The 55,991-nt window shown below is 46.0% G+C and overlaps 5 protein-coding genes across 22 annotated transcripts; 3 read left to right on the top strand and 2 right to left on the bottom strand.

The window, feature by feature from the left end:
* Positions 1–2,258: 2,258 nt before the first annotated feature.
* On the bottom strand, positions 2,259–9,821 carry POLR2I (RNA polymerase II subunit I). The gene is made up of 6 exons (XM_078606236.1): positions 9,429–9,821; positions 7,481–7,535; positions 5,497–5,570; positions 4,958–5,032; positions 4,058–4,109; positions 2,259–2,483 (listed from the first exon to the last, which is right to left on the bottom strand). Exons 1-6 carry the CDS (start codon positions 9,491–9,493, stop codon positions 2,421–2,423), a joined length of 384 nt encoding a protein of 127 aa, XP_078462362.1. The 5' UTR covers positions 9,494–9,821; the 3' UTR covers positions 2,259–2,420.
* A 331-nt stretch (positions 9,822–10,152) lies between these two features.
* LOC144727413 (uncharacterized) lies at positions 10,153–21,703 on the top strand. Of its 3 annotated transcripts, none has more exons than XM_078606214.1 (13): positions 10,153–10,265; positions 11,478–11,580; positions 12,872–13,055; positions 13,663–13,954; positions 14,074–14,204; positions 14,385–14,495; positions 14,925–15,243; positions 16,237–16,382; positions 17,084–17,215; positions 17,586–17,697; positions 18,431–18,540; positions 19,197–19,261; positions 19,923–21,703. In XM_078606214.1, the coding sequence occupies exons 2-13, from the start codon at positions 11,492–11,494 to the stop codon at positions 20,731–20,733; spliced, it is 2,502 nt and encodes an 833-aa protein (XP_078462340.1). In that variant the 5' UTR covers positions 10,153–10,265; positions 11,478–11,491; the 3' UTR covers positions 20,734–21,703. The 3 variants fall into 3 exon arrangements, with proteins under 3 accessions (XP_078462340.1, XP_078462339.1, XP_078462342.1); XM_078606213.1 differs by having other exon boundaries at positions 14,889–15,243; XM_078606216.1 differs by lacking the exon at positions 14,385–14,495.
* LOC144727414 (regulator of microtubule dynamics protein 3-like) lies at positions 20,881–36,742 on the bottom strand. Of its 2 annotated transcripts, none has more exons than XM_078606218.1 (11): positions 35,914–36,742; positions 32,238–32,278; positions 31,688–31,830; positions 30,716–30,818; positions 30,023–30,083; positions 29,804–29,882; positions 28,736–28,813; positions 27,337–27,435; positions 25,889–25,942; positions 25,478–25,558; positions 20,881–24,999 (listed from the first exon to the last, which is right to left on the bottom strand). In XM_078606218.1, exons 1-11 carry the CDS (start codon positions 36,324–36,326, stop codon positions 24,919–24,921), a joined length of 1,233 nt encoding a protein of 410 aa, XP_078462344.1. In that variant the 5' UTR covers positions 36,327–36,742; the 3' UTR covers positions 20,881–24,918. The 2 variants fall into 2 exon arrangements, with proteins under 2 accessions (XP_078462344.1, XP_078462343.1); XM_078606217.1 differs by having other exon boundaries at positions 32,238–32,281; positions 35,914–36,740.
* Positions 35,778–41,467, top strand: LOC144727415 (barrier-to-autointegration factor A-like). 15 transcript variants are annotated; one of them, XM_078606228.1, is made up of 5 exons: positions 35,778–36,236; positions 38,937–38,989; positions 39,085–39,140; positions 40,325–40,490; positions 40,944–41,467. In XM_078606228.1, the coding sequence occupies exons 4-5, from the start codon at positions 40,365–40,367 to the stop codon at positions 41,088–41,090; spliced, it is 273 nt and encodes a 90-aa protein (XP_078462354.1). In that variant the 5' UTR covers positions 35,778–36,236; positions 38,937–38,989; positions 39,085–39,140; positions 40,325–40,364; the 3' UTR covers positions 41,091–41,467. The 15 variants fall into 15 exon arrangements, with proteins under 15 accessions (XP_078462354.1, XP_078462346.1, XP_078462352.1 ...); XM_078606220.1 differs by having other exon boundaries at positions 35,778–36,420; XM_078606226.1 differs by having other exon boundaries at positions 35,778–36,561.
* Positions 41,468–43,484: 2,017 nt separating this feature from the next.
* On the top strand, positions 43,485–45,670 carry LOC144727412 (barrier-to-autointegration factor-like). The gene is made up of 3 exons (XM_078606212.1): positions 43,485–43,604; positions 44,507–44,670; positions 45,393–45,670. Exons 2-3 carry the CDS (start codon positions 44,545–44,547, stop codon positions 45,537–45,539), a joined length of 273 nt encoding a protein of 90 aa, XP_078462338.1. The 5' UTR covers positions 43,485–43,604; positions 44,507–44,544; the 3' UTR covers positions 45,540–45,670.
* The last annotated feature ends 10,321 nt before the right edge of the window (positions 45,671–55,991 follow it).

The following is a 55,991-nucleotide window of genomic DNA, read 5'->3' as shown; positions in this document are numbered from 1 at the left end:
AATTTGAAAATATTTACGCGATCTAACCCCCCCCCCCCACCTATATTTTGGATAATATTGGTCGCGAAAGCCTACGTGTTAAACCATAATAATAGGTGTTTATCTTTTCTGGCAGTAGTAAAACTGGAGGTTGCTGCTATAAGATGTTCAAACACCAATTGTAACGCTTAATAGGGGTGGGGGGGTTAGATCGCGTAAATATATACGTGTGTCGTTAAAACCCGCCACCACCCGACACAGCCAACTAGTAAAGGTTGTCACGTAAACAGAACGTGACAATTCGTCACTAGTACAGCACTAGTGTATAGTAGTGTGTAGTGTATAGTGTAGTATACTAGTACAGCACTAGTGTATAGTAGTGTGTAGTGTATAGTGTAGTATACTAGTACAGCACTAGTGTATAGTAGTGTATAGTGTAGTGTACTAGTACAGCACTAGTGTATAGTGTAGTGTATAGTGTAGTGTACTAGTACAGCACTAGTGTGTAGTGTATAGTGTAGTGTACTAGTACAGCACTAGTGTATAGTAGTGTATAGTGTAGTGTACTAGTACAGCACTAGTGTATAGTAGTGTATAGTGTAGTGTACTAGTACAGCACTAGTGTATAGTAGTGTGTAGTGTAGTATACTAGTACAGCACTAGTGTGTAGTAGTGTAAAGTGTGGAGTAGTGTATAGTGTAGTGTACTAGTACAGCACACCGGTGTATTGGAGAGCCAAGCCACAACATTTACAAACTGAGTTCGACGTTTCGCCAGTAATATCAACTAACAGCTAATGTAATATATTGGCCATTGGAGTAAACTTATCGGAATATTTGGTGTTGACAATTGAGATAATTAGTGTCCACTCTTGTATCAACATCTCTCTCAGCTGTCTAAATAAAAGTGTTGCATCCGAATCATCTCTTGCTGCTCGAATACCCCATGGTGTTTTCTTACTGGACTTAATGCCACGGCAGAGTTTATTTTGTAACGTTTTGACCAAGAATTGGCTCATAGAATAAACTGCGCATATTTCCCGAGGCTATGCTAAACGGTAATTTTGGAACGTATATTTTAAAAGTAAAGCTGAAAGAGTGCGGTACATAGCTTGCACAATACAATATTATAATAATAATTATAAATGTATATGTCACGTGCCAGTCGAAATGTAAGCACCCCAATTTAGCTCCGAAGGACAGCCACAGGGTTAAAATTATCCACATCGTTTATCAATCTAGATTTGAAGTTTTCGTTACTACAGAGATCCATACTCTTTGGTTCTTTCGGTAAAGTCACGTGGGTATAAAATAAATTAAATGTATTTGATTTACACCGTCACATGATTCGGGTGAGAATCTGACGCAAGGTGGAGAAACGAGAGCTTGATGCAATGCTTGCACGAGTCACAGGAAAGCACTCCCCGCCTAGGAGCTATAGAGAATATAAATACTGCACAGAGTAAACTTGGCAATCCCACAGCAACACACAAATAAACAAATAAAGGATTGACGTCACTGCGCCCAGGGCATAGGAACGATACAGACACACACCTTATGACACTTTTAGAAATAACCCTCTAAACAAAAGGCACGCGGACTCTCTTTCAGCAGGTGATGGAACATAACAATGTAAATATCGTATCAGAGATAAGGCTTCACTTTGAAACGTGGGTTTACTGTTATTTCAGGATTAGTGGATTTTGTTAACAAATTCTAAAGGTGTAATGACTTTTCTTTCCCACTATGAAACAAGAATGATGCCAAGACCAGAAATGACGGAGAAATTACTGATTTACAAAGTACACTATTTCATTAAAATTCAAAAATGACAATGAGATAGCCAGGTGGGTCAGACGTCAGACACCAATTGTAGTAAGTTGTTGGTTTCAGCCTGGTCACCAGTAACTGCACACATTTCTTTTGAATGACACATTCGTTTTTCACTTGGTTAATATCCAAGATAATTAAATATACACACACACGAACATTTCACCATATTGCAGCATGTGGGAATGTGGGCTCCTGGTGTGGCTAAAATGGAGCACATGAAGAGATCTAGGTCGTAGTTCCTTCACATCTCCTTCCACGGGTCATGCTCCAACATGTCGAAATGGTGGGGGTCACACTGCTCTGTGAGAGTTCTGAATGGATGTCCCTTCGTCTCAGAACACGATGCTCACAGTGACGTTGGAACAAAATAGCGAGCACAAAAATTGAAGAAATATCCCGATACCAATAATACAAATATCATTAGTATGAACACACACAGACAGAAAGTTACTTAAAAACATTTATTTTAGTAACACAAGACTACAGATAATGTACATCACGGACAACATTCGTGTTTAAGATGCTAGGTTTTTCTGCATTCGTGGCAAAGGCCAGAGGCCCGGGCATCTCGGCCATCTGGCGAACAGCCCGACAGCAAGCTCGCTCTCGTTACTCGGTCCAGCGGTGTCCGCAGTGTGGTGCAGTGCACACGTAGTACAGCCTCATGGCGTCCTGAGCGACAAGAGATCATAGATGGCACATGTCGAAAGGCAACAAAGACAAACCAATTACAAGACGTTCTGTAAATGGTGAGGCATTAGGCAGAAACGTGCATGCAGGCTGGAAACAAGAGTACTAATAATGACTACTACTATTACACTGTGCTTACTTTGGGTTTTTTTCTGTGCAGAAACATCGCTCGGTGAATAGTTACGCGTTAAACTGAAATGCCGTGCGTAATTCAGTACGCATCCTTTTCTGGAGCGCTGGTTGTGCCCTATGGCAGAGATGGAAACATGTCTCACGTTTCAAATGCCTAAATGCTATTGTGGCACACTTTACACCATGGCAACTGCTGTTACATAGGACATTACGCCACAGGCTGTCGCCTCAAGGTCCAATTTGCTAGATGTTCCATCCACCCAAGTGTTGCTAAACAGGCACTCAAACGTTAACGGAACATTGCACTGCAAAATCGCTGGGTTACATGTTTTTTTTTTAAAGATGAAAAAACACTGCATTGTAAGCTAAAATATTAACGCGATTTAGACAAATGAAAACAAGTTTGGTGAGACTCCCTCTATTTATATAACCATAAACATGCCCTCTGCAGCTCGCTTTTAATAGCCTAAGTAAGCACGCGGTATGGGATTGCAGTATTTGGGTGTGCAGATAAGGTATGCGTTTGAGTGAGGCTGGAGGTAAAACAAACAACTTGGGACTTATTTTCCTCTGAAATGAATTAGTTAACTCATCCGTTGTACAGCTCTTCGCTGTGCTTTATGACTGTACAAAGAGGTTAAACCCAAAAACACATTTAAGAGTTTACATCTCAATTATCAGGAGTCAGATTATTCGGGATGCAGATTAAATCATGCTTGCAAAACAATATTTTTTTTAAATTTTGGATTGCATGCTCATTGGTACCTTTTACACGCCGATTATATTATCGGCTGCTCTTTAAAGAAATAAAAAAACTACACAATTGTATGTCTTGACTCCCATTCAACAAGGGTAAACAACACGTTTGTATAGTCGAATTTACATACGTTTTGTATTACCTGTGTTTTCATTCTATCTGGGCCATCCCTCCCCCACCAATCACCCCAGATAATCATGCTTCCTGTACACGTTTTAACAAGCTGGCTAACAAATCCATTCAGGGAGCCTCCTGTTTGTGAGGAAATTTGACCTCGGGAAGAAATGTGTGCGCACAGGAAATATTAACACGTGAGGTGCACATTGGTTATAGGCAAGCGTGTACATTCTGATGCATGCTAATCATGCTGGTATTCAGAACATAACTTTTCTTCATGCAATGCAATTTTACTCGTAATTTTTTGCCATTCAAATAAACAACTTAACAGATTTGTCCTTTAGTATTGGTAAGCTGTGCGGTTAACGTCGTTGTGATCGGTTTATGAGTTTTGTCCTCATATGGACAGACATACAAGTATGTTCTGAGTCACGAGAAATGGTGGCTTACTGAGGCCCTCATCCAGCAGTGGATTGACTTTGGCTGATGATAATATGTTTTTGGGCACAGCAATGAGTAACCTTGTGGATTAATACAAGTATTGGCTCACCTCCGCCCTTGCGCTGTGCGACTGGAAAAACACGGCTTCTTTGTGGCCACATCTGTGGGGGCAGAATTAAACAAACAGCGTCTCCAGGTACAACGTCAACGACAGTTAACAAAGTCAATGCCAATTCCAATTTTGTTTTTATTTCACGTCATTCTAGTCACCTATTTTTTGTGGATAAACATAAATACTGACTTCATATGTTGTCAAATAAACACAATTAGGATGCCACCCATCCAATCATGGTTATAATCAAGACTCTGCTCTAAAGATAATGCCCTCATCACAGTATGTGTCACCAGTAGTGACTTTGAAAGTGAAACAAATCCAGGAAGTTACTAAACTTATTTTCACGCGAATAAGCTGAGGGGTGGGGTGCACTGATAACGCAGTGGTACTCTGAACTGCTCGAGTTACATTCCTGGCCACGGCTAACACACCAGTGGCGAGTGATAGCAGAATCGTTCCCCACTTAGGCAGCCAGAGCCGGCCAGCGTCAAGTATGGTCAAATAACTCTCACAATCCACAAAGCGTTCAAGTTATTTATCCTACTTCTCAATAGAACTCAGTGGATGAGTAACACTATGGAACACGATTTTTGTTCCTGGGTAGTAAGTGTTATTTTCTAATTGTTTATGCCTCACAAGTATAAAAAATGGCTATTATTCCCCACAAACTTGGATTTTGTGACCAGGACTTTATGTGAAGGAATGACACAAGTGCACACGTTTTCTCACTGAAAATAGATACATTTCAAAATATCACTGTCCTGGTCACAAAAGCAAAGTTTGTGGGTAATAATAGCCATTTTATGTACTTTTGAGGCATAAGCAATTAGGAAATAACACTTACTACCCAGGAAAAAAAACATTTTGTTACACAGTGTATTGTGTGCTGCTCACTTTGGACATGGGTGGTCTTCTGTACGGGGCAGTGTAGGATCCTGGGCCACGTCGGCAATGATCTGAGTCAGCTCGCTGGCAAACGAGAGAGGGGCGGAGGGCATCGAAGACAAAAAACATCGACACAAGTCTCAAGCGCTCTTTGATGTAACCTATCATAGATGGTGTAAGACAGTTCGGGATGGTGTGAGATTGTGACATTCTTGGATTCAAGGTTGGGACACGCAAGGCTCAGGAAGAGAGCCTTTTAGACCAAGTTCAAGTGTCAAGGTCAGTCAAAACTGAAAGCTCGGCATTTAATTTTGGCCCAACATTTGACTTACAATAAAAATTAGCAATCATTCACAATTTAGAAACTTTATAAAAATTACCACGACGAAGAATTACGCATTACAAGTTCTCTGACTGAGGGCGCCTCTGGTCACACGCCAAGGAGAGATTGTCCTTGAGGCTGAGGACTGGCCTCTAGGCCACCTCTATGTTGGATCATCTTTCCAAGTTATCCTGACCCCATGTTGCAGACAGGAGGACAGACTCACTCGACTTCGTGGGTGATCTTGTTGACGTAGATGCAGCTGTTGTCAGCTTCCTGCTGGTAGTCACAGTTCCTGCACTGAGCACAAACATAAAGAGACCTCCACTCACAACCACACCGCTAACAAACACAAACATCGTGCCAGCTGAACAACTGTAATCAGTGGCGTCACTTCTTTGGTCAAACACCGCTGATGTGAATTGAGAGGGTGTCCTGGAAAAAGCTGATAACCAAAAATATATATTTCAGTTTTGATTAACTGCCAGGGGTAATATCAGTGGTTAGTGGCACGTCGTGCCGTCTTTGAGCCCCGCCCCCCTCCCTCCCGATACGTTCCATTCATTGGCTACCACATTCTGATTAGCTCCGCCCCCCTCTCCTCCCCCCTCAACTTACTTTTAAGGGATTACATCTTGAATCATTGCCTCACTTGATGCAGCAAATCTGGCTGTGACGGTCCCACCTGATGACGGAGACTTGTGTTGCCTCCGAAACGTCGTGATTTTTATTTTATTTTACTTTCATTAATTTTAATGTTTTACCTACGTGACTTTACCGAAAAAACCTAAGAATATGAATCCTTGCAGTCACGAAAGCTTCAAATCTAGAATTAGGTTAGTGATATGTGAACAAGTCTTGAGCCACCCATCGCCAATCCGTATATTTACTAATTCGTGTGAAGCAAGTTAAATAACCCCCATGACCAACAGAGCGGGAGGAGATCTTCATCCAGCAATAGAATGACAAAGGGCCACATAATTACTTTCTAAATTGACAGCAGTCCTGAATGTATTACCACTGCATGCAAAATGAGATATTACCCGAAAATGTCTGTAGCATTTAGTGGCAACAATATCAAAGCACAATTCTACGACATTATTCTATTAACCACATTCCCTAAACCTAACAATATAACCTGTGGTTGGAATTTTGAAAGCATCAAACAGTCCAGGTAAAAGTCTTTCTGACAGATTCAGTGTTTTGCTATAAAGCCACCAAATGTGTGGGCTGGGGGGCAGGTGGACACGTGGTGAGCTGGCAGCCCCCTCCTCCGATTCAGCCCTGCCCACTTTTACTGAGCCCACTCAACCACTCGCCCGTTCCAGCAGTGGCCTCGCTTTTCTTTTCTGAGCTTGGCCCTGCAGACTGCTGCTCATAGGCCACCACCAGAGGTCGCAAACGGGTTTTGATTCCTTACCCGTACCCGGCCGCACCAGGGTCGCAAATGGGTACCCGTTCCCTACCCGTACCCTACCCGAAATGAGTGATATGAGTGATAAACGGTTACTCACCAGTGACTCACGGCCTACCCGTACGCGTACCCGGCCGCACCAGGGTCGCAAACAGCTACCCGTAACCGGCCGGGTACGGGTAGCCGGGTATCGGGTAGGGTACGGGTATCGGGTACACAGTTGCGACCTCTGGCCCCCACCCACAAAGATAAGCCCATTTGTTTGCCTAAGTCGTGAGTCGAACATGATTGCAAGCATTTTTTTAAACCATGACCAAATGCTTTCGGGCTCCAGGAGAGCCTCTGTGAAACCACTTGGGACTGTCCCAGCCCAAAACCAGAACGCTTAGTGGCTTTACTTTGTTTGATACCAGGAGAAATGCGTTTGTTTCAGTCTTAAAATAAGCAGCACTTGCAGAGCAATATCTAATTCTTAGGTTTTTTCGGTAAAGTCACGTAGGTAAAAAATTAAAATTAATAAAAGTAAAATAAAATAAAAATAAAATAAAAATTACGACGTTTCGGAGGCAACACAAGCTTCCGTCTTCAGGTGGAATAGTTCCGTCTTCAGGTGGAACGGTTCCACCATTCCACCTGAAGATGGAAGCTTGTGTTGCCTCCGAAATGTCGTGATTTCTATTTGATTTTACTTTTATTAATTTAAATTTTTAACCTACGTGACTTTACCGAAAAAACCTAAGAATATGAATCCTTGCAGTCACGAAAGCTTCAAATCTAGAAGCAATATCTCACTTACAGAGTAGAGGAGAATCCTGTTCTCCTTATCCTCCTTCGGGTAAAGCATGTTGTTGCTGAAACGGAATAAGACACGTTGTTCCCATGTTATTACTGCGGCACCTGTAAACACCTCTCCTGCATGAGTTGGTATGGTTAATTGTAGAGTATTACAGGAAGAGAACATGCTTTGTTGTATCAACAACATGTGAGTAAATACTATGTAAGTAAACCTGCCCATTGGCTTTCTAAACCGGTTTCAACATTTTGGGTCTCATAAGCAGGCAGGCTTGCTAAATAAATGCTGGTGGGTTGAAATGTTATTGTAAAAAGCACGAAAACTGATAGGCTGATGGACCAAAATAAATACTGCTTTTACTTGTGTGGAGCCAGAATGGAGTTCTGTTAATGTGATTAAACACATCACGCTCCACGGTTGAGCTTAATGAGTTTGTTATTTGAACCAGCGTTTAACCAAACCCTAAAACCTATCCAATAATGCATCAGTGAGTCTTAAGACTTTATTTACGAGGGTTCCTACATTGGCACGTTTGGTCAATTCCTTGTGAAGAGTTGTTAACAGCCATGATCAACCCACTGTTGGATGAAGGCCTCACCAACAATGACAACCTATTTGCTTCAGTGGTTGTTGCAATACGCCACAATTCATAAGCGTTCATTCCATTTGCTCCATCGCACGTCAGTGGACATGTCCATACCTGTCAACCCCTGATCAGTGCCTACATTATTGCCATACCAATTCAGCTGTCACTCCGTGCCCTTATACATCTCAAAAGTTCATCCTATAAAGTCCCATCACAAGGGAGAAACACAAACAAATTTTTAAAAATGTGCCCGTATTGAAACGGCTGTACGCCGTATGGACCTGAAAACTCAATGTCCCTGTACAAGAATAGGGGGTAAACCGCATGGATTGACTGGTTTGGCCAAGTAAAATGTGGCAGATGACGACCGCGAGAGATGGTAAACGCCTTCATAGAGCAGTGGATATATCATGACGATGATTGTATTACAGGAATCTGATGTTGATACATCGCTGTCAAACCATACGGTTTCCCCCGTGTTATTGTACGGGGAAATTGAATTTTGAGGTCCATACTGGGCACAGCCGTTTCAGTACGGGCAAACCCCCCCCCATAATTTGTGTATTTTTCTCCCTTGTAGATGGATCTTTGTATGATGAACCTTGAGATTTATAATCGGCACGGGGTGGCCAATAAGGCCTGAATTGGTCTGTAATAAGCTGGGCAATGATAAGGGGTTGACAGGTATGGGATCGTGAGATGGTAAATGGCTTATAGGCTTTCATAGAGCTGTGGATAGATAATGACGATTGTTGTAGTATAAATGTGATGTTGACAGGGCACGGAAACACATTACCAACTTCCTTGTACCGAATTAAATAATAATACATTAGTTAGAATTGCTACTACCGATAGGAACGGTTACTCAGTCTACTAGAATGTATACTGCTGATTGTATCCGTAGAATGTTCTAGAAAGTGTTCCGTTATAGCTTCTCAAACATTTATTCAGCGATGCGTTTTTTACCTGTTGCTTATGAAACTAGTCTCCAATTAACCCTCGCCAGGCATGAATAAAGGAGACATCGCCTGGTCACGCTCAATTGGATATTGTCCTTCATGCAACAAAGAATTTGTGCAGTGCTAATCTCCTGTTAACAACCACTCAACGATGGAAATTCCACGTTAATATGACGGAGTGGAGTATATCCACAGCACCACCAACATTGTTGGCTTCCCACAAAGCGGTACAGTATTTGTTTTAAGCGCCCCGGAAAGTGAAATTAACCGACCACCGCGTCTTCGCCAAAGAAAATCAACTCAACACATTCGTCAATAGCTGTGTTGGTGGCCGATACAAAGGAAACCACACAGTAGGCGACGTTGAAAGCAATGGCTCTTCACAGCACCACATAAACATACTCACCACTCCTGACAAAACTTAATTCCGACGAAGCCGGGTCCTTCGCTGACTGCTTCGCCAAACTCCATGTTTCGATTGGCAACAGTTACAATAACAATGTAAATAATTATGAACGGTAACGATATTAACAACAAGGCCGCGTTAACGAGAGTACAATCGTTCAGATGCTGTCAAACACGTGCGTCACCGCGCACTGACTGACCCCGGAAGTGACGTTGCGTGCACAAATGTAACAACATTTTTTATTTTACGGAAGTAATTAATTTTAACGAAGATACGAGTACAGTGTTGCCGCAGTGAAATAGATGTAACAACAACAAATGTGGATGTAAAGAGCGTGTGTGTGTCCTCTTAGGATTTTTCGGTAAAGTGACGTAGGTAAAATAATAATAAAATAAAATAATAATAAATGAAAATAGCGACATTTGATTTAATTTAGTTATTTTAATTTATTATTATTTTATTTCATTGTTATTTTACCTACGTGACTTTACCGAAAAAACCTTAGAGTACACACACACGCTCTTTACATCCATATTTGTTGTTGTTACATATATTTAATTTAGTTATTTTCATTTATTATTATTTAACTTTATTATTATAATTATTTTTTACCTACGTGACTTTACCGAAAAAATTTAACAATATGAATCCTTGCAGTCACGAAAGCTTCAAATCTAGCGTGTGTGTGTTTATCTCCAAATTCATTTCCGCTTCCTGGGGTCAATCTCGCGCGCACGTGGTTCGCACGTGGGGTCACTAACCACGTGCTTGAGGGCGGCGTCGGCTGCTGGTGGTGGTGGTGGTGTGAGTCGTCACCGTGAATTACGTTCAGCGTTGGTAAATAAATGACAACACTCGCAAACATGCGGTCAAGACGTACGGTTTACCCCGTGTTATTGTACGGGGAAATTTAGTTTTCAGGTCCATACGGCGTACAGCCGTTTCAATGCCAGCACAAACATGTTTTTGTCTATTTGTTTGTGGTTTCTCCCTTGTGATGGGACTTTGTAAGATGAACGTTGATATTTCTAAGGGCACGTGGTGACCAATAAGGTGTGAATTGGTCTGTAATAAGCTAGGCAGTGCTGATAAGGGGTTAACAGGTATGTGTGCATCCACATATCGAGCAAGCAGCATCAGCATGCAAGATTACAAACAGCATAAGTAACATCATTGACACAAACGATCAAAATTAATACATAAAACCGCTTTTGTTGAGTAACATAAATGTGTGTCTATTCGTCTGTGTGTCTCCCTTGTGATGGGACGTTGTAGGATGAACGTCGATGTTTACAACAACACTTGCAAACAAACGTGCGACACTGACCAACAATCGTGATGTGCAATCTTGCAGGCGATCGATTTAGGCGGCTTGAAAGTGGGTTAGTTATAAAGGAGCCCAGGTAAAGTTGGCTGTGTCGTGGGGGCGATGGTGATGCACAACGTGGGCGTTGAATGGGCTGCTTGGCGGACACGTGGCGGGCGGCGTGGGTTAAAACGCTGCCCATCGTGGTGAAGTATGGTCAAATATACTCTTAGGTTTTGTCGGTAAAGTCACGCAGGTAAAAATTAAATAATAATATTTCTGATATTTTTATTTATTAATAAATAATTATTAATAAATAACAAAAAGAAATACTTTTTTTAATTTCTATTATTTTAATTACTTATTTTTATGTTTTACCTACGTGACTTTACCGAAAAAACCTAAGAGTATGAAATCCTTGCAGTCACGAAAGCTTCAAATCTAGAATTAGGGGACGACTCCCTCATCCCGCAGTGACATGACATAACAGACTTGTCCGTGCGTCATTATTAATACGATCACTTACAAAATTTCGCTCAGCTTTGCCTAATTTTCGGAGCTGCACTCAACGCATACGAACACCCGCAACAACCGCGCTAATCGCGCCTCCGATGTGCACGGTTGGCGACGTACGGTGCGAAAGAAGTCCAGCACACACACTCGTTCATTCTCCATCGTCTTGCATCTCTTCACTCTTGTGCTGTGTCCGTTTACCCCCCTCCCCACCTCCTCTCTCGACCCAGGTTCCCGCTGCCCCATGTCCCTGGAGAGCCTCTTCGCATCCCCGCCTGCACCCCTCAACAGCGGCAGCGACCCCCCCTCGCTCAGCCCGGCGTCTGTGGCCGGGTAAATGTTGGGGAGGGGGGGGGAGAGAATGGGGGGTCAACGTTGTGGTCAGCAGAGGGCAGTGAAGCAACATTGACCAGCAGTCACGAAAGCTCCAAATTAAGATTGAGCAGCGTGGTCGTCCGATTAACCCCCACGGCTCATCTTCTTGGTTATTTCGGTAAAGTCACGTAGAAGGGAAGTAATAAAATAAAAAAAGATAATAAAATATTATTATTTTATTTTATTAATAAAACATAATAAAATATTATTATATTATTTTATTATGTTTTATTTTTATTATTTTATTACTTCCCTTCTACGTGACTTTACCGAAAGAACCAAGAAGATGAATCCCTGCAGTCACGAAAGCTTTCAATCGAAACCCCCACGGCGTCGGCGGGCCCCTTGTCTAGCAGTGGGTGAACAACAGGGCAGTACAAGGAGAAAGAGGGTCGTGGAGAGGTGAAGGTCAGATGGGAAGCGACCAGATGAGTCGAGAAGAGATGAGGATCGGTGATGGGGGGGGAGCTAGGAGGAACGAGGTGATAGAATAATAGCTCGGGGTAGACGATGACGAATCTTAAGGGACGAAAAATGGGCATGAGAAGTACAAGCGGTGACGAGGGGAGGACCAGAGAAAAGTAAGGAAGAACGAGGAGGGACTAGATTAGAAACACCCCTGATAAGGAGTACGCACGCGTACAATGCCGATCTTGTTCTTTCGTGTGGCTGCTGATGTAGACGCAGAGCGACAACTACAATTTCACATTCAGGTGGTCAAGCCAGATAGCCGCATCAGTAGCGGCGTGTATCGCTGTGTTGTCTCCGTTGTGTTTGTAGATCGGGACATTGCGTCGTTATTTGAACCTTATGGCGGTACCTCGGGGTACCATAATACCCCGGCTCACGCACAATGTCCGTGATGCAGTCACTTTTAATCTGTTGATGGTCGGCGATGCGGCAATCGACTCATCTCGACGAGCTGCGCACGATGCACTATTCAAAGTTGCATATTTCGACAATGGATTTTGTTATGCTGATGTTTGGCGTTTCTGCATCGCAAAGTGGCACTGATTTCGGATTGATTGGTACCCCAGTCGCGGAGTTAAGTACACCCCTGGAAAAAATAGTCTCCCAGAAATAAAATATTTAATTGCCTCGGCCCATTTTGTATTATTTGGTACCCCGGGGTACCGCCATGAGGATCAATTGTTGTGTGGTCTGTTCTAGATGACCACAATAGAAGACACTGACTGACGCGATTGTTGTAACCGCCTCCGCTGCCTGCCATCCTGGTTATGTCTGTCAGTGGAGCGCTCACGGTGATTAGCAATGTCGGTCGTTCAACGGAGGAGGTGGATGAAGGGGAGTGCACACTCCGGAGACCCCACGCTGACCTCGCCACCGCAAGGAGCGGCACAGGGAAGCGAAAGAGAATGAAGGAGGCGGCGGCTGCGGCTGCTGTGGTGGCGCACGCCAAGCAACAGCGAACGGTACAGCAGCAGCGGCCGGTCAGCGAAGAGAGGGTGACGTCTCATCGCTTCAGCCACAACAACAATTTATATTTAGCATATGAACGTAATCGCATCTCTGGATGCTCTACAAACTGGGTTGGGTGGTTGGTATAGGTTAGATCACTCAGGTTTGTTGACTTCTGGGTGTACCACGTGTATGATCTTTGCCTGGCCACCAATGACTGCACAAAAACGAAAATATTTTTTCCCACCAAATTCCTCTTATTTCCCCTCTAATCATATCTATTTTTGCTGTCTTTAAAGAGTAAATAGATTTTTTTTTGTGCCAACGGGGTGGGAATTGTGGTCCGTACATTTTCGTGTCATGTGCGCCATCCACGGGGTTTGCAGTCATTTCAAAAGTGTTTAATTCCAAAAGCCTGTCTTCTTTTCTCGCTTTCAGCCAACAGAGTCCGTGCTTGACATCCATACAAAAACACTGATATCACCATTACCTGTTGGAAATTCGATCTTTGTTGATAGGTGGATTCTAGTCATTTTCATTACGATATCAAAATCTGCAGGGATTTGCTTTTGCTCTTTTTATCCTTGATGCTTACAAAAAGTCAATGTAATTCTGCTCCAGGTCGAGTCAAACGTTTCCACGAGCCCACGGACGGACGCGCGCTTGGCCCAGCCTTTCGACCTCGTCTCTGCGAGTGGCTTCGGGGTGTTCGAGGTCCCTCTCACTCACATGGTGGGCGACGTGGCCACGGAAGAGCTGCGCAAGCTGGCAGACAGGCACGAGGAGGAGAATAATGACGAGGGTGGTGTGCAGGATGAGTTCCTGGGAGGGCTGGATCGCAACCGGGAGGCGAAACTCACAGCAGCAGCAGCAGCAGCGATGCTGACTTGTGCCGTCACACAGGCAGACAAAGGTGATGCCCAAGGACCGCTTTCGGTCTCACTCGCCACTGATATCAGCCATGTTGTTTCTTGAGGTTGTAGTTTGCCGTCTGGTTGGGCAATGACCGACAGAGCTTCCCCTTTGATGCAGGGATGACGCGGCGCACCGAGCCGGTGTGCACTCTTCCCCGAGGAGCGAAGAGAGAGGGGAAAGGTCAAGGAGCTATTGGGCGGCTGCTCACTCTCGCCAGTAATGGCGTTGACCCGACAGACCGTCAGGAGGTGTGTACGGTTTTCCCCTCGAATCTTCCAAAAATTATTTCATCGTACTTGCAGTTGCTATTATACTGTATTTGTTACGGATATAAGCAGCATAATATAGTGAGCTGTCCATTTAAATTTTATGGAATTTCCTAAAATGCGACAAAAACTTAGGTTGTGATGTTTGCGACGCTGTTGCAGAAAGGCGAGCTGCCAGTGAATCGGATGTCGATTCCAGGCGCGGGGGAGAAGGAGGAGGGAGAGGTGGAGTTGATTGAGACAGATTCCTCACCTCTCAATCTCGGCTCACAGGTGATTTTGCTTAGGCGCGTGACCGCAGCGCACGCAGAAAATCCGCTGCGTTTATAGAGATTGAAGAAATCTCTTTCTGCAGCTGGCTCGGAGATCGAATCACTGCTCATAACCTGGGTTCGAATCTGGGCTTCACTCACCAGTGATAAAAACAAATACACATCATTACCTTTATTATTATCAGCATAATTGTTATGCATAGGATATGCACAATTAGTCAAAAGTCTAGTTTCCAGGAGAGTCCTGGGTGATTACACAAATACATCGGTTTGTGCTCTCCTTTGACTGCCATTCCATCATTATTTTCGACCACTGGCTATCATCCCTTCTTGCCAAGCCCGCTGACTTTTCTTAATCGTAAATATGATGTCTCTAACTTTCCTATGTTCTCAGATCATGTCTTCTCCTTCCTGTCTCCATGCTCTTAAGGGACAAGTGAACTGTGTTAAGGATCAGCGGAAGGAGGAGGAGGCTCAAGTCTGCGTGCCGCATGCCGCGAGCGGTTTCGGGGTGTTTGAGCTCCCTCTCACTGTCATGGTGGGCGACATCTATGAAGGAAAATCCCACAGACTCTTCGATGGTGGAGGAGAAGAAAGAGGCAAACACGCAGATGGAAACAACAGCGACATGGACAACGATAGCGATTATGATGGCGGCGGCGGCGGTGGTGGTGATGATGACGACTTCATTCAAGAGCTGTCTCGATACCAGGCAGCGAAATCTGCGGCAGCACAAGCAGTAGCAACAGGTGAGATGCACGTGCCCAAACCTGGACAGCTTCTGCCCCTTAAGGCCATGATACGAGAGGGCAGGGCCCTTCAGATGGCCGCCTGCGGGCCAGATATGGCCAGCGAAGGCTCTTTGAGTGGCCCGTTCAGAGATTTGGCTCACTGAGTCGTAATGAGATGCAGGTTGTTGAGATTAATGAGAGATAAAAAAGAGATAGAGATGGGGACAGCTTTTAGAGAAGAGAGAGACGAGTGAGCTGAGAGATAAATAAGAGTGAGATGAAACACTTGGAGAAATGAGGGAATAGGTTAGTGGTCACGTACTGGTGTTATGACAAGATGATGCCATGTATCATAACGTCCGTACAGATGACACTTATGTAAAGACATCACATGACATAAGGTCATGTGGTCCGCCAGCACATGCTAGTTTTATTACGTGACCCGCTAGAAAATATAAGGTACCCTGCAAGAGGGCAATGTCATGGTAATCGTTACAAGCAACTAATTTTTTAGTAAATGACATCCGTCCAGTTAGAGAAAGTGTCCATTGGGATCCACCATCAACGTCACAGGGACCAGCGTGTTGGGAGTCCTCTTCCGATTTGCACGCACTTTGACTGACAACGACGACGTCTTATTTTATAAAGGAGCCGCGTGAAACTAACTGGGAGAGCATCTTCTTGGTTCTTTCGGTAAAGTCACGTAGAATGGAAATAATTAAATAAGAAAAATAAAACATAATAAAATAATTCTCACGACGTTTCGGCCACAACGCAAGCAGCCGTCCTCAGGTGAGGAGCCGTCCTCAGGTGAGGACGGCTGCTTGCGTTGTGGCCGAAACGTCGTGAGAATTGTATTTTATGTTTTATTTTTATTGTTTTATTATTTCCCCTCTACGTGACTTTACCGAAAGAACCAAGAAGATGAATCCCTGCAGTCACGAAAGCTTTAAATCGAAATTTAACTGGGAGAGCGTTGTCGTGAATTTGTCCGCGGTTCCTTTGACGCAGAGGCGTTGGGAAGGTGTCGAGCGTTTGCCGTCGCGACGGCGCCACGCGGGGCGTTCGCGGCGAGAGGAAGGGTCGTGGCTCGCGGGCGCGGTGGGGTCCGTGGCGGCGGGACCTTCGTCCGTCGCGGGGCGGCAGATCCGCAACACGTAAGATCTTTGCGCGGCCGCCCTCCCTTGCACACATCGCTGAAGGACCAGGCACGAGCCGGAAGGTTTCCAGGCAGTGAGCCGACGCTAATTGCTCTGCAGTTCTCTACATATTGAGATGTTTTCAGCCAATTGGTGAGTGTGCACAAGATACGTGTGGGAGCAAACCGGAGCAGCGAGAGAAAACCCATGCATGCGAGGGAGCAGCAGTCTTATCCGATACATAAAGGACAGATGATATCACTCCACACTTTGCTGGACTGCATTCTGCTGGCAAGCCAGGGTATTGCATCTCGATGCCCACTGGGAAGGGACGTCGCCAGAGGTCGCAAACGGGTTTTGATTCCTTACCCGTACCCGGCCGCACCAGGGTCCCTACCCGTACCCTACCCGAAATGAGTGACAAACGGTTACACACCAGTGACTAACGGACTACCCGTACCCGTACCCGGCCGCACCAGGGTCGCAAATGGGTACCCGTACCCAGCCGGGTAGGGTACGGGTTATCGGGTACCCGGTTGCGACCTCTGGACGTCGCGCAACATTTTGTCATTTGTGCGGCGATCCACTGCTGCCTCCACAGTGCAGGATTACAGGCCACGTGCATAGCGACCACTGCTTGGGGGTCGGCGTTTAGCTCACCTCGCGTAAAGGATGTACATTTAATACCTCTTTTGTACACATTCCCCTTCCCCCACAAGGTCCATCGGCCCCTGCAAAATAATCCCGCCGAGAAGAAGCAGAAAAAAAAGAACAAAAACAAGAAAGCATTGCCTCCGAAACCGAAACCGAAATACGCCTGCAAGTTTTACTTGGAAGGACGATGTACCAAGGTATGTCAAACATCCGTCTTTGGCTATTATTCCCATCATTATTTAAGCCATCATCATCTTCATTAGATATGTACAATCCATTGTTGAATGAAGGCCCCCTCCCCAAGCCGTCGCCATCTCTCATGTCTTGCGATACAATGAATCCAGCTTTCTGTGCGTCAGCTGATCTGGTGGCTCCATCTCCACGGCGGACGTCCTGTTGGGTTGCCGCGAGATAATATACAGCCGAGAGAAGTGTAATTAAATGCAATTCATGGTTCTCTGATCTACAAGTATAGCGAGATATTCTTCCTCACATACGTGCCGGTTCTTCGTACCTCATCGGTGGCGACCCCATTGAAGGAGGTGGTGCTGTGTGTGGTGTGTGCAGGGCGACGAGTGTACGTTCAGCCACGAGGGCATACCGGCCAACAAGAGGGAGATCTGCAAGTTCTACCTCAACAGCTTCTGCTCCAAAGGCTCCAGCTGCCTCTACATGCACAATATCCTTATCGCTCAGTGGCGATCTCAGTGGCGATCTCAGTGGCTGAAGCGTCGCAGTCGCTGGCATTCCAGTAAGAGGCAGGAAATCGTACCACTCGCGATGCTTCGATGTGGTGTTACCCGCTTAAGTAATTCGGAAGTAGTTTTTTTTATTTGGACTGTGACGCTCACGCACTTGGCTTACTCTCTGAACGTGAGAGGCTCTCTGTATAAGCCTCCGCTGTGAAGCGGAGAGGACGTATTCAAGACGAATGCAAAAAGTTAACCGGGGTGGCTGTTGGGTTTGAACCACGAACCTCTGCAATAAGCGATGAATGCGCTACCTCTCGACCATGATAGGGAAGTGCTGACGTATCGAGGTGTATGCAAATGACACGTTAACGTTTCATTCGGGCTAACGGAGCGAAAACTTCACAAAGGAGGCGGGCGTGAGGGGGGGGGGGGAAATTAGATGATAAAAACGAGACTGAGAAGAATTGATTCTTAAAAACGAATTGCGACCCCGAATCGTGGCGAATCGCTACGGGGCGACCGATTAAGTGACCCGTGGGCGTTAGCCACTCCGAAGCGGATGTGCGCAGTATTAACCAGGGCGGCCGCTCGACTCGAACCACACTCTGTACACAAGCGGCGGACGCGCGACCGCTGGGATGCGCCGCCGCTGGGCCATGCCACCGGTCCCCCACGAACCGTGAACCCGCGGCTGCTCCTTGACTTGGCGGGAGGCCCAACGCGACTTCCCTTGCAAGTTCTACCACACGGGCACGACGTGCTACGCCGGGGACCGCTGCCGCTTCTCGCACGCGGCCCTCACCGATGAGACCAAGGAGCTCCTGCTGAAGGTGGGCACCAGCGGCATTTTTTATCGGGAGCGCAGGCGGTGCAGCTGCACCCCCCACGGGCCAGAGGGGCCCAGGGAACCAGGTGCCGGGTTATGAAGAGGGGGTAAGAAATTGGACAGGGGCCCCATTTCATTGCTTGCACCACGACCCTTGCCAACAACCCCTGTCCGCTATATTCGCGACGGTAAAACTGCATTGATTATTGAATCGACTGTGACCCCGAGTCATGACAATTTATCGATTTCGCTGTGGGCTAATCGTTCATTAATACTGGTAGGAACCTCCTGGTTACACCAGCCCACAGGGGATTATTGTGTCCGTCTGTCGTGCAGGGAGGGGCTGGGTGGGGAGGGAGGGGCTGGGTGGGGAGGGTGGGGCTGGGTGGGGGATGGGAGGGGTGGGGCTGGGTGGGGAGGGTGGGGCTGGGTGGGGGGTGGGAGGGGAGAGACTGGTCACCCCGTGGTGCCCTTATAAAACTCAACGTCTAACCTACTCACGCCGGCTTGTGCCCGCCCTCAGCCGGGCATATTTGCGGAATACACCACGCCGCCGTTGACCCTGGCCATTGACCGAGCAACCCAACGTTCCTACCAGCTCCCTCCGCAGGAATGTGTTCATCGCATGCCTATGTCTTTGTTTGAATGTGTGATGAACAGTGTCTGAATGGACCTAAGGAGACCAAAGAGAAGGAGAAAGAAGAGAAGGAAGAGGCTCCTGACAGGTCAGCCCCAGTTTACAATCATCGATAGCTCAGTTTTAGTCATAGGTACTCACCCAGGATCTCGGCAGTGCCAGCTCAGCACTCTTAACCTCTGAGCCACCTCACCACCTTTTGCCCAAACGTTTGGTTGTGCCGCGTGATGCTAGGCACAGTGTTGTTTGGCATTTCGCCCCGCGATTTGAAGCTCGCAAACATTTGGGGGGCGAAACATTTGGCGATGAACCCGAAAACACGTCGGAGAGCTATTGAGCACCACGGCGACAACGTGCTCGGTGTAAAGTATAAGCTCTCTCTGACGGTATACAAGTGCCGAGATGGTATGACACCCCGTTATTTGTCGGATTTATGCACGCCTGTCGCCCATGATCGGAAATGACAACACCTCGTGATCTCGTCGTTGTTGCTACACGAACCCCGCCAAGAGACGCGTGGCGACTCCGCGCTTTTCAGAAGGCGCGGGGACCTGTCGCGTGGAATTCTCTACCCAACAAACTCAAGAACAAAAACTTTGAGAGACCTTAAAATGAATTTATTGCATACAGCTGACGAGACAGCAGTGCGCATGTGAGATGCTTTGAGCATGATTTTCAGTCTTTTAAATCGCGATTTACATTTACAGTAAGCTGTGTCACACTCACACAAACTCTCCACGCCCCTCCAGCCCAAAATTCTATTTCAGCCTTGCGGCTTCGAAGGCCACCGGTGGCGACGGCGCAATTCCTGGCGCCACCGGGCCACAAGCTTCCTCAGGGTTCACCGCTTTACAGCAACAGCAGCCGTCGTCATTGCAGACGGGAATGCCGGGCGCCTGTGAAAATCTCCCGTCGCCGGCAGCACCGGCTGTGCTCCAAGAACAGCCTGTGGTCATCCCGCCCGAGCCGGTGCACAGCTCGGTCACGTGGGACCCCCGCTTGGTGAGATCCAGCCAGCAATTCTGCCCCGATCCGGATCTGTCCGTGCCAGATTTCGCTCGCGTGAACTGGGAACCTTCAGGCGGCAACGAGATGGCGAACGAGGCAGGATTTTCCGAGTCGATGGACGCGTTCTCCTCCGCCACTTCGGATCGGGAGAGGCCCTCCATCGTTGAGAGTTTGTTGGACCGCAGCATCTCATCTTGTGGTCCTTTGGCACATCACGGGGCCGTCCACAATCTGCCCGTTCAGCCGGTGCTCGGTGCGCTGACGAAGACCAAGTACAGCGGGGTGTTTGGCGAACGTCCGCGCCAGATTAAAGCGCCCGCATTAAAGCATCCGCAGCAGCAGCACGGATTGCTGCTGCAAATCAGTACAGCACAGACTGCTGCTGCTCCTACTACTTGCACCGTCACCAACGCCACAACCACGGGCACCATCACCAAGATCGCCACAACCACTGCAGGGTCACTGGAGGGAGGCTTTGGTGATGGTGGGCGCCAACAAAACCTGGTAGACATGTTTAAATCGTTTGACCCGACATCGTCACCGTTTTGTTAGCAGGAGCCAGATGTCGCAGCTGCTTTGCGCAAAGTGTAACGATGTTGGTTTTTCATTGCACTCTCCAAGCTCGTTTTAATCAAAGTTAAATATATCATTAACGGTTAATGTATTTGGTGATCTTGTAAGATGTACACGAGACGAATGTGAAATTAAAATGAAATACTTTAATTTAAAAAAATAGGTTGATTTGCGTTACATTCACATTCCGTACACATTCTGTTGAACACGAAGCTGCTGCATTGTGTGGTCTTGGTCAGTCCCGCCAGCGATAAAATTGACTACGCGTATAACTTTGGGTTCGGTCATTCGCTTTTTACAAGTATTGCACTGTAAGAACAGTTTTGATTCGGGTAATAGTTAATATCACAACATTTTGTCTCGCCCACAGCAAGATATATGACAATCGCGGTTGGCAGACGACGATTTGCCGACGGCGGTCAGAGGTGAATAGAATGAGACACGAGCAGTCGACGGATTTTATGCTGCAGCCAGTGGTACTTGTGACGAGTTTATTTTTGTTATAAAAAGGTATAATATTCAATCTGTAATATGCATACTTGGGCATCTACAGATTCATTAAAATCGATTGTTAAAATCGCAGTAATGCATCAAATCGTAATTGTACTTCTGTAAATAGTAGGCTAATGGGCAGAATAATAATATCTGTACAAGTGAAATGGGTGGGGACTAATTGAAAATCAAAACCAAATTTATGTTTTATAAACTTAGACAGCTGACTTGCTGGGGTGGAGGAGGGGGTAGGGGTGGATTGTCACATGCCTTAGAAATATTTAAGGGTCCCTGCTGTGGGTAAAATACGTAACCTATAAATGCTCCATTTGTCCAGAAAGTCGGGTTTCGTCATTGAGAGCATGGGGCATTAAGTGAATTGTTAAGTTGATTGTGTGCCCATCTGCAGGGAGGAGATACAATAAAAAACATTAAAAGTTGAAAGTGCAGCAATGAAGCCATGGCAGGATATCTCAATTGATTGAAATGAATTTGTTCATCAAGTTTTTCCAGGACACCCCCCTCTCATACATATCCGCACATGTTACCGATTTGTGCATGTGGTTTTATATTAATAGCACGAGTGTTAATTTACAAGAGAAGCGTTTAAGAAGATTAACTTGCACTTTCAGTCTTCAATATCATTTAAAAGTGAAATCTTGTTGATCAAGATATGCCTCCTGCTATTCGGTATGCGTTGCCATCATCGTCTTCAAGTCAACGTCGTTGAGTTATTGTTTTTTTTACGACAGCCATGGCAGGACATCTGCCCTCAGTATTGACAATTTGAACAGAGAATGTGGTTCATTACTAAACGTTTTGCACCTATTTGAACGCTTGTGCGTGAGATAGACTGCTTGTCACCAGACGTGTACATTTAAGTTGCTTTGACACTTTCCTTCATCATAAACTTCACGGGTGTGAGTGTTCGTGTGTGGGTGTGTGTGGCCGGCCAAAGGCATTTGAAAGTCTTATTTGGCTGTCATTTGGTAAAAAGGATCCCACCCCCGCCCCTGGTCTTTAAGAGCTAGCCACATTTGATTCTCAACTATCCAACACAACGACCTCTAAGTCCTCAGCGACCCACAACAGCCGTCTTTGGAGACCTGCCTCTGAAACGACGCAAGGCGTGGGCACGACCGTCCGAACGTTATCTGCATTCACACGACAGCGAAAACACTCCTCGGTAAGACTCGGCCGATATTGAAAAAGTACATGCGACGGACATTCCTGGAGGCTGCGAGTTCTCAACCAGTGCGGTAAGATACAAGCTTGGGAACAAGTGCGTAATTTAATAAATGAAATACGGTCAAGTAAGGCGTCGGCCACCATGCTCCATGCGGCATACCGATTCAGAAGGTGCTTTTAACAGTTGATGGTGTAAGTGCAAACTGCTGTTACTGCTTTGGGTTTAAAAAGAGAACGAAAATAAGCTTTTGTAGCCACCGTCTTCGAGCCTGTCCCACACAAGCTTGAAGCTTGAATAAAAAAAACACTTCAAAGTTACACTCGAGTGTGCCGCCAACACGTGACATCACTGCATAGACGTGACGGTGACACGGCAGAATGCTCGAGGCTTTTTAAGTGTTTCCTGATCGCGGTGCCCACGTTTAATGCACTGATGCAGCTCCGCTGAGATCCTGTATTCAAATCAGATTCTCCGCTGCGTCTGCTGAAACTGGGATTCTTACGTGTGGTGAGTCAATGGTCTCAACCTGGCCACAAAGAACTGAACAAAATATTGATTTTGGTATTACACGTGACTAAATTCCAGTTATGAGAATTGTAAATATTGGATTCGGCGATCCTGCAACAAATCTCCGTTTAGCAGGGTGGGTGGAAAAATGCTGCCCCCGAGTGTGAATAAGAGGTCCCCTAGAGTTTTCAAAAGCAGTTCTGTGGCATCTACTTCCGTGGACCATTTAACACGGCGTGGTGCGCTGCATCCCTCGAGTTCCAAGTGGATTCTTCATTTCACGGTGCATCAGCAATAATACAATAGAGATAACATTCAGTATCAAGATGAAGAGAACTGGTATTTTCTAATTTAAATAAAGGACCAACTTCATGTTGGATGGTTCAGGGCACAGCCTACGCAGGCATCTACAAAATATGTGCCATTAGTTTTTTTGGTTTGCATCTTAAGTGCTGATTTGCAGGGTTCAAATAACCAACAACTTTCATACCACGAAAACAAGTCTCAAGTGTTCAAGGACAAGCCAAGCTAGTCATAATTCGCATAATCGGTTCTATCACCTGAGAATCTACAAGAGCTTACTAACTTTCATTTAGTGACTTAAGTAAGCAATGCTGAACCCTATTAATACAAACACACGTGGAAATAACCTGAGATGAATGCCAAGACATTCAGATTAAATACTCTAAAAACAACAAAATGTAAGCACTCGGCAAAAAAGTGCACCTTCACTCCAAGTGCAGTGGATAAGTAATCTCAAAATAATGTTCAGGTGAGAAACTAAAGCTCAAACAAATAAACGATACCAGGCCAACTTAATAACCATTCAAACATTTCCGTGGGGAACAACTTTTAAACTAAACTTTGTTTTATTTAACCAGGTATGGCCCCACTTGATATAAATTCGGTTTCAAAAATATTTTAAGGGGTCTTGCAGATACATTTTTCACAGCCGACTGTTATCCAAAGTTTGGTGGCGAAAGCTTTGAGAGAACAATTTCTCAACACAAAGCCCAATGAGGAAAAAACACTTGGGTTAGTGGTTATTTATAGTCCATGGGAAGAGCTGAAATCGGTACCACTTAAGGTAGCAAAACTTTAACAGTACCGATTGAGTCATATGGCTAATAAGAGTTAATGTTTTGATAACCCAATCGTTTTGAGTGGTTATCGCAACATTTACAGTTGAGCCACCTCATGTGGTACCGACAAGTGAAATATTTGGTTTGGTCTCATGGACTACTAGCAGGAGAGTCCTCCTGCGATCTGGAGAGGGTGGTTTTGGTGAAAATCTTTGCAGTGGCAGCAGCAGCATGAGATTACGAACGAGTAAGTGCATTTGAAATAAATTACGGTAGTGAAATTAACGCTGCTCATTGCTGCTGGCCAAGAAGGAGACTGTGAACACCACTGGACTTTGGCTCTTCACGGGTCCAGTGAGGTTGAACAGCAAGCCTCAAATAACCCTAAGTTTCCCTGGAAATAAAGGTTATTTCTCTCTAGCCATCTTCACTTTCTTACCACACCCAGTGCACACCACCACTCTTCTGCCCCATTTCCCTGTTTCACAATGCCCCTGATAGCCTTCGCTGTCATTTAACCCACGGGTCCCCAACCGGACCGGTACCAGTCCGTGGCCTGTTAGGAACCGGGCCGCACAGCAGGAAGTGAGCGGTGAGTCCGCGCGTTGCCCGCCCATTATTTTATTATTTACCACTTCCATCCGCGCCTCTTTCCCGCACTGTGCGCTTGTCTCAGTCACAGTTTTGGTAAAGCCCACAAGCTAACCCCTAGCCAAAATGAGTAAAAAAACAAACGTCGCTGGAGAGGTTGGGGACCACTGATTTAACCAACACTGGGGATGCGTTGGACTCTGTCCTGCTCTCTCCAGCGGTCAACAAAGTAGAGCAGGAAGTACGTGATTGCCGGGTCCTCGAGGTGATGCGGGGAGGTGCGTGGTTGAGTTGGGAACCGCTTCAGCTCATCAGCAGTGTGGAACCATCGGACCGAGATGACGCTGATATCAGGTGCTCCAGGTCCTGCTGTACTCTGCGGTCCTGGTTTTTGAAAAAAGAATGTTATTAAGGCTACTGCAGCCTTGATTTAATTGTGTTTAGAAGAGCGAGCGATCATATTGTCCGAATTGGCTGCGCTTACTGCATTGCACAGCACATTATAACAATTTATAGCCCCCCTTCGTTGAATTACCGAGTTGATTCCCAACTAGGATATGAACTAAACAAACCTTCTGGGAATTGTACACTAACCGCACTACCGCCAAACCAACCATTAGCACAACAAATGTGAACATTCAGGGTTGGTTAATAAAGTAAAAATATTCATTTAAAGCCCATTGTTATTGTGCCGTTGGATGAAGGCCTCCTCGGAAAGGGGGTCCAGGACCGGTTGAGATATCACTCGCCACTGATGCTAGCCAGGTTCACAGTGCCACTGCTCTCCCCAAGGATTACTTACACAATATATATTAAGCACACTGCTGTATAAGAATTACATTCACACAAGCAGGGGGGTTACCTGGGCAGTCAGAGCGGGCAGCTTCTGAGCAGACGCAGTCCACCTCTGCAGCTCCTCCTGCAGACCTAGTGAAGCGCAACACTGCCGGCGACAGGAGGACAGACAGCAGCGGGGAGGAGGACAAGGAGGGGAGGAGGAGAGGGAGAAGGAGGAGAGAGAGCGAGCAGCAAAGAGGAGAGGACAAAGCAGGGAGAGGGAAAGAGCGACGAGACGGGAAGAGAGAAATTCCAGTCAGCGGTAATATTAACATTTTCTATTTCCACTTTTTTGCATTTGTCACCAGTTTAGTTTGACTTAGCATCATAATATTTTATCTTGTGATGTAACCCAGGTCCACATGGGGAACAAGACCTTCTTTAAATGTCTGGCAACACCAGGAAGTGCAGTACAGCTGACTGAACGTGCGCTCACCTTTACGATGAACACCTGGTTGGCCTTGGAGAAGTTCGGCTGGATATCTTCAGCCTGAGGTTCAAAGAGCAATCACAAAAGGCAGGTTAACAACATGTAAAAATTAAACGGTATGACAGTGCTGGTTCATCGAACTCCATCATCATCAGCAGCAGCAGCAGCAGCCATTACACTGGTCAGCACACTTTTTCTGGCATAAGGTATTCCAACGGTTTTAAGGTAATTTTAGGGTGCTGATTCCAAATCTGGCATCAGTTTTTGTATAACACGTCCGGTTTTTGAGATATCAAATATTGCATTTTCAATAAAAACTGCACAAGAAAAATATTAAATAAATGTGGATATCGATATAAAATGATATTATAAACACACTATCCTAAAAATACAGCACCATATTTTAACACTAAAGCAGTCACTGACTCGCAACAACTTGCAATCATTAGTGACGGAGTTAATTTCGGGTAAAATCAATGAAAATGGGGTATGCCGATAGCATAAAAATGAGATGTGATAGAGCAAATCTGAGATCAGATTTGGAATCAGCACCCTGAAATTCATCTGCTGCAAAAGTCCAGGCCAGAATTTTATTTTTGTGTTGACCAGTGTTATCTATGCACTGCTGGATGAAGGCGTCCCGACGTCATCCCTCTCCCTCATGGTTAAAAACTAAACGTGTGCGAAGGTGGAAGCCACATGATGAAGCCTCTGATATACACAAAGTCGAACCTTAACCCAGACCTCGACTCTATTCCTGAGATCAGAACATAGACCACCGACTGCAAACATTTGTTTTAGTGATACACTAGAGTTAGAAGACAAATAGGGTATCATAGTTTGGATATTCCACGACGCAAACATAGTGAAATGAAATATCACTCAATACATATGTACATCCAATTTGTTTTGTACAATTGTATGATCACATACACTGCAGAAACATAAAAAAACGATAGCGAGCTTAACAACTTAAACCAATAAATCGCTCCACTGTTACATGCATACTATTGCCATTGTTCTTAGGTTTTTTCGGTAAAGTCAGGTAGGTAAAACATTAAAATTAATAAAAGTAAAATAAAATAAAAATCACGACGTTTCGGAGGCAACACAAGCTTCCGTCTTCAGGTGGAACCGTCACAGCCACGACAGCTGTATCAAGTAAATGAGAGATTGCTTGATACAGCTGTCGTGGCTGTGACGGTTCCACCTGAAGACAGAAGCTTGTGTTGCCTCCGAAACGTCGTGATTTTTATTTTATTTTACTTTTATTAATTTTAATGTTTTACCTACCTGACTTTACCGAAAAAACCTAAGAATATGAATCCTTGCAGTCACGAAAGCTTCAAATCTAGAATTATTGCCATTGTTCCAAACGTTTCCCCGATGTGGACAGACCACAGTAAAAAACTCCGAGAGTTTAACGATCATGAAAAAAACAGCGATCAGCAGACCTTAAGGAAATACTGAAGAGCTTCATTCACAGATGACGTTGGGTAATTCTTGAAGATGCTGTTGCAAACTCGCCTCTCAATCCACGTCAAGTTGGCCATCTGATGGAAAGAACGGAGACGTTGGCGGAGGGGAAATCGAGCGATAGAGAGAGATGGACAGAATGTTGAAGGGAATTTGAACAATAATCTACACAGGGTGCGATAACAGTCAGGAGCTATACATCAGTACGGTATAAATCATTGCAGACACTGAAACTGTTAACCATGTGCCTGGAAAACGTGTCGCGCAGGATGCTTGAACCTTCCTCAATACGCCCACATTAATCGAAGCACACTCAGCTTGTATTTTCACCACTATAGGGAGCGTGGTTTTGAGCTCGCTATGGTTCCTGAATTCTGCTGCACCCAGTACTGTAGTTCAATCTGCAAAGGTCAGTTTGGCTGCAAATGCAGATTGACGGAGACGGCTTCCAAACACACACGACCAAACTCACCAACCCGTGAACTCCTCATTTCCATGAACAGCCAATTTAAGTTTACTTAAATGTCCTCGAGCTGGTCCGATTTCCCCCAGAACTTGAGTTTACGGGGCAACTTGGTTTGGTTAACAAAGCACCGGTGCCTCCCATGTTTTTCCTGAATTGCTTCACCCGCACACAGTCTCACTTGTTCTGCCCTTGCAAGCATCCCCACTAAGTCGGCCAATGTTGATCAATACCGCTGCTGTGTGAACCGTAAGAAATGCTCGCCGGTGCCACCTACTTAATAACGGACACGAAATATCCCGTGACGCTATTTGCCAGAGTAGTAGGCCACCATGTGCCGGCATCATGGTCCAAATCGACCGAGAGTTGAAATAAAAATAGACCCGCAAATGAATCAATCGGAATGTACGCAGCAACCATCGCTCCTCCTGCAAAAAACTTGGCAGGACCCTCCTGAACGAGTTATGAGACTCCTTAAGGGTAAACAAGCACAATGTAAAAAAAAAAACACATTCCTGCGGAGGGAGCTGGTAGGAACGTTGGGTTGCTCGGTCAATGGCCAGGGTCAACAGCGGCGTGGTGTATTGCGCAAATATGCCCGACTGTGAGGGCGGGCACAAGCCGGCGTAAGTAGGTTAAACGTTGAGTTTTATAAGGGCACCACGGGGTGACCAGCCCCTCCCCACCCAGCCCCTCCCCACCCAGCCCCTCCCCACCCTCCCCTCCCCACCCAGCCCCACCCTCCCCACCCAGCCTCTCCCCACCCAGCCCCTCCCTCCCCACCCAGCCCCTCCCTGCACGACGGACGGATGGACACAATAATCCCCTGTGGGCTGGTGTAACCAGGAGGTTCCTACCAGTAAGAATTACACTTTTGTTCTCTTATCTGCGATGTGTGCGAGCCCGTCACTCACTGCAAAGCCCCAGCGTCCAAGCAGGTGCAGCATTTCGGGGTCCGAGGGGTTGGTCGCCAGAGTCTGCTCCAGGTGTCTCTGGAGTAAGAGCAGCAGAGACAGCAGATAACACAGCCTGTTCTGAAGAATGCGTTATGGGAAAAAAAATCGTGTTATAATAAATAATATAGGACAAAGCACAGTCCACGATAACACGTGAGATGCATTTGGAAGCATCTAGCAGCATCCCGCCTTGTGCGATGCTATGCCGAGGCAGCCGCACAACCGCTTACTCCTACTCGTGTGACGTAGTTACGTTCACTTGATCGCGTTACGTCCAATTCGCATCCCACGTTTACAAAAAATGTGTTCCCTAATACATTCATCGCGTTATATCCAATTCGCGTTATGAAAACAGGCGTTCTAGGAGAGCAGACTGTAATAATAATTTCAACTTGTAACACACACATGTTCGCTCGCTCTCGAAGAGACAAAACGACTCAGAGGCGGAAGGAACCACAGACAAGCGGGAAAAGGCAGCCAGGCTCTAAGTCGGCACCAAATTCCCCGCAAGCTCAACTACGGTCCTCTATATATAAAGGCGTTATCGGCAAATTAATCATTGTTTGCATGGATGAGGAAATCAGAGCACCCGGAGTAAAGCCACACGTGCGAGGGGACAACACTATTCCGTACTGATGGGGAAGAGGTGAAGACCACATTTGCCGTTTCGCCATCTCTTGACAAGCCAGGGTATGGCTAGCATCAGACGAGTTTGTTGACTGCACTAGATGAATGATAGACGTCCTGGTATCTCGGCTTTCTCTCTTTTGAATCGGACAAGCTCACTGCATGGCCAATGAGGCCAGATGAGGCATCAACCCAAACTTTGCCTGTGGACAGGGGGCAGACTGTGATGCATATTGTGGAGGAGGATTTTCCTCTGAGCAGACGAGATGGAAGATTGAGAGCACTGAACGCCACAGAAATGATAATGCCGCTGTCGACTTGATCAGCCAAATATGCACAGGCTGAAGAACCGGAGGAAATGGCTCTTCTTGAGAACAAAGAACGTTTTGCTGTACACACCTTAACAGAAAAGCTGTCTCTCATCTGGTGCTGAGTCGTCTGTAATTCCCACAGATAGTCCAAGCAAATGATAGCAAACCTGTATACTCAGACGTGGAAAGGCAGCCAAAAGTATACTTTACATGTTTTATTGCTATAACTGCAGAACACTAAACTCTGACCTCCTCACCACTCACCTTTGAACCAACAGAAATCACGCAGATGCAACCTGTGCCTCACCATTTGCGGCATTCCCTGATGCAACTTCTCCACTTGAGCCCCTTTTCTGCTGACTCTTTGCCTAAATGACATGAACAGCTTTATTGGAAGAGCTTCTGTTGTCTTTTTTTTCCGTAGCTTTCGAAGAGTACTGCAACATAATGTGTTAAAAGGAGACACAGAAGTAGACATCACAGAACTACTGCTAGGATCCCGTCAAGAGACCTCTTATTCACTCTGGGGGTTCTACACTTTCTTATGCACGTTGATATATATATGTGTCCATCGCATGACAGTCTCAGCAAACTTTTGTTCATTCTCATAGCTGTAATTTATTTAAAAATAAATGATCAACTTATTTTAAACTATGCATTTGTTGTGCAAGCATTGATGACCAGGCTGACACCATCAACTCAGTACATTTGACAAACCAGGTTCAACACGGGTGGCTGAATCCCAGATTCAAACCCAGGATATCAAGCGTACTGGTTCAGTGCTCTGACCCCTGTGCTACCTTGCCACCTCTATCTTATGGGTTGCTTTGAAAACGAGAAGCAGGAAAGTCATTGCGTGCATAACAAAGACACCTCTTGCATAAATTGTAGGAAAGTAACACGCTTTTACTGATTTTTTTTTTACTGCAGGGCATTTTCCACACACCACCTACAGAGGACTTCCTTAATAATTCATAAAACGCATGCGCTCGTGGCTTACCGGTGAGCGCGTGTATCAGCCGCTCAGATTTTTCCTCGGTAATTTCACACATATCCCCGGAGGCACGGGCCATCCGCCACCAAAACGCTCCGCGCCTGGCAAACTGTGGCACGACAAACAGGCATAGTCGTGCTAGGGACACTGATCAATTTGTATACCTTTCCTATACATTTCACTCCTATCGTGTATCGTTGTACTGTTTGTTGTTGTAACGTTCTGACCTGCCCCTGCTGGACATCTGTGAAGAGCTTTATAGTTCATCGGATTTCTCCAGTATAAATAAATATTCTGATTATGATTCCCCATCACCCCCCCCCCCCCGGCTTCTGAGATTCACAATCCGTCATGATTCACAGTAACGGTTAATTTCAAGAATAAATTATTTTTCCGCGTGGTACACGAATGTAGAAGCTCGCTTGCAGTGGTGGCCAAGCTACCTGCTTGGCCATTCAGCCGCTCAAAATAATTACTGCATCACTGCATTATGCCAGAAAAGTTTGGAGGATACGAGACACGGTTACCTAATGGCACTTACTTTGGAAATCTTTCCCAGCAACTTCGCATAACCTCACACAATTCAAGAAAATAATTCGTTCTTATCTGCTATCATTAATGACCATGGTGGCTGGTGGCTATTATTTGATGACTTTTGACAAGAGCACAGCACCAGATTTGGATATAATTACATCATCCGCACCGATTGCCTGTCGGTGCTTTTCTCCGAGCAGGTCAACCAGATGCTCTTATCTTTCCCAGTAAATCCGCATGCAGATTGGACGCCGAAAAAAAAGAGTGGCTGCCACCAGACTTTGAACGATGTGCGGGCTGTATAATTAAGGTTTGTTGACATCAGTGGGCAGAACTACAGAACAAAAAAATCTGTTTTAACGTCAGCATTGAAATGATGCCCCGCTGCCCGTGTCCATGCTGGGATTGTGTGCCAGTCCCCCACCTTGTGTGCCAGTCCCCCACCTTGTTCTGACCGCAGATGAGAGCATTTAAAGCCTCGTTCCAGCTTCCTGGGCCCGCCGCATGCAGCCTGTCTGCTCGCTGCACCAGCTCCTCAAACTCCTCGTCAAAACACAGCTCCTCCTCCAGCAGTATCATCGCCTGGCCTATGTTAGTTACAGCCATGTGATTAGCATCCTATTAGTAGCAACGCTGAGTTTTATTTCAGCGGCATATGGAAAACAGCACGTTAACACGTAAAAAAATTTCAATCCACTGCTAAATGTGGGTTTCCCCGCATCGTGTGTGTCATGTTATTTGATCATACGTCACCTTGACGGTCAGCGCATGCTGGAAGCAAAGGCATGCATAGGCTTGGAAGCATAGGAGTACAGTACAAAACTGGATTAATGGGATGCCTTCTATGTTTCTTTCCTTTACGAACTCTCACTGACCAGTGTGGTGAAGTATGAGGAGAATCTCCTCCAAAACTGGACCGACAAATGGGCTGCACGTGTACATAGTGGTTGTTATTCGAGCAGATGCTTAACGAGTGAGCACTACCCATTCATACCTGGGCCATCCACTGTGTCACCGAATTCATCTTCTGAATCACTGCTGTTACAGCCAACATGCAGAAAGGAAAACACGCATCAGCAAACACAGGCGCACATTTAAAAAATGCAGGACGGCACTCTAAAAACTGAAAGTTAAGCGACTCCGTTGGCAATGGTGTGTACCAATACAAAGTAAACAAGTTAGGACAAATCACGCATATGCATGGATTACGCTTTCCAACACACGTTTGTCTGGAAGCTGACTTGTAGCTGTCAGGGCAAATCCTGTTTGTACTGTATCCAGTATTTGCCAAGACATGTTTGTTCTGTGTTTGTCTCCAAGTTTTGGGAAAACTTCTTTTTCGATTGGATAAGTCCCAAATAATAACACAGGTTTACACGACAAATGAATTAATATCGAATCCTTTTTACAACAGCTACAATGCACTCTCGTTATGGACAGATGCACAGATGGACATAACTATAGTAATACACAAACGTGTTCAACCTTAAATGGAAAGTGTAAAAACCGTACCACATTCATCATTGACACTGGGATCATGTTTTACCAACTTATATGGCAAGGTACTGTAACACAGGACTTATTATCGACTTCTAGGCCACAATGTATGCTTCAGCAGGTAATGAAAATTAGGTTAAAGTGTGCCATTTGCATTAATGAAATGTGTGTTTTTATAGAATTGAAAGTAAACTTTGTGAAGTAAATGTCTTGCACTTACAAAAAATTTAAATACCGCAAATGGAATATTTCAGTCATCGTTTAATGGTGTGTAAAACAAGTGTCAACAACACACATGATATCTTTTTTTTGTGTTGAAAATTCAATATTTGAACACTAAATAGTCAAGAGTACTGTCAAAACCCACACATTTCTAAAAAGCCATTATATTTTAAAAGGCTGGGTATCCAGAAAAGATTTGGCAGTTTCCCTGTCATAACTTGTCAAATTTATTTAATATTAAAAGTAACTTTTTTTCTACCATGAAACAGGAAAACAGCTTAATGATATCTGCATGTCCTGTGTTAATTGTGCGTGCGTTCATCCAAGTAATTGTTGCAATTCAGGGTCATGATTTCAGTCAAGAATCAATCTTTTTTCTTTCAACTTCGCAGTGAATGTAGTGGCCATTAGTGGCTGCAGGGTCACATAAACGCAAAGGACACAAAACATGACTAAGTTATACATAATTTCCAGCCCTTTGTCAATCCACTTCTGGATGAAGATCTTCCCAGGACCGTTTCAGATATCACTTGTCAATGATGTTAGCTGCCATGACCCGGAATTGAACTTGGATTGGTGGGTTCCCAGCACAAAGCTCTCGCCACTGCACCACCACACCACCCACATATAAAATATGTGCATACATCATGAGCTTAAGAATCAACATTAATTGATTAATCGGTGCATCATTACACCCCTAATACGGTGTTGCAGTGAACATGAGCACGATATGTTCTTTACAGATTAGTATTTACACAAACGAGAAATGTATTTTCATAAATATCAATGACCAGTTTAAATATTCACACAGCGTAAATGATGTCTTTGCATACAACTCAGCTCATACTCTCTGAATCTTGCAACTTTTATCTACCGACAAATGTTTCACCTACACAGTTGCAGAAGTCGTGATTTAAATATCACAACGTGGTGAAGTATGTCTAAATAAGCCCTGCCAATTACATGATGTGAAAAAAAACTCCTCATCCAGCAGTGGATTGGCATAAGGGCTATACATAATTAAACATTTAACACATTATCACGTGCATTTCTTTGATCAACACAAATGATACTTAATTTTTTATGTGCAGTATTCCACTGGGATTTGATTTAAAAACTATGTCTATGACAGCACAGTCACTCCATTGCTATAATTAGTACGAGTGCAATTTGAGAAAATTGCAGGAGCAAGCTCCTATTTATAATGCTGAGTTCATAAGCCAGCCACATTTGACTCGGCCCAGAACGGTCTGCTTATGACCGCATCATCGAGATGCACTCGATGTTGTTAGTTCTCGGAAGCTAAGCAGGTATTTAACCTGGATAATGCTTGGGATAGGTGACCAACATGCTGAAAATAGCATTGAAGGCTGTCGAATGGCTGCACCTTCAATAGCGCTCTCTGTTACAGCCCGCTTGGTTTATGGACCTTTGCTCAGCAACGGTGATAAACAAAGCAGAGGGCACTGCAGCAAAATCCAGTGTTGTAGATTACTATGGTACAACAATAAAGCTTCCCCCCAACCTCTATGGTAAAATATATGATCAAAGAATCCCCCCCATGCATTACCCGAACAGCATACGGAGACTATCATCCAGCATGTATGTATACAATGGTCTGTTAAACTGCAAAACCACTTGAATGAAAGTGGTGTGAGCATGGTATGTAGTTATTACACGAATGATAAAGCAGTGGGCAGTGGTAGTGAACAGTGGTGAGCAGAAACGCATCTTCTTCAGTAGGTTCCGTCCTTGGTGTTGTTAGTGAATATTCAGGAAAGATATAAAGAGGAAGCACTGTTGTGTTAGTTCTCCAAGTTCAGCAGCAAAGTATATTTCATTCAGTCTCATGTTCATCCTTAAGTCTTGATAATGATCCATTCAAATCGGTTCTATTGCTCCTTAGGATTTTTTTTTCCCTTCGAATCCTAGCCAGGGTAAAGAAGCGAAGGAAGGAAAAAAAGGGTACGCCTTATGGGGAATCTGAGAGGAGTCTGCGAAGCGGAGAAAAGGAGGAAGGAGATATGAAGGGAAAGTTAGCAGAGAAGACAAGACACCTTTCAAGCACCAACCATGCTGACATTCGTAAAAACCGAAAGTCAAGTTCCTCAGAAGCTGACTTATCGGGGTTTAATTTTAGCGACCTGTAAAATATTCAAACCGCACTTAACCCGAGATGCCCCGGCATATCCATAATGCGCTTCTTGATAGAACAGTTCCAATTTACACACTGAACCAGAGAACCAGAAATATTAGTCCTGTTGCTTTTACCGGTACGACTTGGCTATTAACCACCTCTGAGGTGACAGTGCCGATCCCCCCACAGCGGTCCGACATAACCGTGATGAACTTCAAAGACTGAGGCCAAATTGCAGGTTGACCCCATCTGCACCAACCTCCCCAATCGGCCCTCTCACCCTGACCCCCGTTCATCCCAGGACCCCCCATCAACGCCTCATCCCCTCGCCACTCACCCCGAAGATCTCCCCCCATCTGACCCCTACAATCCCCAAAATTGGCCCTCTCACCCTGACCCCGTTTATCCCAGGACCCCCCCCCCCCCGTCAACACCTCATCCCCTTGCCCCTCGCCACTCACCCCGAAGATGCCTCCCCCATCTGACCCCCACAAGCCCCATCTGACCCCCACAATTGGCCCTGTCACCCTGACCCCGTTCATCCCAGGACCCCCCCCATCAACACCCCATCCCCTCGCCACTCACCCCGAAGATGCCTCCCCCATCTGACCCCCACAATCCCCATCTGACCCCGTTCATCCCAGGACCCCCCCCCCCCCCCCGTCAACGCCTCATCCCCTCGCCACTCACCCTGAAGATGCCTCCCCCATCTGACCCCCACAATCCCCATCTGACCCCCACAATTGGCCCTGTCACCCTGACCCCGTTCATCCCAGGGACCCCCCTGCCAACACCTCATCCCCTCGCCGCTCACCCCGATGATGTCTCGCCGGGGCTGGCGGTGTAAAAGCTGCTGGTGGAGCTCGACTGGAGACCGCGGCGACGGCGGCGGACCGACCCGGCCGCCACTGCCTCCTCCACGATGCCGGGCAGCCCCTCTCGTAGCCGCCGCACGTCCGCCCGAGCCTCGTTCAGGCTGTCCGCCAACGTCCCCAGCTGCTGCACCATCTCGTCGTGACCGCGGGAGAGCTTCGATGTCGCCGACGTGGCGATGTTGACGGCGACGTCGACGACGGTCGCACGGCTGGAGGGCACGAGGTCCTGCGAGGCGCCGCCGGACGACCCTCGCCTTCGCCGGTATAAAATCCAGACCAGACCGAGGCTGAGGCCTGCCACCGAGGCCCCCAGCAGGGCGCTCAATGCGAGGCTCAATCTTCCCGGCCGCATCGCGCTCTGGTCGCTGAGATTGTAATAAGAAGAACGTTAAATAAATATTAAGTGGAAGATACCCAGGTCTCTTCTCAAGCACGCCTATAAACAGGTTTGTATTGTGTTTGTTGGTGTTTAAAGTAGTGATTGTAATGGGTTTAGCGAGTCACAAGTTGCTCGAGTTGCCGATGCCCTCAGCCCAACTCTGCTCTGACATTCACCCCACCACGACCCCCTGGGATCCGTTTTCAAGGTAAAAATAATTTATAAGGGGGTGTTTATAGAGCAAGAAGTTATTTTTCACGACACGATACTTTATCAATGAGTCACTGGCGTACTAAATTTGTAAAGCTTTTAAAGCATTAAGGTGTAAAGTAAGGAATTGAGTACAAAATAAAAAAAATGGAAGTGAAACGCGATCCAATTTTTGGTCTCTGGCCACCGATTTGTGCAGTTTGACTCGCGGGTTTGTTCACGCAAATCGTCTCCGTCGAATTGTTTCGTTTAATAGTTGATAGATAATTATTGTGTCGTTTGATTAATGATATGTTTCATTCATCGTTTTGTTCGCACGTTATTTTGGGCAACTGTACATGGCGATCCGTTTATAGATACCCCACTAAATTGAAATTATTAAAACATTTATCGGTCGCAGAAAAGAACGCACCAGTAATGCTGGGCAAAGTAATATAATCAGTGTTGAACACATTTAACAAGTGTATTGAGATTATATTCTTGGTTCTTTCGGTAAAGTCACGTAGAAGGGAAATCATAAAATAATACAAATATAAAACTATAAAAAAAATGGTTGAGATTGTTGGAATACATAGCGAGACTTTCACATTTATTTCAAAGTCCTCTACAATTCCTGTTATGTGTATGTTACGTCTATAAACGTATCACGGCGCTGTATCAAATGTATGGGGGATGGGAAGCGATTAGACTTCCGATGCTCGGCTCACGGCTAACATCAGTGTCGAGTGATATCTGAACTGGTGCCGTGGCTCCAACACCTTCACCAACCCGCCTGGTAAAGTATGTTAATTTTGAATTCTCGAAATTAACGTTATAATTCTTAACAACACAGACACTGTTTTATAGCATTTTGGCGATTCGAATACAGTACTGTACTGTGCTATTTGAAATCGATACTAATCCACGATAATTACTTAAAAGGATGCACAGTTCTGGCAGTACTGCAATGCGTCAACGCCGTGAAGTACTGTTACAGTATACGAATTCATTCACGATATTTACCTTATTATCACGCCCGTGCCTTGTCTAGCAGTGGATACATCCTGGCTACCGATGATCATAACCGTGTTGACTAATCGACAGATGCGTACAGTCGACATAGCGAACGAAATGTCTCTTATCTTGACTTTTTAAAGCACCTTCAACGGTGCTGTTTGTTTCTGGCCGTGTGGGATAAATGTGGGCCCTTTTTTGTGGCGTTAACGGTTTAAATGTTCCAGCTGTTGGCTGCTGAGGAATTTGTCAATGGAAACGAAACATTCATGAAACCGTTCGTGTCAAGAGATCGTGTGTCCTTGTTTTTGTATGTTCATTGTTGCGAACGCCGGTTCCTAATTATTGTAAAAAAATATTATTTATTCATCTTCTTCTCTCTATTATATAAAAGGGAAATTTGTGAATGTGTGTCTGTTCAAAAATGTTTAGCGTACTTCCCGACATGCAACAAACTTGAAATTTGCCATGTGGGTACTTTCCAGACTGTACACCATGCAAAAATTATAAAAATACACTTTTGTATATTTTTTGTAGAGGGGGGGGGGGGGGGAGTTTAATAATAATGCATTTATTTTGCACGGCAAGTGAGCTGTGACGTCACATCTGTCATTTGACCCGTGTGCGGAAGCGCTGCGCTACGAACCCGGCGACCCGAGTTCGATTCCCGCTCACGGCCATCACCGGTGACGATTATTTGAACCGGTCCTGGGCCTCCCCTAGGTCGACTCAGCCTCAAACGAGCAACTCGTGTGGTGTGTGAACATCGCTACTGGGTAGACAAAGGCGGCCGGGCGTGGTGAATTTAAGTCCCGTAGTAAAGCTAGTACAGAATAAACGTCGAAAAATACAAACGTTAGGGTGGAATAGCGAGACAAAGAATCGATTATATAATTGAATCGCCAATCGGAATTGGATGTAGTGTATTGCAATGCGACGATTCAATATATGTATGCGGTTCGATATTAGGAATCGATTCTATATTTAAAATCGTGCTGCATGTAGCGGCCTCTAGTGGTTGCATACATTAAAAAAACATCCATAGTTTATGCGAGCTCTTTCAAACCTGTTTTATACCTTAAGTCATCGATATTAATTAATGTATCGTTTCACACCCTACAAAGTTCACAACAGTTTGCTGTGAGCACACACTTGTTTTCAGTTTTCCTAATCACAATATTAACTTTATTACATAAATGAAGCCCCGATTAAGATAACTTCTATTCACCAATAACACATCCCCCTCCCCCCAACCAAAAAACATCACAATATAGTCACTGCTGTAAAATTAATTACTGGAATAAATCCCTGTTGATGATTTAGGCAATTTCTCCTGTGCGTATTAAATTAAACACGTGTCTATGTGTGTATTCTACGCAGCAACAAAGTGGATTTGGTGTCTTTATTTATTCCTTCAGCACTTGAGACAAAAGGTAAGTCTAATTTGTGCTTCTACATTATGGTAAAATAGACATTTTTCGTAGATTTTTCAGATATTGTATCGATTTACAATTTATTTCAACTCCAGCGACCGAAAGCAGAAGAGAAGCAAGTATCAGAGCAGAGAATTTGAACAAATTCAAGGTAAGTTATATACAGTGCTACAGTGCCATGAAGTGAGGTGTTTTCTGACTTAGTTTTGTGCAAGAATCACTGCCATTAATACAGTGCTAAAGTGAAATGCAGTGAAGTGTTTGATGACATACTTTCGTGCAAGATTCACTGCCATTAAATTTACACAAGATACAATTATACTCTGCTAAATGTTTTCGGTAATATTACAGCTTCCGTCCTAGGACGGGCAAAAGGCTAGTATATAATAAACTCCTGTATAACTATAATTATACCGATTTGTTTGTTTGTTTTACAAATAGTGGCGTAGCTATCGAGTGTGCAGGCGGTACAACTGCACATATGCCTACGGGCTGGAGGAGGGCCAGGGTGCTGTTACAAAGGGGGTGGTGGCAGAGGTCGCAACCGGGTACCCGATACCCGTACCCTACCCAATACCCAGCTACCCGTACCCAGCTGGGTACGGGTAGCTGGTTGCGACCCTGGTGCGGCCGGGTACGGGTAGGCCGTGAGTCACTGGTGAGTAGCCGTTTGTCACTCATTTCGGGTAGGGTACGGGTAGGGAAAGGGGACCCGTACCCGGCCGGGTACGGGTCCCCATTTGCGACCCTGGTGCGGCCGGGTACGGGTAAGGAATCAAAACCCGTTTGCGACCTCTGGGTGGTGGTGGGAGGGTATGGGACGAGGGGGGGCCCCATTTAATTCCTTGCACCAGGGCCCATGCCAACCACGTTCGATGCCACTGCTTCCAAAGCAGCATTATCCAGCAGCAACCACCCAAGCAATCAAGGACTTGGGTCAACCGTCCGAGTCTTAGAATTGTAGGCGTTAACTTAATTTATAAGCAGCGGAATAAGAGTAGGAATTAAGCAAGGATTTGAACAGGGTAAGTCATACAAACATCGGAGTCTAGTTACAACAATGGATATTGCTCCATTGTCCTCTGCTGCCTTATTTGAATGTATGTTGAACTTCTTTCGCACCGCACATAGCCAACCGTGCTAATCATCCTGTACTTTAAACAAAATGTTTAAATTGAAAGTGGGTCTCCATTTAATTGTCTTACCTACTCTGATGTTCACTTTGTGCATGAAATTCTAATTTTATATCCGCCAGACGTACCCACCCTTTGTTATTGGAAGACGTACGTGAACTTGTGATAAATCACAAAAGAACGTGTTCTTATATAATTACAGAAGGAGTTGCTGCAGCAATAAAGTTCACGCGGATAACACAATGTCGTCGACTTCTCTGAAGCACAAAACGTTCATCATGGAGCCCATGGGGGAGAAATTGATCACGACTTTGCCTGGCATCAACAGACAGAGGGGCACTCAACTGAAGAAAGAAGGATTTGATAAGGTATTGTCTTTGTTAATCATGGTTAGATGGCAGCTTTACTCTTTGGTTCTTTCGGTAAAGTCACGCAGGTGAAAGTAAAATAAAATAAATTAAAATGAAAACAACTAAATTAAATCACGACGTTTCGATTGCAACACAAGCAATCATCATTAGGTGTGAAAACTACAGTAATTTTTTTTTCACCTACGTGACTTTACCGAAAGAACCAAAGAGCATGGATCCTTGCAGTCACGAAAACTTACAATCTAGAATTAGATGGCAGCTGGTTACTCGCACGTTTTTGTGGGATGATGCCAGCTGGGCCTGGTGTATTTTTTCCCCATCCCACGCCCTTGTGTGCCGTGCCGGAGCACCTTCATAGGTGCCCCTGTCAAAAACAATCGCCCCATCAGTCTTTGAAAGACTGAGACAGGGCGAAGGATCATTGTCTTGGCGGGTGTGTTGCATTCACAGGCATTCATGGTTCTGGGACAGTTCCTGCTGCTTCGCAAGAATGAGGAGCTCTTCAAGGAGTGGCTCACGTACATATGTGAGGCCAATAGCCGGCAAGCGTCGCAGTGTTTCAAGTGTCTCATGGACTGGTGCGATGCGTTCCTGTAGCAGGCTTTGTCGTGGGCCACCTGGCTGGTGTTGCCCTCCTAGCCAGACTGTGGGGAGCAATTGGAGTACATTCAATTTAATTAGATCAATCATCATCATCAGCCATAATCAACCCACTGCTGGATGAAGGCCATCCCAAGTCGTCACCACCTGGCGCCTGCACATCAGCTTAATTCATCGCTCCACGGCCGCGTTCCCACATACACACCAATATGCTACGCAACCTGCTTCATTGGGGTGATGTTAAGGGAATACTGTGAATGGGAAAATGTTCAAGTAGCTAACTTAATGTGAAAACATTGGCAATTGCGTTTTTTGCAGAATTTGTTGCACTTGTTTAAACATGAATTCAATAAATGTTAACTCATGGTTCTGCACATCTGTGCATGATGGTGTATTGTATTCTGGCATTCCAATGAAAAAAAACGTATGGTACTTTGATACAAGAAAATAATACATGAGATTTTTTTATCATAAAAAAAACATTATTCCACATCTTCACTCGCATTGCAATATTCGGATGTTCCGGGCTAATACAAGAGATTTATAAATTTCGATTTAAAGCTTTCGTGACTGCAGGGATTCATCTTCTTGGTTCTTTTGGTAAAGTCACGTAGAAAGGAAATAAAATAATAAAAATATAACATAATAAAATAAAATTCTCACGACGTTTCGGCCACAACACAAGCAGCCGTCCTCAGGTGAAGACAGAGCGCTGTCTTTCCGACAGCTCTGTTTCTTCACCTGAGGACGGCTGCTTGTGTTGTGGCCGAAACGTCGTGAGAATTGTATTTTATTATGTAAAATTTTTTATTATTTTATTATTTCCCTTCTACGTGACTTTACCGAAAGAACCAAGAAGAAGAAATTTATATTTCACCATTAATAATAAATTAGCCAGGCAGTGGTGGCCATGCACGCGCCTGCATAAACACTCAATTATTGAAAACATCTTAATATATAGAGGATTGCAGCACTTGTGCAATTGTTTATAGCTTTGGCGCTCACCATCTCGCTGCCTTCCAGCTTACCTGTAGTTACCGATTGTGACGCTGTATAAACCTCAACAATTGTATTTTTGAATGTCCTTTCCATCACAAATTATAATCACCTGGGTTTTATATAGCTAAATGTGCACAAAGCCTCAGAGCGCATTACATAATGCTTAGGTTTTGGAGAAAGCAGGTGAGTTTTTGAGATGCATTTTAAAAAGTGCGACAGACTCAGATTTCCCGAATGGACTGAGGATGAAGGGATTTCCACAATCCAAACAGCTCCGTCTTCCATAAAACCAAATCTTGTGTTTGGAATAATGAGTAGACCGGAAGCAGAAGATCAAAGTTTTCGCAGATCTGCGAGGTGTTTCGGAGCCAACTCATTCAAGGCCTGACTCTGTACTTTTCAGGGAGGCAGTGTATGGTGGAAAGAATATGGACACGCGATTTAGATTTGGTTAAAACCCAGGCAGCTGAGTTTTGAATACAGTATATTGTAATATATTTTAAAACATTTCAAAAACGCCATCAAGCAAGGCATTCCAGTAATCCAACCTCGATTAAATAAAGGCATGCACCTGCCTCAGCATCCGGGCGGGACAGGCTCGGTCTTAGACGAGCTCTATTGCGTCGATGAAAAAACGAGATTTTGGTAATATTACTACATACGTGGGCCTCATGTCAAACTGAGGTCTAGGATAACACCCAAGTCTTTGACCTCAGTGGAAGAACGAATTACAGTCCCCTCTATGGCCATACTAAAACCATGCAATTTACACACTTGATGTGGAGAGTTCGACAACATAATCTGTCATCACAATTTAATTTAATAAAATGTAGGTGCCTCCAAGACTGACCAATTGCAGCCCAAGTACACGTTTGTCTGCTGTGACATAATTAACTGGAATGCACCTGGTGTTAAAATCTAAGCAATTGTGCGCCTGGATAAATACGAAGACGGGCGACTGCCATGCTTCAAATACATTCCTGCGGAGGGAGCTGGTAGGAACGTTGGGTTGCTCGGTCAATGGCCAGGGTCAACGGCGGCGTGGTGTATTCCGCAAATATGACAGACTGTGAGGTCGGGCACAAGCCGGCGTGAGTAGGTTAAACGTTGAGTTTTATAAGGGCACCACGGGGTGACCAGCCCCTCCCCACCCAGCCCAACCCTCCTCACCCAGCCCCTCCCCACTCTTCCCACCCAGCCCCTCCCCACCCTCCCCACCCAGCCCCTCCCCACCCAGCCCCTCCCTCCCCACCCAGCCCCTCCCTGCACGACGGACGGACGGACACAATAATCCCCTGTGGGCTGGTGTAACCAGGAGGTTCCTACCAGTAAACACCCCGATTATTTTATGAATCGAACTGCGAATTCCGTTCCTAGCCACTGGGGGGCGATGGAGGACTTTCGCCCTCCACGCCAGGATGTGTGTATGGGGTTGGATAATAACCACAGACACCAGGCCGTCCCGGGTTCTCTTCTTCCCAAGCGCTGCTGTTGCTTTCCGCGACTGACCGGGTACTCGTTTGAATCTCGATGGGGGAGTGTGAATCTATAGAATGTGAACCTACGCTGATGCGAATCCGTAGATCTCACGGTGGAGTGCATGAAGCTCTAGGATACTGTACTTATCTCGGTTATGTTACTAAAGGCTTCACCCTTAGAATGGGGTTTTTATGCAGCAATTTATCATACGCAAAGCAACGTCTACAGCTAAAATTACCACTTACATCAAGATAAACAAAGGGGTCATTGACGGAACACATTGTCTGGGATTCGGGCCATAATTTGATGGGCCCCATCGTGTGGAATTGTGGGGACTTCCACGTTTTGCAGAGACATGCTTTGCAAGCTGACGATGACTGTGCTGATGAGTTTTAATAGCAACGAAACCGGCCCATGGTTTTCTGCCTCTCTCTATCACTGCTGCTGTCAGCCATGTGTTTCGTCAAGTTTATTTTGTGAGTGCGATCTAAGACGAGAAGCACCGCAGTGCAGCTCTTCAGGAACGTGCTGATGGGTTTTGCATAACGCACTCAAGGCGGAGTGATTTCCCTACACGTGTGTGTGTGTTGTTTAGAACTTGTGTTTTTTTTTTCTCCCGGCTTGTACTATCATTCTGTTGTGATGGCGTTTTCCCGTCATTTACAGATTTTATCCACGAGGGGGCATTGTCCACAGCCCGGATCGAGCAAATGCAATCAGCTCGACGGTTTGGGGGAAGGCCTTGAGCAGTGGACAAATCATGGCTCTCGATTGAAAACTCATTCCTTTAGAACTGCTCTTTGTGTTGTGTTGTCCTTCTCCCGCACCTCCAATTAGCACGGTTGGCTACGTACGGTACGAAAGAAGTTCAACGTACATGGCTGCTGATGGTTATGATTATAAAATGCGTACTTATCATTCGCCTGGAATTGCAGAAGGACTTGCCATCAAGCATCCTGGAGCTCGACACGTGATGTCAGCAAACTCCGAGAAGCACAGAGCCTTCGTCTCGGAGCCCATGGGAGATAAACCCGTGACGGATTTACCCGGAATTGGTCCGACACTCGGTTCTCGCCTCCAGAAAGAAGGACTGGACAAGGTACATCGCGGTCGCTGGCAATGAATGACCTATGGTGAAATCACCCGGAATGGGCCCTATCCTCATGAGATGTTCGGAACGCTAAGCGGAGTTGAGCCTGGATAGTACTTAGGTGAACACCACGCTAATGCAACACTTGAAGGCTACTGGCTGGGCTATGTGCTGGACAGCAAAAGGTAGTAACACCAACGTCTTGTTACTGTGCAATGCTCCAATGCCTGCCAAGTGCCTTTGCAAACCCCGCACTAAGCCCTCCAGAGCTGCATGCGGCTCTTTAAGGACTGCTGCTTCTAATAGGGTTTTTTCCCCTTTTTTCTGGCAACAAGACTGACACCTTTTGCAAGGAATCATGCTTACATTCACCACAATACTTGCAGTCAAATGCAAACAAAAAACAATACTCTGATAATGTATGCATTGTCTTTGAAACTGATTGGTCCACACCAGACAGCTTTCTTTTTGTTGCCAGAAATTTAGGGGAAAAAACCCTATGAGTATATTTTGGTACTGGCAAAGGAGGTCCCATGATGACTGCTGCTTCGTGGCGTTATTTTATTAAGGACCAGCACCGTCTCGCATTCACCACACAGTGCTTTGCGGCTCTTGAAATATTGACGTTTTGTTCCTGAATTCGAAAAAAATGGTTCTTGGTTGCTGACCCATGCACTAGCCGATGCCCTTTATGAAACTGATTGCATGTGTGTATTTCTAAATGACCGCAGGCATACAAGTTGCTGGGCCAGTACCTACAGGTGGGCAAGAAAGAGGAGATTTTTAAGAAGAAGCTCAAGGACACGTTTGGAGCCGACGAAGAACAGGCATCTGCGTGCTACGCGTGCCTGAAGGAATGGTCCAACAATCACCTGTAGCCCTGTGACCGTGGGGAGGTTACTCAGCTACAGGTGTCTCCTCCTTCAGCCCTGCACGGATACTGGGTTGCATGACGTGCGATCACCTCACTCCACTGGACAACCATCAACTTGAGTTGGCCCGATCTCAACCAGAACTCGAGTCGAATGACAACTCAAGTTGGTTAACAAGCGGTTGGCGTTTACATCATTTCCGGAGTTCAGAAGTGGATCTGGCATAGTCCAATAATGTAAAGATTTTTTTAAAATAGGGCTCCCACATTAATATCCAAAAAAGTCAATGTATATTCCCTGTGAATACCAATGTATGAAATACCAATTTTCGCCCCCTGCCCCCCCACTGTCGATCCAGCGCTGTTAAAGTAATGTGAGTGGAGCAGGGTTTCCCCAGGAATTTGTACTTGCGCTCGGCCCAAATTCGGTGGTGAGTGTGACATCTGAATCGATCGCAGTGAGGAGCGTGGTGGTGAAGTATGCTTAAGCAACTACCGTAACCGACACAGAGGCCTTCATACAGCAGTGAATTGGCAAATTGTGATACATTATTTTCATACGCCAAATGTATTCGTACGGAGTGCATACATTTCACAGCTCCTCAGCGATTTTCACTAAATATACATATTTTCCAGTATTGCTTGTGGTGTTTTGGAAAATATAGCACTTGTGAATTAATTTCTCTCGTCTTCTCATCCACCGGGTGGAATGAGTGATGCAATCAGTGCACGTGCAGGTGCGAGGTGGATTTGCGCATCTCAGGGCTGTGAGACATGGCGGTGATGGACTCCCTTGAGTCCATCTAGCAGTAGATTGAAAATATCTGTTTATGGTAATGATGATGATGTACCACAAGGTGGCGAGCGGTGTTCACAATTAACAAAAACCGTTTACAGCCACTTGAGGGCGCCAGAGATTAGGGGTGAAGTGAATGGTTTCGAGGTGGACTGGTCGAGGCATGTGAGACATGATGTGGTTAGGGCAATAAGAATGAGTTTGGTGGAGAGAAACAGACGTAGTAAGGTGGGCTAAGAACTGCAGTGCCACTCAACCCCATCATGAGCAATTGAATTGAACCAGTGCTTGGGATTCCATAACTTTGTACACGTGCATGAGCAGCCCATGTTGTCAATCAACTGCTGGATTAGGGACTTGCCCACGTCGTGCGGGTCGTGGAGGTTTTTTGACCACGCTTGGTTCAGTGTGGGTTGGTGCAGGCCGGAAGCAGAGACATGCGAACGAGTTGGTGAAACTGACGGTTGTTGGGGCGCCACGGTGGGGAGACGTTAACGACCTCGCCTCGTATAGAGGTCGTGGGTTCGATCCCGACCCTGACGCCTGTATATTTGGAGTGTGCATGTTCTCCCCTTGGTCGCGTGGATTTTTCTCCGGCTCCTTCGGTTTTTTTCTCTCCACATTTAGAAACATGCGTTAAGAGTAACTTGGCTGCTATTCATTTCCACATGATAAGCCACTTCGTTGAGCTATCATTTGTGGCCAGGTCGTTTCTGAAAAAGAGCTATATAGCTCAGTGGGCCTTACCTGGTACAAATGAAAATAGGAATAGTTTAAATAGTTTTCTGTATGTATGTTGAACTTCTTTCTCACCGTACGTAGCCAACCGTGCTAATCGGAGGCGCATTGCCATCTGCTGTTCACCTTGTAGCCACGCAGCCTTCATTGTGGGAAATAAAAAAAATGTTTGCATCACTCAAAACGCACGGCAATTGTCGCCAAACCTTGTACATGTTTTCACCTTTGCCTCTTCCCACAGCACACCCACACACTGTTTACAACCATTTTTGAAATGCCCATAATGCTTTGCGCAAAACGACCAGATGTCACAATCCACATCGCACATTTTCAGCTGCAATCTCCATTTGCTTTCCGATGATGTCGAATAAAAAAGAATTGACGGTTAACCTTGAACAAACGTAATTCAATACAGTACTTTGTTTATAAACACGTGATAGCCCATTTGGCACGAAAATATCTTGTTCAAGTGCAAGTGATTCCATTGCATATGGCACAACACTCAATATAAATAGAATTATCCATACATTTTGATGAAGGACCTTCCCAACAAGGGGTCTTGCAACTCATGAATATTGAACGCCTCCTTTTTACATGGAACTATGTTTTCTCCAGTCTTTTAACCCATTCCACCTGGGTCTGCCCCTTGACCTGCTGGCAAGCCGTAGCCATGCCACGTGTCTGCAAGGTGCACCGAGCTCTGCACAAGGGCAATGTGATGTGAAGGTCATTTAGTGATGAACAGGGACTCATCTTTGTGTCCTGTGCGTTGGCTGTGTTTGCACTGTTTGTTGTGTAGATCTGGGGATATCCCGTTGTTTAAGAAATCGATTGCTCGACAAATGATCGGTTTTGCTTCGGTTCCCACACGTGCCCCGAGAACGGGAGGTGATAATGGGCCAGATTTGGTGATGTCATTGGCATCATTGGGAGAGGTCCAATACCGATTGAAACATCACTCACCACTCACTGATGCTAGCCGTGGCCACGCATCGAATTCAGGTCGCCTGGTTCATAGCACAATGCGCTAACCACTGCATTGGATTTTCGCTGTACCCCTCGTAGAAGAAGAAGACGTTTTGTTTTGAGAATATCTATCTCATCTGTTCCCATGTGACCTCGGATAACGCTCCTTATCCTATGGAGTTTATTTAAAAGCGTTTGTCGTAAAACGTAATTTACGTCTGTTGCAAGTCATCACTCACGCAGCCCAGTTGTGTTTGAATAATCAAAACAATTCCAAGTGCGTACGCCGCTTCTCCGCTCTCGACGCTGATCCAGCGGTAGAGATTCCACTTTCTTGTATCGGGGATCGGTCTGTCCAAGCAAGAACCGCTTTTGACTTTTCACAAAGCAAAGAAATACTAATGCAATTTGTGAGAACTGTTTCCAGTGGGGGGAACCCCCCATACAAAGTGGACGTTATATAATCTGAACTGTATTGTATTGTACACTTTGAGACTGCGTATTGTGCAAGGTGTACATTATCTGTACGCGTGGCTTGTGCGTTCGTGTGTAGCGCACGCACGGGTCAAATCCCCATGTGACCCCGTGCGGGTAGCAGCACGGGGTTTGCTCTGCTAGAACCAGAACACATCGCCAGCACGACACGCCAGCATTTCCTCCGGCCCAACACAGACACAAGCGCTCAACACCTCATCTGCCCACCATCCCGACCAGCTGCCCAACGCCAGTTCTATTTGGGGTAAAAGACCGGGTTGGCAAATTTAGCCGGGGAGTCGAACCTCGATGGCTCTGGCTCGCTGGTCAGGGCTAGGTTGAGGCCAGTTGGCTCCTGGCTCGTGACTAGAGCCACGTACGCACGCGTGAGGGATCTGGTTAAAGCCATTCATGGCAGTATTTGGGTTATTCTACCTCCCATGTATGGAATTGTGGATGACCCGAGATGCCCTCATCTCCGTAATGTCAGAGGTGTTTAGCGTTGCATTGCGTGTCATGTGCCACTGCGGCAGTGTCCTGTAACTTGCTTGTTTTGTAAAAGTTCTACATATGTCCATGCAAAAAAACAATAAGACTCAACATGAATTGTGTAATTTTCCTGCGTGGGTATTTAATGGTTCGTCGTTGTCCGTTGGGTGTTCGTGTGTGTACCTCGTGCTCTTCGCATGACATCCGACTAGGAGCTACAGAAGCTCCCAAGCACGTCGAGCAAAACGTCGGACATCATGCTGAACAACATGGGGTACAACCCAAACACCCGGTGGAGAGCTATTTACGTAATCATTGAAAGCCCCCATGTCAATGCAATGTTAGGAGAAGGCCTAACTCATGTCTTTGGAATCGTGGGTGTTGTTTGACCATCCTTCACCATTGCTGGTCAGTGTACGTTGATGAAGTATAGCGAAGCACAGGACACCCACTGATGTTAGCCGTGCCCAGGAATCGAACCACTGCACCACCACTATGCAACATCATGCATTTATCTGGGAAAGCCACACTGTGACACGATACTTTTTTTTCTCTCTGCAGGGTCCTGCTATATTAGGATGATTCGCGTCGTGTGTTTTGGGAGGAAACCAGAGTCCTGGGACAAAGTCCACCACGCATACAAAGCGATAACACAGGTCCGCACAGATGGGTTCACAAACTCACGTGCTATCCTGTCCATACCCTGTCCTCCCTGCAGGTCCAGCAGATCTGGGAGGCTCACGCACCTCTGCATGATCCGCCAGCCCATGTTGGATCACAGGTTTCCACCACCACCACCACCATGCCTGGATAATTTAGGGGCTTGCACGAACATTGACGTCCGTGTGAGGATGCGTTGTGATGAGATTAGTTCGCACGTGGGAAGCGACGTGGATTGTGGCACCCCCCCCCCCCCCCAGGATGTTGAGGGATGGCAACGACACGAAGGAAGCCTTCAACCAGCAGTGGATAGTCCATGGCTCATGATGATGGTGTGTTTAACAAAGAACGTAACCGCAATGAATAATCTCTCGATGCAAGCCAAGGCAATCTACCTGGCCCACGTTAATACAAAACCGGGTGTTTATGTCGACACGGCCCATGTGTTTTTATTGCAGTCATGCGCTTGGAAACTGAGGCAGTGGTAATATTACACTCGTATACGACACGCGCTCAACGCTCGTAATAAACACAGAGCTCTCCCTCCGTAGACTTAACAGACTGTTGGGGCAAGTGCTGTTCGCGAGCACTTTCGAGGAGCGTTTGCGTAACGGTGAGTGCGGTGCACTGCAAACCCGACGGCCCGAGATCGCATTCCCGCTCACGGCCATCAAACGGTGACGATTATCTGAAGCGGTCGTGGGCTTCTCCGAGGTCGACTCAGCCACAAATTATTGCTTTGCCACGAAGGAGACAAAGGCGGCCGGGCGCGGTGCTGGACATCCACCCCCTCGTGTGCTCGCTAACACAACTATGCACACACACGTTCCTCGTTTTCCTGCTAAACCTGTTTGAAGACAGGTTAACCACAAACTGGCATTCATTCAGTCACTCATCCATTCATCCGTTCAATAATTCATCTATGCATTCACCCATTTATGCATTCATCGTTTCACCCACCTATGCTTTAACATACATCATTATACATTTATTTCTGAATTCATATTCTTATTGATCCATTGAATCATATGTCCATCGATTCAATCACGCAACCATTAATTTGTCTATTAATTTGTTCGTGAAATCACATTCTCCGTATATTCCTTCAAACGTATATTAATCGATTCCACCATTTCCTTCATCTATTCATTATTTTATTTGTATATTAAAACATTCAGATATTAATTCAGCAATTCAGCTATTCATATATCCATCCATTCACCGGGTAAAATGTACCATTGATGTATTAATTTATTGATCTATTCCACCAGAAGTCAATCGTGCATTTATTCGTCAGTCTATTCATCCGTCCACCTACATGTACGCATTTTTCATTCATAATTCAATACTCCACGGTTCACCTCCACCTCGGTTAATTAATAACTCAAGGAGCCGTTCAATTAGCCTCGGATACATCCAATAATTGTACAGTTGCTTCACTTAATCCACGTGCGAATCTGCCGACAGTGCGAATCTGAGAGTTGTCGAAAACAAAAACAAAAAACACTCCTTATTATGGGAACCTCATTTGCCAGTAAAAATATGATAATTGGTTCTTTACCCTTCTATCTGGCAACAAAACTGACACCTTTTTACAAGGAGTCATGTTTGCATAGACCGCAATACCTGCAGTCATAATACAAACAAAAGAACATAACTCTGATAATGTGCACTGTCCTTGAAGTTGATTGGTCCACACCCGAGACAGCTTTCCTTAGAGCCTAGTCTCATATGGGTTGGACCAGATGACGCCAAAAGGCGCCTTTTGGCGTCATCTGGTCCAACCCATATGAGACTAGGCTCTAAGGAAAGCTGTCTCGGGTGTGGACCAATCAACTTCAAGGACAGTGCACATTATCAGAGTTATGTTCTTTTGTTTGTATTATGACTGCAGGTATTGCGGTCTATGCAAACATGACTCCTTGTAAAAAGGTGTCAGTTTTGTTGCCAGATAGAAGGGTAAAGAACCAATTATAACACTCCTTATTTTAAATGGAATGGACCAAACCTTTCTCTCATATGGCAGGACTCTCCCGAACGATCATCACGAGTGTCAGTGAAGCTTCGTGACACCAGTGAATAAATGTGATCGTTATTAACAGTGTTGCAAAGTGCAAGACTGTATTAACCCCCCCCCCCCCCCCACATGGTCTTGCCCCACCAATATCTTGCCACTCATATTTTTAAATCCTTTATATTAAGTTCGCTTGCTTGCTTAGGACCGTGCAAATCTTTCGGTCGTTTTTTTAACCCACTTCCCGTGATCCAATCGAGCTGACATTTTCCACACAGACTCGTCGTGCGTGACAATTAATGTTCGTGAAATCTTTTTTCCTAAATGTTACACTTTTTTAGGACAAAAATATTATATTTAATTACCAATTGCTTAATGGTGCAATGCAATGACCTGACCCATAGGTGGCAGCCATCTCAAGCCAGAGGACGAGAGGACTCTAGCCGCCACGCATATAAAGGATTTATAGTGAAAAACTTTGTTTTTACGGGTTATACTTATTCTACGTCGTATTATCACCCTCGACGTTCACAATGTTTGTTCTCTCTCTGGTCCTCCTCCTGGTGCTCAATCCACGCTGTGTCTCTCTCTCTTATTGCGTCACCTTCACTGGAACAAACTTCTCCCCTCCACATTAAGCGGTCACCTTCGCTCACTAAATTTCACTAAAAAACTCACACTTACTGTTACCCCCAGCTCACCCCACGAGCCCTCAATCTCCCCCTCATAACCGCCACCGTCACTTTTTCCCTCTTCACATTCTCATCATACGTCTCTCACTCATTAACCGCCATACATTCATTCATTCAAGCCGTTCATCGTAATTTTCTGTCATCGATTTCGCTCTCGCATCATCGCACATCCGCCCCCATTGCTTCCTCTCATCTACTATTCCACTCAGCTCATCTCCACCGTTGCATTCACACGGCGCACCGTCGTTCATTCTTTGTAAAGCGCCTTGGTTAAGGCGCTATAGAAACATCATCTTAACATAAGATACGATGATGGCTGTTTCATAGACCACCACCGGTGCGTTGTGACTTTACCCACAGCACAGAGGTCGCAAACGGATTTTGATTCTTTACCCGTACCCGGCCGCACCAGGGTCGCAAATGGGTATCCGTACCCGACCGCACCAGGGTCGCAAACGCCTACCCGTACCCGTACCCGGCCGGGTACAGGTAGCCGTATCCTACCCGTACCCTACCCGAAATGAGTGACAAACGGTTACTCACCAGTGACTAACGGCCTACCCGTACCCGTACCCGGCCGCACCAGGGTCGCAAACGGCTACCCGGGTATCGGGAAGGGTACGAGTATCGGGTACCCGATTCGGACCTCTACCACAGCACCAACCTGCCAAATTTCCTTCCACGCTTTCAACAACCGCCGGGAGGTGGCAGTGTCTCGTGTCACCCCACTCGTACATCGCGCGGTGGGGAGGTGTGTGGGGGGGGGTGAGGCTTCTCCAAGGAAGGGTCTCCCGCTCTCTCGCCACAAGAAGCCAAAACCCGGCGTGTAATGGAATTGGCCCGAAGGTGGCAAGGCCCTCTTGAGAACCGAGTCCTCGGACTCGTCGAGGTTCTTTCATCGGGCGAACAAAGAGCATTGGGCGACGCGCGCGTGATTTTCCGTTGTTGTCACCGCGTGCTCCTTTTGAACAAACGCAAAGAAACCAGTCGGGGTTGCCACGAACTCGCTGCAGAGAAGCACTGCGCGTGCCTCAGCTGCCGAACAGGTAACGCAAGGTGACCTGACCCCCACCGTGCACAACAGGCAAAGATCCCCCGTATAGCCTTAATAGACTGTCAGGGGCAAGTGCTATGAAGGCCAGAACGGCACACGAGGGGGTGGGGTGGCCAGCACCACGCCCGGCCGCCTTTGTATCCCTAGTGGCGATGCTTTTACGCACAGCACCAGGTACTCATTTGAGGCTGAGTCGACCTAGGGGAGGCCCACAACCGGTTCAGATAATCGTCACTGGTGTTGGCCGTGAATCAAACCCGGGTGGCCAGGTTCGTAGCGCAGCGCGCTAACCGCTATGCCACCGCTCTCCAGCAGCCAGGCGACCTGACCGCCACTGTGCACGTGACCCCTGCACAAGGACGTATCGGTAAGTTGTCCATTTTATATACCGTATTAGACTTGGTCAATCCACTGCCTTGTCAGTTATGGGGTTGTTTTTTTAAAGGGGGGTCGGTTTAGTTAGCCGTGGCCAGGAACACGGCCGGTGCTAACGGGTGTGCTGGGGTGGGCCCTAGCACCCCCAATTGTCCCTTTAGCCCCGCCCTCTCCCCACTCAAATTCACTCTCCTTAGTGGCGAATCACTGTCGCGGTGGCCCACACACACACGACGGCTGTACTGCCACCGTCCCCTCGCTCGCCCCACCCCCCTCCATTTCGAGCAGAGCTGGAGCCAGGAACGGGAATGGAACTCATGCCGCCAGGTTCGTAGCGCCGTGCGTCAAGTCGGCTACCCTCGCTTCTTCGTCTGATCAGGTCTGGGGGCGGGTGTCCGACTCGCGAACCGGGATCTGAGCGGTCGCCCCTCTGGGTGATACCGGCGGGGCTCTGCGAGAAGATGTCCACGTGGGTGACGGTACCAAGGCCGTAGCCATGGAGTCAACATTGGGGGGGGGACCAAATCTTCCAGGGGGTCTGGGAGTCCCCCCTTCCCCAGAAAAAAAAAAAAATCTAAATTTGAAAACGAATTTCCTGCCGAAAATGAAAAAAATCACGAACACATGGGATGGACTCTTTATTTATTTTTAACAATAATGTCTAAGAGTGTATTGTATTACATTGGTCTGTTTTTGTTTACCTTTTCTTGTTTCATTGCATATATTGGCAGAGATGAGTGATTCATAAAGTACAACCATAACAATCATATAAACAGAAATCTATTCATTGCAATATATTACAGCCTTGGACAGTACCACACAACTATGCGGAGCATGCTGGGAATTGATGGGAGGGGAGGGTCAAGCAACGTTGAGGTTCCGCGTGGAACGTGGCAGCAAGGAATTCGTTGTTGATGTAATCACGAGGAGGAGGGAGGAGGGGGGGGAGGAAGTTGTGGGTGTGTGGGTTCTGGTTGCGTGTGCACGACGGAAGAGGAGGTTATCGGGAGCTGCGTCCGAGTGATCACCCAGTCTCATCGACCACCACCACCACCTGGTGTCGATCGGACTCTTAAGCGCAGGTGCGTGAAGGTCGCGTCGACCGTGTGACGAGCAGCTATTGTGCTGTGACGGTTCCACCTGAAGACGGAAGCTTGTGTTGCCTCCGAAACGTCGTGATTTTTATTTTATTTTACTTTTATTAATTTAATTTTTTTATCTACGTGACTTTACCGAAAAAACCTAACAAAAATAATATCCAGGGCCTACCTTGGCTCCTCCCACCCTCAACCAGTATATATAAGGACGGTTTTCTTGGAATTTCCCTTACTTGATACAGCAATCGTGCTGTGACGGTTCCACCTGAAGACGGAAGCTTGCGTTGCCTCCGAAACGTCGTGATTTTTATTTTATTTTTATTTTACTTTTATTAATTTTAATTTTTTTACCTACGTGACTTTACCGAAAAAACCTAAGAATACGAGGGGAAGAGCTGTAACGCTGTGAAACCGGCGGCGGCGTTGCTTGATGATTGGGTGCCGACTCTGCGCAACAACTGCCGAGATCTGGCGGAAGGAAGGAAGCGATGGCCGGGGTGTGTTGGCATCAACGCCGTTGACCGCGGCGACCCATTGACCTTGGCGCAAGACTCAGTTAGGGGCCGTCCATACATGACGTCACGCGATTTTGGACGATTTTTGACCACCCCCCGCCTTCGTCACACGGCGTCACAAAAAGTCAGACCCACCCCCTAAAATGTGACGTCACAAAGCTCTGCCCCTCCCCCCCCCAAAAATAAACACGCTTCAAATCGCTTTAAACTATTGTCATTGTAGTGCGTATTAAATGCGGCGCTGCACCCTGATGTTGTAGGAGAAAACATTTATTAAAAAGTCTATTTAATTAAGTAGAACGTGTTGTCTTTATTTATTTAAAGTTGCGCATTTTGATGTGACGTCACATTTCTCAACCCCCCCCCCCGCCCCCTCGTCACACATCGTCACAAATGTCTGACCCCCCCCCCCCCAGGTACGTGACGTCATTTATGGACGGCCCCTTATGCCCCCCCCCCCCGCCCCGTCTCGCAGTTAATTAATGGCCGCTGAGTTGGTTCTGCAAGGACCTGAGTCACGCAATCCCTGCAGCTCAGCGACTGAGGGTGATGGAGGATGCAGAAGATGGAGCCGCATTTAGCCAGAGAC

Source organism: Lampetra planeri, chromosome 25 (genome assembly GCF_965212315.1).
Source record: "Lampetra planeri chromosome 25, kcLamPlan1.2.h2, whole genome shotgun sequence".
In the NCBI taxonomy this organism is placed as follows: domain Eukaryota; kingdom Metazoa; phylum Chordata; class Hyperoartia; order Petromyzontiformes; family Petromyzontidae; genus Lampetra; species Lampetra planeri.
This window is presented reverse-complemented; position numbering and strand designations above follow the sequence as displayed.

Bases quoted from the DNA above. Each gene is read 5' to 3' on its own strand.
- POLR2I (XM_078606236.1), bottom strand. From the start codon at position 9,493: ATGGAGTTTGGCGAAGCAGTCAGCGAAGGACCCGGCTTCGTCGGAATT. The intron at 5,033-5,496 runs GTGAGTCTGTCC...CTCGTTTGCCAG, and splicing joins AAGATCACCCACGAAGTCGA to CGAGCTGACTCAGATCATTG. The intron at 2,484-4,057 runs GTGAGCCAATAC...CTTGTCGCTCAG, and splicing joins CGCACAGCGCAAGGGCGGAG to GACGCCATGAGGCTGTACTA.
- LOC144727412 (XM_078606212.1), top strand. From the start codon at position 44,545: ATGTCAGCAAACTCCGAGAAGCACAGAGCCTTCGTCTCGGAGCCCATG. The intron at 44,671-45,392 runs GTACATCGCGGT...AAATGACCGCAG, and splicing joins AGAAAGAAGGACTGGACAAG to GCATACAAGTTGCTGGGCCA.
- LOC144727414 (XM_078606217.1), bottom strand. From the start codon at position 36,326: ATGCGGCCGGGAAGATTGAGCCTCGCATTGAGCGCCCTGCTGGGGGCC. The intron at 30,819-31,687 runs GTGGGGGACTGG...GTCGTGCCACAG, and splicing joins TCATCTGCGGTCAGAACAAG to TTTGCCAGGCGCGGAGCGTT. The intron at 28,814-29,803 runs GTGTGTACAGCA...CTCTTACTCCAG, and splicing joins GAGACAGCTTTTCTGTTAAG to AGACACCTGGAGCAGACTCT.
- LOC144727413 (XM_078606213.1), top strand. From the start codon at position 11,492: ATGTCCCTGGAGAGCCTCTTCGCATCCCCGCCTGCACCCCTCAACAGC. The intron at 11,581-12,871 runs GTAAATGTTGGG...TATGTCTGTCAG, and splicing joins AGCCCGGCGTCTGTGGCCGG to TGGAGCGCTCACGGTGATTA. The intron at 14,205-14,384 runs GTGTGTACGGTT...ACGCTGTTGCAG, and splicing joins ACCCGACAGACCGTCAGGAG to AAAGGCGAGCTGCCAGTGAA.
- LOC144727415 (XM_078606235.1), top strand. From the start codon at position 40,365: ATGTCGTCGACTTCTCTGAAGCACAAAACGTTCATCATGGAGCCCATG. The intron at 40,491-40,943 runs GTATTGTCTTTG...TTGCATTCACAG, and splicing joins AGAAAGAAGGATTTGATAAG to GCATTCATGGTTCTGGGACA.